The sequence below is a fragment of the Salmo salar genome, chromosome ssa21, assembly GCF_905237065.1.
Source record: "Salmo salar chromosome ssa21, Ssal_v3.1, whole genome shotgun sequence".
Lineage (NCBI taxonomy): Eukaryota > Metazoa > Chordata > Actinopteri > Salmoniformes > Salmonidae > Salmo > Salmo salar.
This window is the reverse complement of record NC_059462.1, coordinates 55990968-56063056: the sequence shown is the minus strand read 5'-3', so window position 1 is coordinate 56063056 and position 72089 is coordinate 55990968. Positions and strand designations below refer to the sequence as shown.

General features: G+C 46.3%; 1 protein-coding gene across 1 annotated transcript; it reads right to left on the bottom strand.

Annotated features, from left to right (window-relative positions):
* Positions 1–25777: 25777 nt before the first annotated feature.
* Positions 25778–63635, bottom strand: si:ch211-67e16.11 (uncharacterized). The gene is made up of 7 exons (XM_045704924.1): positions 62873–63635; positions 50862–51095; positions 50398–50568; positions 48001–48132; positions 47739–47905; positions 30344–30562; positions 25778–25986 (listed from the first exon to the last, which is right to left on the bottom strand). The coding sequence occupies exons 1-7, from the start codon at positions 63381–63383 to the stop codon at positions 25792–25794; spliced, it is 1629 nt and encodes a 542-aa protein (XP_045560880.1). The 5' UTR covers positions 63384–63635; the 3' UTR covers positions 25778–25791.
* Positions 63636–72089: the final 8454 nt, after the last annotated feature.

The window sequence follows — 72089 nt, the reverse complement described above, 5'->3', positions numbered from 1 at the left end:
TGTAGCTCAAGCTCTGTGTCAATATATCGCTCGCGTTCTGTATTAATATATCGCTCGCGTTCTGTGTCAATATATCGCTCGCGTTCTGTATTAATATATCGCTCGCATTCTGTATTAATATATCGCTCGCGTTCTGTATTAATATATCGCTCGCGTTCTGTATTAATATATCGCTCGCGTTCTGTGTTAATATATCGCTCGCGTTCTGTATTAATATATCGCTCGCGTTCTGTATTAATATATCGCTCGCGTTCTGTATTAATATATCGCTCGCGTTCTGTGTTAATATATCGCTCGCGTTCTGTATTAATATATCGCTCGCGTTCTGTGTCAATATATCGCTCGCGTTCTGTATTAATATATAGCTCGCGTTCTGTATTAATATATCGCTCGCGTTCTGTGTCAATATATCGCTCGCGTTCTGTATTAATATATCGCTCGCGTTCTGTATTAATATATCGCTCGCGTTCTGTATTAATATATCGCTCGCGTTCTGTATTAATATATCGCTCGCGTTCTGTATTAATATATCGCTCGCGTTCTGTATTAATATATCGCTCGCGTTCTGTATTGAGCTATCTTTTGTTTTGCTCCTACATGTCACCTTTGTCTGGTTATCCTGTGAGTATTGTTTTGTTGTTTGACTGTTTGGTGGGAAAAGGGGGTACCAAGACAAGTCGCCCATGGGCAGACATTACCCGTAGGAAAACATTGTCTAAATACCCTAGTTAGAACTGGGCGGACCACCCTCTGTATTTTTAGTTAGTTAGCTAGCTGTTATTGAAGTAGTCTAGTCTACCTTAGGGGTGTTTTTGGATTATTGTTTCTTTGATTGGGTCCAGCTCAGCCCCTTTTCCCACACCCCCATTACCGTGTGTTTAAAGAAATAAACCCTAAGAGTTTGATGGTAGATTTTAAGTTGTCTGTGGTTTTTGTTCACTTATGTTCCTTTTCACTATTATAATTTGCATGAGTTATGTTACGGGTCTCGTTTCCATCCCCCCCCCTAGACTGCAGGGCCAAAGGGATTCGTAACAGACACACTAACTGCCCTGAATGCCTCTTAATCCTACAGCTATTGTATGCAGTTATCATGTGCCTATGAACCAGAGTTATACTGTTAGCACTGAGGTGGTGCGCCCTAGTAGGAAGTCCACTGTGTGCAGCTCACCTTGCACTATTAGCCCCAACATAAATATCACTGTCATGTCTACATCTGATAAGTAGTTTGTCGGGGGGCTAGGGTCAGTCTGTCACATCTGGAGTATTTCTCTTGTCTTTTCCGGTGTCCTGTGTGAATTTAAATATGCTCTCTCTAATTCTTTCTCTCTCTCGGAGGACCTGAGCCCTACGACCATGCCTCAGGACTACCTGGCTTGATGACTCCTTGCTGTCCCCAGTTCACCTGGCCGTGCTGCTGCTCCAGTTCCAACTGTTCTGCCTGCAGCTATAGAACCCTGACCTGTTCACCGGACGTGCTACCTGTCCCAGACCTGCTGTTTTCAACTCTCTAGAGACAGCAGGAGCGGTAGAGATGCACTCAAAGATCGGCTATGAAAAAGCCAACTGACACTTACTCTTGTGTTACTGACTTGTTGCACCCTCGACAACTACTATGATTATTATTATTTGACAATGCTGGTCATTTATGAACATTTGAACATCTAGGCCATGTGCTGTTATAATCTCCACCCGGCACAGCCAGAAGAGGACTGGCCACCCCTCATAGCCTGGTTTCTTCCTAGGTTTTGGCCTTTCTAGGGAGTTTTTCCTAGCCACCGTGCTTCTACACCTGCATTGCTTGCTGTTTGGGGTTTTAGCCTGGGTTTCTGTACAGCACTTTGAGATATCAACTGATGTAAGAATGGCTATATAAATTTGATTTGATGATAAGCTTCCCAGTAAAGTAATAAAAACAATGAATCCCAGAAAAGTGCTAAAAATAGCCCACATGAACATACCTGTCTGTAGTTTAAGAAACAAGTTTTCATGAAATCGATAACTTGCTAGTAACATAGATAACATTCATATACTTACTATCACTGAAACTCACTTAGATAATACCTTTGATAGTGGTAGCAATTATTTTCAACATCTTCAGAAGAGACAGGAATGCCAATGGTGGAGGTGTTGTCATTTATGTTCAGTCATATTCCTGTAAAGCTTAGAGGATCTCATGTCAACAGCTGTTGAAGTAGTATGGCTACAGCTTTATGAATAAACATGTACCCATTAATAAAATGACTGTAAAAACTGTTAAATCCCCGTGGATTGATGAGGAATTGAAAAATTGTGTGGTTGAGAGGGATGAGGCAACAAGCTCAACCGATTAGCAAAACGAACTACAAACTAAGAAATCAAAGTTAAATGACATAAAGAACGATTGTAAAAAGCTCTGGAGCACCTTAAATGAAATGTATGGCAAAAAGGCAAACTCAGCCCCTGTCATTCATTCAATCAGATGGCTCATACATCACAAAACCCACTGATATTGCCAACTATTTAAATGACGTTTTCATTGGCAAGATTAGTGAACTTGGGCATGTCAACAACAAATTCTGATCTACACATCCATGTATAACTGACCAAATTATGAAAGACAAGCATTGTAATTTGAATTCTGTAAAGTGAGTGTGGAAGAGGAAGAAAGTATTGTTGTGGCTCAACAATGACAAACCACCGGGGTCTGACAATCTGGATGGAAAATTATTGAGGATAATAGCAGATATTGCCACTCCTATTTGCAATCTCTTCAATTTAAGCCTACTAGAAAGTGTGTGGCCCCAGGACTGGAGAGAAGCAAAAGTCATTCAGCTAACCAAGAATATTAAAGCCCCCTTTACTGGCTCAAATAGCTGACCAATCAGCCTGTTACCAACCCTTTGTAAACTTCTGTAAAGAATTGTGTTTGACCAGATACAACGCTATTTCACAATAAACAAATTAACCACATGTTCAGTATGCTTATAGGGAAGGGCATTACACATGTACGGCACTTACACAAATGACTGATGATTGGCTGAGAGAAATTTCTTATAAAAAGGTTGTGGGAGCTGTTTTGTTAGACTTCAGTGCGGCTTTTGACATTATTGATCATGATCTGCCGCTGAAAAAAACGTATGTGTTATGGCTTTATACCCCCTGCTATATTGTGAATTGAGACTTACCTGTCTGACAGAACACAGAGGGTGTTCTTTAACCTGTTGGGTCTAGGGGGCAGCATTTGCACGTCTGGATAAAAAAAATGTACCCGATTTAATCTGGTTACTAATCCTACCCAGTAACTAGAATATGCATATACTTATTATATATGGATAGAAAACACTCTAAAGTTTCCAAAACTGTTTGAATGGTGTCTGTGAGTATAACAGAACTCATTTGGCAGGCAAAACCCTGAGACATTTTCTGACAGGAAGTGGATACCTGATGTGTTGTATTGACTTTAAACCTCTCCCATTGAAAAACACAGGGGTTTAGGAATATTTTGGCACTTCCTATTGCTTCCACTAGATGTCACCAGCCTTTACAAAGTGTTTTGAGTCTTCTGGAGGGAGATCTGACCGAACAAGAGCCATGGAACGGTGATGTCCCATTAGACACCTGGCGCGCTACTTCATGTTGGGTACCCTCGTTCCAATACGTTATAAAAGGCTATGCATTCGTCCACCTTGAATATTATTCATGTTCTGGTTAAAAAAGGCCCTAATGATTTATGCTATACAACGTTTGACATGTTTGAACGAACGGAAATATATTTTTCCCCTCGTTCATGACGAGAAGTCCGGCTGGCTTACATCATGTGCTAACGAGACGGAGATTTTTGGACATAAATGATGAGCTTTTTTGAACAAAACTACATTCGTTATGGACCTGTGATACCTGGAAGTGACATCTGATGAAGAGAATCAAAGGTAATGGATTATTTACATAGTATTTTCGATTTTAGATCTCCCCAACATGACGTCTAGTCTGTATCGCGAACGCCGTATTTTTCTGGGCACAGTGCTCAGATTATTGCAAAGTGTGATTTCCCAGTAAGGTTATTTTTAAATCTGGCAAGTTGATTGCGTTCAAAAGATGTAAATCTATAATTCTTTAAATGACAATATAATATTTTACCAATGTTTTCTAATTTTAATTATTTAATTTGTGACGCTGACTTGACTGCCGGTTATTGGAGGGAAACGATTTCCTCAACATCAATGCCATAGTAAAACGCTGTTTTTGTATATAAATATGAACTTGATAGAACTAAAAATGCATGCATTGTCTAACATAATGTCCTAGGAGTGTCATCTGATGGAGATTGTAAAAGGTTAGTGTATCATTTTAGCTGGTTTTATGGTTTTGGTGACCCTGTCTTTGACTTGACAAAACATTACACACAACTCTTGTAAATGTACTGTCCTAACATACTCTAAATTTATGCTTTCGCCGTAAAACCTTTTTGAAATCGTAAAACGTGGTTAGATTAAGGAGATGTTTATCTTTCAAATGGTGTAACATAGTTGTATTTTTGAAAAATTTGAATTTTGACATTTATTTGGATTCAAATTTGCCGCTCTTGAAATGCACCTGCTGTTGATGGAGTGCACCACAGGTGGCACGCTAGCGTCCCACCTAGCCCCAAGAGGTTAATGGAAGCCTCTCTAACATAATCCAGGTAGAATCAGGCATTCCCCAGGGTAGCTGTTTAGGCCCCTTACTTTTTTCAATCTTTACTAATGACATGCCACTGGCCCTGAGTATGCTGATGATTCAACACTAGACACGTCAACTACCCCAGCAAGTGAAATCCTTGCAACACTTAACAAAGGGCTGCCCATGCGGCTTGACAGGGTCGTGTTTCGGAGGCCACATGGCTCTCGACCTTCGCCTCTCCCAAGTCCATATGGGAGTTGCAGCGATGGGACAAGACTGTAACTACCAATTCGATATCATGAAATTGGGGGTAAAAAGTACAAAACAATTATTACAAATAAGAGCTGCAGTCAGTTTCAGAATGGGTGACAATAAATAAGTTAGTCCGAAATATTTCAAAAACTAAAAGCACTGTATTTGGGCAAATCATGAACTAAAATCATTAACTAAACCTCAATTAAATCTTGGCATGAATAATGTGGAAAATGAGCGTGTTGAGGTGACTAAACTGCTTGGAGTAACCCCAGATTGTAAACTGTCATGGTCAAAACATATTGATGCAACAGTAGCTAAGATGGGGAGAAGTGTGTCCATAATAAAGTGCTACTCTGCCTTCTTAACAATGCTATCAGCAAGGCTGGTCCTACAGACCCTAGTTTTGTCACACCTAGACTACTGTTTAGTCGTGGGGTCAGGTGCCACAAAGAGGGACTTAGGATAATTAAAACTGTCTCAGAACAGGGCAGCACGGCTGGCCCTTAAATGTACACAGAGAGCTAATATTAATAATATGCATGTCAATCTCTCCTGACTCAAAGTGGAGGAGAGATTGACTCCATCACTACTTGTTTTTGTAAGAAGTGTTGAAATGTTGAATGCACTGAGCTGTCTGTTTGAACTACTAGCACACAGCTCAAATACCCATGCATACCCCACAAGACATGCCACCAGAGGTCTGTTTAAACTACTGGCACACAGCTCAAACACCCATGCATACCCCACAAGACATGCCACCAGAGGTCTGTTTAAACTACTGGCACACAGCTCAGACACCCATGCATACCCCACAAGACATGCCACCAGAGGTCTGTTTAAACTACTGGCACACAGCTCAGACACCCATGCATACCCCACAAGACATGCCACCAGAGGTCTCTTCACAGTCCCCAAATCCAGAATCGACAACGGGAGACGCACAGTAATACATAGAGCCATGACTACATGGAACTCTATTTCACATAAAGTAACTGCTGCCTTGGCAGGAACTAATGGGGATCCATAATAAATTCAAATACAAATGTCGAGGAACAGACACCATTGCCTGCCAATCAGGGCCTGAGACTTGTTGGTCCACCAGCCAGTGTGAACACCTGCTAGAGGATCAAATTCCACAGCCACTCAGATATGACCAGTGTTCGGCTGGTTGATGGTGCTAACTTCAGATGCTGCTTCTAATACACCAGCTTATACTGGGATAGGACCTTGTTGGCTTTACACAACAAGATGCTGTCGCTGCCTGAGGGTGGTGGTGGTGGTAGTATTGGTGGTGGTAGTGGTGGTTGTAGTAGTGGTATTGGTAGTGGTGGTGGTAGTAGTATTGGTGGTGGTGGTAGTGGTGGTTGTGGTAGTGGTTGTGGTAGTAGTGGTGGTTGTGGTGGTGGTGGTAGTGGTGGTGGTAGTAGTAGTGGTGGTAGTGGTGGTAGTGGTGGTGGTGGTTGTAGTAGTGGTGGTGGTAGTGGTAGTGGTGGTTGTAGTAGTGGTAGTATTGGTGGTAGTAGTGGTGGTGGTGGTGGTAGTAGTAGTATTGGTGGTGGTGGTAGTAGTGGTGGTAGTGGTATTGGTGGTGGTGGTGGTGGTTGTAGTAGTGGTAGTAGTGGTGGTGGTAGTGGTATTGGTGGTGGTGGTTGTAGTAGTATTGGTGGTGGTAGTAGTATTGGTGGTGGTGGTGGTTGTGGTAGTGGTGGTAGTGGTGGTGGTGGTAGTAGTATTGGTAGTAGTGGTAGTAGTGGTGGTAGTGGTGGTAGTAGTATTGGTAGTAGTGGTGGTGGTAGTAGTGGTGGTGGTAGTGGTGGTAGTGGTGGTGGTGGTAGTGGTGGTAGTGGTGGTAGTGGTGGTGGTAGTAGAGGTGGTGGTAGTAGAGGTGGTGGTAGTAGAGGTGGTGGTAGTAGAGGTGGTGGTAGTAGAGGTGGTGGTAGTAGAGGTGGTGGTGGTATTGGTGGTGGTGGTGGTAGTATTGGTGGTGGTATTGGTGGTATTGGTATTGGTGGTGGTGGTGGTATTGGTGGTGGTGGTAGTAGAGGTGGTGGTAGTAGAGGTGGTGGTGGTAGTAGTAGTGGTGGTGGTGGTATTGGTGGTGGTGGTGGTATTGGTGGTGGTAGTAGTAGTGGTGGTATTGGTATTGGTGGTGGTGGTGGTGGTAGTGGTGGTGGTATTGGTGGTGGTGGTGGTGGTAGTGGTGGTGGTGGTGGTGGTGGTGGTGGTGGTATTGGTGGTGGTGGTGGTGGTGGTGGTGGTGGTAGTAGTAGTGGTGGTGGTGGTATTGGTGGTGGTGGTGGTGGTGGTGGTATTGGTGGTGGTGGTAGTATTGGTGGTATTGGTGGTGGTGGTGGTGGTAGTAGTAGTGGTGGTGGTGGTAGTAGTGGTGGTATTGGTGGTGGTGGTGGTGGTATTGGTGGTGGTGGTGGTGGTAGTAGTAGTGGTGGTGGTGGTGGTGGTGGTGGTAGTGGTGGTGGTGGTGGTATTGGTGGTGGTAGTAGTGGTGGTGGTGGTGGTATCAGTATTGGTGGTTGTAGTGGTGGTGGTAGAAGTGGGGGTGGTGGTTGTAGTGGTGGTGGTAGTAGTGGTGGTTGTAGTGGTGGTGGTAGAAGTGGGGGTGGTGGTTGTAGTGGTGGTGGTAGTAGTGGTGGTTGTAGTGGTGGTGGTAGAAGTGGGGGTGGTGGTTGTAGTGGTGGTGGTAGTAGTGGTGGTTGTAGTAGTGGTAGTAGTAGTGGGGGTGGTGGTAGTAGTGGGGGTGGTTAGAATGAGTTCTGTTCCTGGATGAAGGGGTGTGTTGTGTTTCGCTTAATGTGCGTCCCAGCTGCTAGACATGTATTTGAAGTGGCGTAATACCCGCTTTCACAGAATACAATTAACCCCGACACTGTTGTTGATAGGATGTCTGTCTGGGAGAGAAGGGATCAATCTGAGGCTACATCCCAAATGGCACCCTATTGTAGATAGTGCACTACTTCATATGGGCCCTGGTTAGAAGTAGTGCACTACTTCATATGGGCCCTGGTTAGAAGTAGTGCACTACTTCATATGGGCCCTGGTTAGAGGTAGTGCACTACTTCATATGGGCCCTGGTTAGAGGTAGTGCACTACTTCATATGGGCCCTGGTTAGAGGTAGTGCACTACTTCATATGGGCCCTGGTTAGAGGTAGTGCACTACTTCATATGGGCCCTGGTTAGAAGTAGTGCACTACTTCATATGGGCCCTGGTTAGAAGTAGTGCACTACTTCATATGGGCCCTGGTTAGAGGTAGTGCACTACTTCATATGGGCCCTGGTTAGAGGTAGTGCACTATACAGAGAATAGGATTCCATTTTGTGTCAGCCTGACATCCATTGGTCAGTCCCTCATCTCTACATCCCCTGAGGCTCATCCCTTAGATAACCCTTCTATTGATGAAGACTTCAATAGGACCATCTGGGGGAAAGATCGGGATTAATAAAACATCATTAATTAAATGTATCCAGTGCCTTTGTCCTTAACTGAAATCCAACGTCCTCAAAGTAGTGTCGTTGGGTGAGTACTGGTAGTGAAACGTACATCCCAAATTCCTCGTATATTTATTCCCTATATAGTGCCCTTGTCACGTCCTGGCCAGTATAAGGGTTAATTGTTATTGTAGTTTGGTCAGGACGTGGCAGAGGGTATTTGTTTTATGTGGTTCGGGGTGGTGTGTTGGTAAAAGGGCGTTTGATTTATTATTTCCGGGTTTTTGGTTTATGGTCTATGTTTATGTATTTCTATGTGTAGTCTGGTTAATGTATTTCTATGTTAGGTTGATCGGGGTTTGGGACTCTCAATTGGAGGCAGGTGCTTCCTCGTTGCCTCTGATTGAGAGTCCTATATATGGGTAATTGTTTGGTGTAGGTTTTTGTGGGAGATTGTTTCTTGTCTTAGCGTGTATGAGCCTGAGAAAACTGTTCGGTGATCGTGAGTTTGTTTTGGTGTTCATTTTGAGTTTAATAAATGTTCAAGATGAACAAACACAGTCCTGCTGCATTTTGGTCCTCCTTCACCATCGATAACCGTGACAGCCCTACCTTTGACTAAAACCCTATGGGCCTCGGTCAAAAGTAGTGCCCTATGCAATGCACTCTCCGGTCAAAAGTAGTGCCCTATGCAATGCACTCTCCGGTCAAAAGAAGTGGCACAATATAGAGAATAAATAGAGGGGGCATTTCAGTGTGCAGGTGTTTGCTGCCGCAACTCAACGGCAAACATAGATTACACCTTTCTTTGACCGAAGTCCATATGAAATATTGAATATCTAATTCCTCAAAGACAGCACCGCTACTATCTAATAGCCATTTTAAGTCTTCCAAATGTGAGACTTTTAATCAGCACCACTCATGAAGCTATTTTGTAATTACTTCGCCACCATGGCCTATTTATTGCCTTAACTTACCTCATTTGCACTCACTGTTTATAGACTTTTTGTTTTCTTATGTTCTACTGTATTATTGACTGTATGTTTTGTTTATTCCATGTGTAACTCTGTTTGTGTCGAACTGCTTTGCTTTATCTTGGCCAGGTCGCAATTGTAAATGAGAACTTGTTCTCAACTAGCCTACCTGGTTAAATAAAGGTGAAATAAAACATTTTAAAAAGTGAAAGTAGTGCATTAATATTTGACAGTAATTCGTCCTGGTTCCCCCAGAGTGTGTTCCTGGGGTAGTCCAGGGTCTGGTCTGCTAGCTAGCTGCTCGACTCCACACCGACAGGAAACTTGTGTTCTTTGGTCTGTTAGTTATTACTCAGGAATTATTGTGTTTTTTTTTTTACGAGACGGGTGAACAACACCGCATTTGACATCGACACAGAGCTCCTTCCTTCCTTCCTTCCCGCTATTTGATTCTTATTCTCTCCATGACCGCTCTCTGGCCTCAGCTCTCTCCATGACCCCTCTCTGGCCTCAGCTCTCTCCATGACCCCTCCCTGGCCTCAGCTCTCTCCATGACCCCTCTCTGTCCTCATCTCTCTCCATGACCCCTCTCTGTCCTCAGCTCTCTCCATGACCCCTCTCTCTCTCCATGACCCCTCTCTGTCCTCAGCTCTCTCCATGACCCCTCTCTCTTTCCATGACCGCTCGCTGGCCTCAGCTCTCTCCATGACCGCTCTCTGGCCTCAGCCCTCTCCATGACCCCTCTCTCTCTCCATGACCCCTCTCTCTCTCCATGACCGCTCTCTGGCCTCAGCTCTCTCCATGACCCCTCTCTGTCCTCAGCTCTCTCCATGACCCCTCTCTCTCCATGACCCCTCTCTGGCCTCAGCTCTCTTCATGACCCCTCTCATCTCTCTCCATGACCCCTCTCTCTCTCCATGACCCCTCTCTGGCCTCATCTCTCTCCATGACCCCTCTCTCTCTCCATGACCCCTCTCTCTCTCCATGACCCCTCTCTCTCTCCATGACTCTCTCTGGCCTAATTGTCTGCCTTTGTCTCACGTCGTTCCTTTTCTCGTTCTCCTTCCAGACTATATAGACTACACCAAGAGTCTTCTACACTCTGGACAGGGGCCGTTTCAGTGTTTGCCCTGAGGGTTCTCCCTCCCCTCCCCTTCTTACTAATGCCTGTTGACCATTCATCCTGCTGATCCAGGTTCAGTGTTTAACCCTACACTGGAGCTGCCTGCCTCTCATCTGCTGCACCTACTGTCCAAAATGGCACCCTATTCCCTAGGTAATGTACTGCTTCTATCCAGGGCCCATAGGGCTATAAAGGGACTAGGTAATGTACTGCTTCTATCCAGGGCCCATAGGGCTGTAAAGGGACTAGGTAATGTACTGCTTCTATCCAGGGCCCATAGGGCTGTAAAGGGACTAGGTAATGTACTGCTTCTATCCAGGGCCCATAGGGCTGTAAAGGGACTAGGTAATGTACTGCTTCTGTCCAGGGACTAGGTAATGTACTGCTTCTGTCCAGGGCCCATAGGGCTATAAAGGGACTAGGTAATGTACTGCATCTGTCCAGGGACTAGGTAATGTACTGCTTCTATCCAGGGCCCATAGGGCTGTAAAGGGACTAGGTAATGTACTGCTTCTGTCCAGGGACTAGGTAATGTACTGCTTCTGTCCAGGGCCCATAGGGCTATAAAGGGACTAGGTAATGTACTGCATCTGTCCAGGGACTAGGTAATGTACTGCTTCTATCCAGGGCCCATAGGGCTGTAAAGGGACTAGGTAATGTACTGCTTCTATCCAGGGACTAGGTAATGTACTGCTTCTATCCAGGGCCCATAGGGCTGTAAAGGGACTAGGTAATGTACTGCTTCTATCCAGGGCCCATAGGGCTGTAAAGGGACTAGGGTGTAATTTGGTTCCCAAACCATTTGGGCCTTTGATATAGGAGCTGATGGTTTTAAGGGCTAAAACCCTCCTGTCCCCCTGCAGGCCCCAGGGGGATGTAACCACACACCATCAACACACAACACCATTCAACTCTGACTGACACTGCGATGTAAACACAACATAAACCCAGGCTTTTAACCTGCATGGACTGAACTGGACAGAACACTGGAGACAAACTCAGGATACACACAGGAAGAGAGGAAGAGACATGGAGTGGGGACTCTAGTCATGGAAAAAAGAGTGGGGATGGATGGATGAATGGATGGATGGATGGAGGGAGGGAGGGAGGGATGAATGAAGGGATGGAGGGATGAATGGATGGATGGATGAACAAAGGGATGAATGGATGGATGAATGGAGGGATGGATGAACTGGAGGAGAGCAGCTCAGTACACAGAATAGAGGATTGAGAGCATCCTGTCGGGCTGTATCACCACCTGGTACGGCAACTGCACCGCCCGCAACCGTAAGGCTCTCCAGAGGGTAGTGAGGTCTGCACAACGCATCACCGGGGGCAAACTACCTGCCCTCCAGGACACCTACACCACCCGATGTCACAGGAAGGCCAAAAAGATCATCAAGGACAACAACCACCCGAGCCACTGCCTGTTCACCCCGCTATCATCCAGAAGGCGAGGTCAGTACAGGTGCATCAAAGTTGGGACATAGAAGCTGTTTTTCAGTCTATCTCAAGGCAATCAGACTGTTAAACAGCCATCCCTAACACAGAGAAGCTGCTGCCTACATACAGACTTCAAATCATTGGCCACTTTAATAAATGGAACACTAGTCACTTTAATAATGTTTACATTATCTTGCATTACTCATCTCATATGTATATACTGTATTCTATACCATCTGTTGCATCTTGCCAATGCCGCTCTGTCATTGCTCATCCATATACACTGCACAAAAAAATAAAGCGAACACTTAAACTGATTGACAATAAATTTCACATGCTGTTGTGCAAATGGAATAGACAACAGGTGGAAATTATAGGCAATTAGCAAGACACCCCCAATAAAGGAGTGGTTCTGCAGTTGGGGACCACAGACCACTTCTCAGTTCCTATGCTTCCTGGCTGATGTTTTGGTCACTTTTGAATGCTGGCGGTGCTTTCACTCTAGTGGTAGCATGAGACGGAGTCTACAACCCACACAAGTGGCTCAGGTAGTGCAGCTCATCCAGGATGGCACATCAATGCGAGCTGTGGCAAGAAGGTTTGCTGTGTCTGTCAGCGTAGTGTCCAGAGCATGGAGGCGCTACCAGGAGACAGGCCAGTACATCAGGAGACGTGGAGGAGGCCGTAGGAGGGCAACAACCCAGCAGCAGGACGGCTACCTCCGCCTTTGTGCAAGGAGGAGCAGGAGAAGCACTGCCAGAGCCCTGCAAAATGACCTCCAGCAGGCCACAAATGTGCATGTGTCTGCTCAAACGGTCAGAAACAGACTCCATGAGGGTGGTATGAGGGCCCGACGTCCACAGGTGGGGGTTGTGCTTACAGCCCAACACCGTGCAGGACGTTTGGCATTTGCCAGAGAACACCAAGATTGGCAAATTCGCCACTGGCGCCCTGTGCTCTTCACAGATGAAAGCAGGTTCACACTGAGCACGTGACAGACGTGACAGAGTCTGGAGACGCCGTGGAGAACGTTCTGCTGCCTGCAACATCCTCCAGCATGACCGGTTTGGCGGTGGGTCAGTCATGGTGTGGGGTGGCATTTCTTTGGGGGGCCGCACAGCCCTCCATGTGCTCGCCAGAGGTAGCCTGACTGCCATTAGGTACTGAGATGAGATCCTCAGACCCCTTGTGAGACCATATGCTGGTGCGGTAGGCCCTGGGTTCCTCCTAATGCAAACAATGCTAGACCTCATGTGGCTGGAGTGTGTCAGCAGTTCCTGCAAGAGGAAGGCATTGATGCTATGGACTGGCCCGCCCGTTCCCCAGACCTGAATCCAATTGAGCACATCTGGGACATCATGTCTCGCTCCATCCACCAACGCCACGTTGCACCACAGACTGTCCAGGAGTTGGCGGATGCTTTAGTCCAGGTCTGGGAGGAGATCCCTCAGGAGACCATCCGTCACCTCATCAGGAGCATGCCCAGGCATTGTAGGGAGGTCATACAGGCACGTGGAGGCCACACACACTACTGAGCCTCATTTTGACTTGTTTTATGGACATTACATCAAAGTTGGATCAGCCTGTAGCGTGGTTTTCCACTTTAATTTGGAGTGTGACTCCAAATCCAGACCTCCATGGGTTGATAAATTGGATTTCCATTGATTATTTTTGTGTGATTTTGTTGTCAGCACATTGAACTATGTAAAGAAAAAAGTATTTAATAAGATTATTTCTTTCATTCAGATCTAGGATGTGTTGTTTAAGTGTTCCCTTTATTTTTTTGAGCAGTATATTTATATGTAGACTACCGTTCAAAAGTTTGGGGTCACTAAGAAATGTCCTTGTTTTTGAAAGAAAAGCAAAAACAAAATTGGCCATTAAAATAACATCAAATTGATCTGAAATACAGTGTAGACATTGTGTCACAGTATCCACAGAAAATGGTGCCCCTCCTCGGCCGGGCGGCGCTCGGCGGTTGTCGTCGCCGGTCTACTAGCTGCCACCGATCTATGTTTCTGTGCTCGTTGTGTTTTGTCTGTTTAGGTCCGCACCCGTTTCCTTTTCTGTCATTAGTAAGGGGGGTATTTAGTTTGTTCCTTTTGGTTTGTGTTTTGTGCGGGATTGTTGGTTTGTCAGCGGGCAGTGGGGTTTTACGCTGTGGCCGTGTTTTTCTCCATCGTTTTTTGGAGGATTTATTTTCTCGCAGGGCTGCGCCCCGTGCGTGATTTTCCCTTTTGGGTATTGTGCACTCCATGTGCCTTTTTGATCACCTGGTGTTTGGGTGTGAATAAACTTCGAGCTACTGGACGATATCTCCTGCATTTGACTCTACTCCTTCTTCCTGCCCTAAGTACCCGTGACACATTGTTAATGTTGTAAATGACTATTGTATTTGAGTTTGAGTTTATTTTATTTTTACAGGGACAGTGCACATTAATCAACGTTTCAGTAAAAGTGCCGGTTTTAGCCAGCCGGCTAATTTTCAACCGCTGGAAACGTCAGATTTTTTTTAGGGAATATCTACATAGGCGTACAGAGGCCCATTATCAGCAACCATCACTCCTGTGTTCCAATGGCATGTTGTGCTAACCATGTGTATGTGACCAATAACATCTGCTAACCATGTGTATGTGACCAATAACATTTGGTTTGATTTTGATTTGAGGAGAGAGTGCAAAGCTGTCATCAAGGCAAAGGGTGGCTATTTGAAGAATCTCAAATATAAAATATATCTGGATTTTTATAACACTTTTTTGGTTATTACATGATTCCAAATGTGTTATTTTATAGTTTTTATGTATTCACTATTATTCTACAATGTGAAAAATAGTAAAAAGAAAAACCCTTGAATTAGTAGGTGTTCTAAAACCTTTGACCGGGTGTGTAGGTGCATTTCAGGTGAATTGGTCTAGGTTCCTAGGCCAGATTCAGGTGAGTTGGTCTAGGTTCCTAGGCCAGATTCAGGTGAGTTGGTCTAGGTTCCTAGGCCAGAGGCCAGATTCAGGTAAGTTGGTCTAGGTTCCTAGGCCAGATTCAGGTGAGTTGGTCTAGGTTCCAAGCTCAGAGGCCAGATTCAGGTGAGTTGGTCTAGGTTCCTAGGCCAGATTCAGGTGAGTTGGTCTAGGTTCCTAGGCCAGATTCAGCTGAGTTGGTCTAGGTTCCTAGGCCAGATTCAGCTGAGTTGGTCTAGGTTACTAGGCCAGAGTCAGGTGAGTTGGTCTAGGTTCCTAGGCCAGATTCAGGTGAGTTGGTCTAGGTTCCTAGGCCAGATTCAGGTGAGTTGGTCTAGGTTCCTAGGCCAGAGTCAGGTGAGTTGGTCTAGGTTCCTAGGCCAGAGTCAGGTGAGTTGGTCTAGGTTCCTAGGCCAGAGTCAGGTGAGTTGGTCTAGATTCCTAGGCCAGAGTCAGGTGAGTTGGTCTAGGTTCCTAGGCCAGAGTCAGGTGAGTTGGTCTAGGTTCCTAGGCCAGAGTCAGGTGAGTTGGTCTAGGTTCCTAGGCCAGAGGCCAGAGTCAGCTGAGTTGGTCTAGGTTCCTAGGCCAGGTTCAGCTGAGTTGGTCTAGGTTCCTAGGCCAGAGTCAGGTGAGTTGGTCTAGGTTCCTAGGCCAGGTTCAGCTGAGTTGGTCTAGGTTCCTAGGCCAGATTCAGGTGAGTTGGTCTAGGTTCCTAGGCCAGATTCAGGTGAGTTGGTCTAGGTTCCTAGGCCAGGTTCAGCTGAGTTGGTCTAGGTTCCTAGGCCAGATTCAGGTGAGTTGCTCTTGGTTCCAAGGCCAGAGTCAGGTGAATTGGTCTAGATTCCAAGGCCAGATTCAAACTTGTCATCCTGATTTTCAGAGTGAGATACATTTCAGCTGCTCCAAACAACTAGGCTTGTGACAATATATTCCATGAAAATGAATGTTATATCTGATACACTATACTAAGCAGAAACAAAGCTTTTCACTTGACGTTATGCTTCCCTGGAACCAAAGCATTTACCTATTGTCTTTCAGGTGAGTTGGTCTAGGTTCCTAGGCCAGATTCAGGTGAGTTGGTCTAGGTTCCTAGGCCAGAGGCCAGATTCAGGTGAGTTGGTCTAGGTTCCTAGGCCAGATTCAGCTGAGTTGGTCTAGGTTCCTAGGCCAGAGGCCAGATTCAGGTGAGTTGGTCTAGGTTCCTAGGCCAGATTCAGCTGAGTTGGTCTAGGTTCCTAGGCCAGATTCAGGTGAGTTGGTCTAGGTTCCTAGGCCAGATTCAGGTGAGTTGGTCTAGGTTCCTAGGCCAGATTCAGCTGAGTTGGTCTAGGTTCCTAGGCCAGATTCAGGTGAGTTGGTCTAGGTTCCAAGCTCAGAGGCCAGATTCAGGTGAGTTGGTCTAGGTTCCTAGGCCAGATTCAGGTGAGTTGGTCTAGGTTCCTAGGCCAGATTCAGCTGAGTTGGTCTAGGTTCCTAGGCCAGATTCAGCTGAGTTGGTCTAGGTTACTAGGCCAGAGTCAGGTGAGTTGGTCTAGGTTCCTAGGCCAGATTCAGGTGAGTTGGTCTAGGTTCCTAGGCCAGATTCAGGTGAGTTGGTCTAGGTTCCTAGGCCAGAGTCAGGTGAGTTGGTCTAGGTTCCTAGGCCAGAGTCAGGTGAGTTGGTCTAGGTTCCTAGGCCAGAGTCAGGTGAGTTGGTCTAGATTCCTAGGCCAGAGTCAGGTGAGTTGGTCTAGGTTCCTAGGCCAGAGGCCAGAGTCAGCTGAGTTGGTCTAGGTTCCTAGGCCAGGTTCAGCTGAGTTGGTCTAGGTTCCTAGGCCAGAGTCAGGTGAGTTGGTCTAGGTTCCTAGGCCAGGTTCAGCTGAGTTGGTCTAGGTTCCTAGGCCAGAGTCAGGTGAGTTGGTCTAGGTTCCTAGGCCAGGTTCAGCTGAGTTGGTCTAGGTTCCTAGGCCAGGTTCAGCTGAGTTGGTCTAGGTTCCTAGGCCAGGTTCAGCTGAGTTGGTCTAGGTTCCTAGGCCAGATTCAGGTGAGTTGCTCTTGGTTCCAAGGCCAGAGTCAGGTGAATTGGTCTAGATTCCAAGGCCAGATTCAAACTTGTCATCCTGATTTTCAGAGTGAGATACATTTCAGCTGCTCCAAACAACTAGGCTTGTGACAATATATTCCATGAAAATGAATGTTATATCTGATACACTATACTAAGCAGAAACAAAGCTTTTCACTTGACGTTATGCTTCCCTGGAACCAAAGCATTTACCTATTGTCTTTCAGGTGAGTTGGTCTAGGTTCCTAGGCCAGATTCAGGTGAGTTGGTCTAGGTTCCTAGGCCAGAGGCCAGATTCAGGTGAGTTGGTCTAGGTTCCTAGGCCAGATTCAGCTGAGTTGGTCTAGGTTCCTAGGCCAGAGGCCAGATTCAGGTGAGTTGGTCTAGGTTCCTAGGCCAGATTCAGCTGAGTTGGTCTAGGTTCCTAGGCCAGATTCAGCTGAGTTGGTCTAGGTTCCTAGGCCAGATTCAGGTGAGTTGGTCTAGGTTCCTAGGCCAGATTCAGGTGAGTTGGTCTAGGTTCCTAGGCCAGAGGCCAGATTCAGCTGAGTTGGTCTAGGTTCCTAGGCCAGAGGCCAGATTCAGGTGAGTTGGTCTAGGTTCCTAGGCCAGATTCAGGTGAGTTGGTCTAGGTTCCTAGGCCAGAGGCCAGATTCAGGTGAGTTGGTCTAGGTTCCTAGGCCAGATTCAGGTGAGTTGGTCTAGGTTCCTAGGCCAGAGGCCAGATTCAGGTGAGTTGGTCTAGGTTCCTAGGCCAGGCTTCAACTGTTGATAATAAACTGCGTCAGATAGCTTCTGACCTCCTGTTTGTTTGTCAATTATTTATTATTATTAATGAATTAGGAATCTGTATGCTAGAGGAAACTCCAATGCACTGCAACGTGATCTGTGAAGCTACTGTTGTTTTATTAAATTAATGATGACATCCATTTATGAAACACTTGAACAAGTTTAAACAATCATCCATAAACAAAGTTCATAGCAATAAATACAAGCATATCTACTAGTGTATGTACAAAAGTTAATTTATTTTTGAATATGTACATCTGCTTGCACAAGCTATGGTTTTAAAATACACATGTAGGATTTGAAATTCCATCAAACATCCACTAAATTTCATTCGTTAACTTACAAGATAAACAAACAGCATTTATAGAATAGGACATACAGTTAAATTTATCTGACCTATACAAAAAGCTTAAATTTCAATCTCATGGGCTATCAAACCCTATAGGGAGAGGAGTGAGAGATGATTGAGAGGGGAAGAATTTGCTATGACTGATTGTGGTCTCACATTCATATGCCAAGCGTTATCAACACAATGAAACTACGTAGACACGACATTCATACTGTTTATGCCAAGCGTTATCAACACAATTACACTACGTACGGTGCCTTCAGAAAGTATTCAGACCTTTTCCCACATTTTTTTACGTTACATCCTTATTCTAAAAAATATATATTAAAAAATATATATAATCTCAGCAATCTACACACAATACTCCATAATGACGAAGTGAAAACAGATTTTTAGAATATATATTTTTTTAACAATAAACTGAAATACCTTATTTACATTGGTATTCAGACCCTTTGCTATGAGACTCTAAATTGAGCTCAGGTGCATCCTGTTTCCATTCATCATCCTTGAGATGTTTCTACAACTTGATTGGAGTCCACCTGTGGAAAATTCAATTGATTGGACATGATTTGGAAAGGCACACACCTGTCTTTATAAGGTCCCACAGTTGACAGTGCACGTCAGAACAAAAACCAAGTCACGAGGTCAAAGGAATTGTCTGTAGAGCTCCAAGACAGGATTGTGTCGAGGCACAGATCTGAGGAAGGGTACCAAAAATGTCTGCAGCATTGAAGGTCCCCAAGAACACAGTGGCCTCCATCATTCTTAAATGGAAGAAGTTTGGAACCACCAATACTCTTCCTAGAGCTGGCTGTCCGGCTAAACTGACCAATCAGGGGAGAAGGGCCTTGGTCAGGGAGGTGACCAATGGTCACTCTGACAGAGCTCTAGAGTTCCTCTGTGGAGATGGGAGAACCTTCCAGAAGGACAACCATCTCTGCAGCACTCCACCAATCAGGTCTTTATGGTAAAGTGGCTAGACGGAAGCCTCTCCTCAGTAAAAGGCACATGACAGCCCGCTTGGAGTCTGCCAAAAGGCACCTAAAGGACTCTCAGACCGTGAGAAACAAGATTGTCTGGTCTGATGAAACCAAGATTGAACTCTCTGGCCTGAATGCCAATTCTGTCTGGAGGAAACCTGGCACCATCCCTACTGTGAAGCATGATGGTTGCAACATCATGCTGTGGGGATGTTTTTCAGCAGCAGGGACTGGAAGACTAGTCAGGATTGAGGGAAAGATGAACGGAGCGAAGAACAGAGAGATCCTTGATGAAAACCTGCTACAGAGCACTCAGGACCTCAGACTGGGGCGAAGGTTCACCTTCCAACAGGACAATGACCCTAACCACACAACCAAGACAACGCAGGAGTGGCTTCAAGACAAGTTTCTGAATATCCTTGAGTGGTCCAGCCAGATCCCGGATTTGAACCCGATCTAACATCTCTGGAGAGACCTGAAAAAAGCTGTGCTGCGATGCTCCCCATCTAACCTGATAGAGCTTGGAGGATCTGCAGAAAAGAATGTGAGAAACTCCCCAAATACAGGCGTGCCAAGCTTGTAGCATCATACCCAAGAAGACCCGAGGCTGTAATCGCTACCCAAAAGTTCCTGAATACTTATGTTAATGTATTATTTCAGATTTGTATTTTTAATAAATTAGCAAAAATGTCTAAACTTGTTTTTGCTTTGTCATTATGGGGTATTGTGATGTCATTATGGGGTATTGTGATGTCATTATGGGGTATTGTGATGTCATTATGGGGCATTGTGTGTAGATTGATTGAGGGGAAAAAAACGTACCTAATCAATTTTAGAATAAGGCTGTAACGTAACAAAATAAGTCAAGAGGTCTGAATACTTTCTGAAGGCACCGTAGACATAACATTTATACAGGTTTATGTCAACCATTATCAACACAATGAAACGACGAACACAGGAGATCAACACTGTAATGTGTGTGATTGGGGAAGTGATGCAGAAAAAGCAAAGCATGCCAAAGTGCATGAGTGTGCCTATAGGTGCTCTGTGTGTTGTCCATGTGGTTGGGTCTCTCTGTGTTGTCCATGTGGTTGGGTCTCTCTGTGTTGTCCATGTGGTTGGGTCTCTCTGTGTTGTCCATGTGGTTGGGTCTGTCTGTGTTGTCCATGTGGTTGGGTCTCTCTGTGTTGTCCATGTGGTTGGGTCTCTCTGTGTTGTCCATGTGGTTGGGTCTCTCTGTGTTGTCCATGTGGTTGGGTCTCTCTGTGTTGTCCATGTGGTTGGGTCTCTCTGTGTTGTCCATGTGGTTGGGTCTCTCTGTGTTGTACTCTAGATGGATGTGACTGTCCTGTGTGCAGCAGACAGGGTCAGGGAATGTTGTAGGTTTAGAGATAGACTGGCACAGTACAGTATCTTCAGCCTCGGCCCATAATGTTTTCATAGTCAGCTGTACTCGAGAAGAGCAGGTAGGGGCCAGAGAGAAGAGCAAGTAGGGGCCAGAGAGAAGAGCAGGTAGGGGACAGAGAGAAGAGCAGGTAGGGGACAGAGAGAAGAGCAAGTAGACACCTAGCGGTACCAGGAGCAGAGGACAAATATTGGAGTGAAAGCTGTCCTGGAGACAGTCTGCTCTGAGGACAGGACTGGAGACAGTCAGCTCTGAGGACAGGACCGGAGACAGTCTGCTCTGAGGACAGGACCGGGGACAGTCTGCTGCTCTGAGGACAGGACCGGGGACAGTCTGCTGCTCTGAGGACAGGACCGGGGACAGTCTGCTGCTCTGAGGACAGGACCGGGGACAGTCTGCTGCTCTGAGGACAGGACCGGGGACAGTCTGCTGCTCTGAGGACAGTGCCGGGGACCGTCTGCTGCTCTGCGGACAGGACCGGGGACAGTCTGCTGCTCTGAGGACAGGACCGGGGACAGTCTGCTGCTCTGAGGACAGGACCGGGGACAGTCTGCTGCTCTGAGGACAGGACCGGGGACAGTCTGCTGCTCTGAGGACAGGACCGGGGACAGTCTGCTGCTCTGAGGACAGGACCGGGGACAGTCTGCTGCTCTGAGGACCGGACCGGGGACAGTCTGCTGCTCTGAGGACAGGACCGGGGACAGTCTGCTGCTCTGAGGACAGGGCCGGGGACCGTCTGCTGCTCTGAGGACAGGACCGGGGACAGTCTGCTGCTCTGAGGACAGGACCGGGGACAGTCTGCTGCTCTGAGGACAGGGCCGGGGACAGTCTGCTGCTCTGAGGACAGGACCGGGGACAGTCTGCTGCTCTGAGGACAGGACCGGGGACAGTCTGCTGCTCTGAGGACAGGACCGGGGACAGTCTGCTGCTCTGAGGACAGGACCGGGGACAGTCTGCTGCTCTGAGGACAGGACCGGGGACAGTCTGCTGCTCTGAGGACAGGACCGGGGACAGTCTGCTGCTCTGAGGACAGGACCGGGGACAGTCTGCTCTGAGGACAGGACCGGGGACAGTCTGCTGCTCTGAGGACAGGACCGGAGACAGTCTGCTGCTCTGAGGACAGGACCGGGGACAGTCTGCTGCTCTGAGGACAGGACCGGAGACAGTCTGCTGCTCTGAGGACCGGACCGGGGACAGTCTGCTGCTCTGAGGACCGGACTGGAGACAGTCTGCTGCTCTGAGGACAGGACTGGAGACAGTCTGCTGCTCTGAGGACAGGACCGGGGACAGTCTGCTGCTCTGAGGACAGGACCGGGGACAGTCCTGCTCTGAGGACAGGACCGGGGACAGTCTGCTGCTCTGAGGACAGGACTGGAGACAGTCTGCTGCTCTGAGGACAGGACTGGAGACAGTCTGCTGCTCTGAGGACAGGACTGGAGACAGTCTGCTGCTCTGAGGACAGGACTGGGGACAGTCTGCTGCTCTGAGGACAGGACCGGGGACAGTCTGCTCTGAGGACAGGACCGGGGACAGTCTGCTGCTCTGAGGACAGGACTGGAGACAGTCTGCTGCTCTGAGGACAGGACCGGGGACAGTCTGCTGCTCTGAGGACAGGACCGGGGACAGTCTGCTGCTCTGAGGACCGGACCGGGGACAGTCTGCTGCTCTGAGGACCGGACTGGAGACAGTCTGCTGCTCTGAGGACAGGACTGGAGACAGTCTGCTGCTCTGAGGACAGGACTGGGGACAGTCTGCTGCTCTGAGGACAGGACCGGGGACAGTCTGCTCTGAGGACAGGACCGGGGACAGTCTGCTGCTCTGAGGACAGGACTGGGGACAGTCTGCTGCTCTGAGGACAGGACTGGGGACAGTCTGCTGCTCTGAGGACAGGACTGGGGACAGTCTGCTGCTCTGAGGACCGGACTGGAGACAGTCTGCTGCTCTGAGGACAGGACTGGGGACAGTCTGCTGCTCTGAGGACCGGACCGGGGACAGTCTGCTGCTCTGAGGACCGGACTGGGGACAGTCTGCTGCTCTGAGGACAGGACTGGAGACAGTCTGCTGCTCTGAGGACAGGACTGGAGACAGTCTGCTGCTCTGAGGACAGGACTGGGGACAGTCTGCTGCTCTGAGGACAGGACTGGAGACAGTCTGCTGCTCTGAGGACAGGACTGGAGACAGTCTGCTGCTCTGAGGACAGGACTGGAGACAGTCTGCTGCTCTGAGGACAGGACTGGAGACAGTCTGCTGCTCTGAGGACCGGACAGGAGACAGTCTGCTGCTCTGAGGACAGGACTGGAGACAGTCTGCTGCTCTGAGGACAGGACTGGAGACAGTCTGCTGCTCTGAGGACAGGACTGGAGACAGTCTGCTGCTCTGAGGACAGGACTGGAGACAGTCTGCTGCTCTGAGGACAGGACTGGAGCAGGCTGCGTTCTCATCATTAAATCATAGAGCAGTAAGGGTTAGGGACACGACTGTCTTATTGAGGCGCCTGCTGTCTGGGCTGAGGGCTGTGCTGGGCTTGGTTGCTCTGGGAGAAATGTTAAAGTGGGCATGATGTGTTGCAGAGTGGCATTAGTGAGTTCCAAATTCAAACGCACAAATAAAGCCCCTGGTCTGAAGTAGTGCACTATGTAGGGAATAGGGTGCCATAGGGCTCTGGTCTAAAGTAGTGCACTATATAGGGAATAGGGTGCCATACGGCTCTGGCTAAAGTAGTGCAGTGTGTAGGGAATAGGGTGCCATAGGGCTCTGGTCTAAAGTAGTGCACTGTGTAGGGAATAGGGTGCCTCTGGGGACGCAATGCCATTGTCACCTTGTTCAGGGACCAGAGGAGCTGGTGTCCCCTATCTGAACCTCTTCACAGTCTGTACCCAACCGTCAGGAGCTGCCTCTAGCTGGCACAGGACACGACGGTCTCCTCTTGGGACGTTTCCCACTCCTCTATTCCCTGTCCGTCACCAAGCGTCCGCGGTGATGATGCCGGGCGGGTTCACAGTGAGGACAATCAAACACACCGTCCCGTCCTCTTCCCTTCTATATACACATTTAACTGTCAGAGTCTCTCTCTCTCTCTCTCTCTCTCTCTCTCTCTCTCTCTCTCTCTCTCTCTGTGTACAGATTTGGAAGTGTCCTTTCATTTGGTGCAAATTAGGGCTGGGAATCACCAGGGACTTCTAACGATACGATAATTATCATGATACTTCGGTGCCGATTCTATATGTATTACTATTCTCACGATTCTACATATTTTTGTGATTCGATACTTGATTGTGATTTGATGTTGTAAACATATTGCTCACTATATGTTAGTTAGTTATGATCAGTCATGGAAATAAAAGTGCTGAAAATACTGTATGTTGGCTCACTATTTAAAAAGAAAGAGAACAAGCTAGTACAGCTGACAAGCGCTAGCTAACACTACCCAGCGCTAGCTAACGCTACCTAGCACTAGCTAACGCTACCTAGCACAAGCTAACGCTACCTAGCACTAGCTAACGCTACCCAACGCTAGCGAACACTACCCAGCTCTAGCGAACGCTACCCAGCTCTAGCTAACGCTACCCAGCGCTAGCTAACGCTACCCAGCGCTAGCTAACGCTACCCAGCTCTAGCTAACGCTACCCAACGCTACCCAGCTCTAGCTAACGCTACCCAACGCTAGCTAACACCACCCAACGATAGGTAACACTACCCAACGCTAGCTAATACTACCCAGCTCTAGCTAACACTACCCAACGCTAGCTAACACGACCTAGCAAAAAAAAAGGCAGGTTGTTTTTTTATTTCATTTTTATTTTTTTAAATCGATACTTGGAGTCAAAGTATCAAAGTATTATAATATTGTCAAAAATAATATTGCGAAATGTAACTGTACCGACTTTTTCCTCCATCACTAGCACAAATCCTGTGGTACTATATGTATGGGCCGTGGTGGGCTCAAAAGATAAACTTAAATCAGAACAGACTCCAGATGACAAGCCATCATCTAGTGTGTGACTGACGAAGCAACTAGCTTTCTCTGTTTCTGTCTGTGTGTGTTGTCTTCTCTTGTCTTGTTATTTGTGTCTGTCTGTGTGTGTTGTCTTCTCTTGTCTTGTTATTTGTGTCTTTCTGTGTGTGTGGTCTTCTCTTGTGTTGTTATGTGTGTCTGTCTGTGTGTGTTGTCTTCTCTTGTGGTGTTATGTGTGTCTGTCTGTGTGTGTTGTCTTCTCTTGTGGTGTTATGTGTGTCTGTCTGTGTGTGTGGTCTTCTCTTGTGTTGTTATGTGTGTCTGTCTGTGTGTGTGGTCTTCTCTTGTGGTGTTATGTGTGTCTGTCTGTGTGGTCTTCTCTTGTCTTGTTATTTGTGTCTGTCTGTGTGTGTTGTCTTCTCTTGTGGTGTTATGTGTGTCTGTCTGTGTGTGTTGTCTTCTCTTGTCTTGTTATTTGTGTCTGTGTGTGTGTGTGGTCTTCTCTTGTGTTGTTATGTGTGTCTGTCTGTGTGTGTTGTCTTCTCTTGTCTTGTTATTTGTGTCTGTCTGTGTGTGTTGTCTTCTCTTGTCTTGTTATTTGTGTGTGTGTGGTCTTCTCTTGTCTTGTTATTTGTGTGTGTGTGTGTGTGTGTGTGTGTGTGTGTGTGTGTGTGTATTCTTTCAACAACAAAAAATCTGTCCAGGGGTCTGTCGGTTCTGGATGTGGTTCTGGTACCACAGAGGGGAGGTTCAGGTGGGGAGGTTCAGGTTCTGGTACCATAGGACAGTGGGGAGGTTCAGGTTCTGGTACCACAGGACAGTGGGGAGGATCTGGTTCTGGTACCATAGGGAAGTGGGGAGGTTATGGTTGTGGTTCTGGTACCACAGGGTAGTGGGGAGGTTATGGTTGTGGTTCTGGTACCACAGGGCGGTGGGGAGGTTCTGCTTCTGGTACCACAGCGTGGTGGGGTGGCTCTGGTACCACAGGGCGGTAAAGAGGTTCTGGTTGTGGTTCTGGTACCACATGGTGGTGGGGACATTCTAGATGTGGTTCTGGTACCACAGGAGAGTGGGGAGGTTCTGGTACCACAGTGTGGTGGGGAGGTTCTGGTTGTGGTTCTGGTGCCACAGTGTGATGGGAAGGTTCTGGTTGTGGTTCTGGTACCACAGGGTGGTAGGGAGGATCTAGTTTTGGTTCTGGTACCACAGGGCGGTGGGGTGGTTCTGGTTCTGGTACCAAAGGGTGGTAAGGGGGATCTAGTTGTGGTTCTGGTACCACAGGGCGGTGGGGAAGTTCTGGTTCTGGTACCACAGTGTGGTAAGGAGGATATAGTTGTGGTTCTGGTACCACAGGGCGGTGGGGAGGTTCTGGTACCACAGGGCGGTAAGGAAGATCTAGTTGTGGTTCTGGTACCACAGGGTGGTAAGGGGGATCTAGTTGTGGTTCTGGTACCACAGGGCGGTGGGGAGGTTCTGGTACCACAGGGCGGTGGGGAGGTTCTGACAGCCCATGTACTCCTTCCTCATCTCTGCTTCGCTCAGAGGGGGGGTGGTGTTACAGGGAGCACCAGATAGGTTGACGTTCAAAAGGCTGGCTTTGGGGTCTAGGAGGCGGGACATCCCTGACTCCTGAGAAGAGATTGGAGGAAGAAGAGGGTCAGGTGAAATGATTGATGGTGGTGGTGTGATCTCCACTTTATACATTATTGCAAGAACATCATTCCGGGAAGCTTCATATCAATTTCCTGGATCATTTTGTTATCTCTTCTCAGTGGGTAGCGCTGGTTGTAAAGACATCGTTTTAATCCCTTTTAGGAATTAATAGAAAAATAGAAAATAATAACAATAAATAAATCCACAATGACTAAGGGTAACTTGGCTAAATACACATAGTACCTGTGTAGGGGTACGAGGTAATTGAGGTAGATACAGTACCAGTCAAAAGTTTAGACACACCTACTCATTCAAGGGTTTTTCTTTATTTTACTATTTTCTACATTGTAGAATAATAGTGAAGACACCAAAACTATGAAATAACACATATGGAATCATGTAGTAGCCCCCCCAAAAAAGTGTTTAACAAATCAAAATCTGTTTTAGATTTTAGATTCTTCAAAGTAGCCTCCCTTTGCCTTGATGACAGCTTTGCACATGCTTGGGATTCTCTCAACCAGCTTCACCTGGAATGCTTTTCCAACAGTCTTGAAGGAGTTCCCACGTATGCTGAGCACTTGTTGGCTGCTCTGCAGTCCAACTCATCCCTAACCATCTCAACTGGGTTGAGATCGGGTGATTGTGGAGGCCAGGTCATCTAATGCAACACTCCATAACTCTCCTTCTTGGTCAAATAACCCTTACACAGCCTGGAGGTGTGTTTTGGGTCATTGTCCTGTTGAAAAACAAATGATAGTCCCACTAAGCGCAAACCAGATGGGATGGCGAATCGCTGCAGAATGCTGTGGTAGCCATGCTGGTTAAGTGGGCCTTGAATTCTAAATAAATCACAGTGTCACCAGCAAAGCACCCTCACACCTCTTCCTCCATGCTTCACGGTGGGAACCACACATGCAGAGATTATCTGTTCGCCTACTCTGCATCTCACAAAGACACAGCGGTTGGAACCAAACATTTTAAATCTGGACTCACCAGACCAAAGAACAGATTTCCACCTGTCTAATGTCCATTGCTCATGTTTCTTGGCCCAAGCAAGTCTCTTCTTCTTCTTGGTGTCCTTTAGTAGTGGTTTCTTTGCAGAAATTCGACCATGAAGGCCTGATTTACGTAGTCTCCTCTGAACAGTTGATGTTGAGATGTGTCTGTTACTTGAACAGGGCTCTAGAGTGGTGCAGTGGTCTAAGGTACTGCATCTCAGTGAAAGAGGCATCACTACAGTCCCTGGTTCGAATCCAGGCTGTCTCACATCCGGCTGTGATTGGGAGTCCCATAGGGTGGCTCACAATTGGCCCAGCGTCGCCGGGGTAGGCTGTCATTGTAAATAAGAATTTGTTCTTAACTGACTTGCCTAGTTAAATAAACAAGAAAGTGAACTCGGTGAAGGATTTATTTGGGCTGCAATTTCTGAGGCTGGTAACTCTAATGAACGTATCCTCTGCAGCAGAGGGAACTCTGGGTCTTCTTTTCCTGTGCCGGTCCTCATGAGAGCCAGTTTCATCATAGCGTTTGATGGTTTTTGCGACTGCACTTTAAGAAACATTCAAAGTTCTTGCAATGTTCCGTATTGACTGACCTTCATGTCTTAAAGTAATGATGGACTGACGTTTCTCTTTGCTTATTTGAGCTGTTCCTGCCATAATATGGACTTGGTCTTTTACCAAATAGGACTATCTTCAACTGATTGGCTCAAACACTTTAGGAAGGAAATCATTTTAACAAGGCACACCTCTTAATTGAAATGCATTCCAGGTGACTACTAACCCAAAAAGTTTTTTGTTTTTTTTAATTTTAGATTCTTCAAAGCAGCTACCCTTTGCCTTGATGACAGCTTTGCACACTCTTGGCATTCTCTCAACCAGCTTCATGAGGTTTACTACATGATTCCATATGTGTCACGGCCATCGTAGTGATTGGACCAAAATGCAGCGGGGGATGTGAATGCTCATTTTCTTCTTTATTAAATAAATGAACACTGAACGAAAAGAACGACGAAAACAGTCCTGTCAGGCACACAGCTAAACAAGAAACAACTACCAACAAAACCCATAGAAAAACACCTACACTACTAAATAGGACCTTCAATTAGAGTCAACGAGGAACAGCTGCCTCCAATTGAAGGTCAAAACAATAAACTAAACATAGAAATAGAATAACTAACTAGAAAATAGAACATAGAAACACAAAACATAGAACACTACCCAAAAACCGTGACAACACAAAACAAACACACACCTGCCACGTCCTGACCAAACTACAATAACAACAAAAAAACTTATACTGGTCAGGACGTGACAGTGTGTGTTATTTCATAGTTTCTATGTCTTAACTATCGTTCTACAATGTAGAAAATAGTAAAAATAAAGAAAAACCCTTGAATGAGTAGGTGTGTCAAAACTTTTGACTGGTACTGTATGTACATAAAGGTAGGGGTAAAGTGACTAGGCACCAGGATAGATAATATACAGTAACAGCAGTATACTGTAGGTAGGGGTAAAGGATAGATAATAGACAGTAACAGCAGTATACTGTAGGTAGGGGTAAAGGATAGATAATAGACAGTAACAGCAGTATACTGTAGGTAGGGGTAAAGGATAGATAATAGACAGTAACAGCAGTATACTGTAGGTAGGGGTAAAGGATAGATAATAGACAGTAACAGCAGTTTACTGTGGGTAGGGGTAAAGGATAGATAAGACAGTAACAGCAGTATACTATAGGTAGGGGTAAAGGATAGATAATAGACAGTAACAGCAGTATACTGTAGGTAGGGGTAAAGGATAGATAATAGACAGTAACAGCAGCATACTGTAGGTAGGGGTAAAGGATAGATAATAGACAGTAACAGCAGCATACTGTAGGTAGGGGTAAAGGATAGATAATAGACAGTAACAGCAGTATACTGTAGGTAGGGGTAAAGGATAGATAATAGACAGTAACAGCAGTATACTGTGGGTAGGGGTAAAGGATAGATAAGACAGTAAACTGTAGGTAGGGGTAAAGGATAGATAATAGACAGTAACAGCAGTATACTGTAGGTAGGGGTAAAGGATAGATAATAGACAGTATCACAGCATACTGTAGGTAGGGGTAAAGGATAGATAATAGACAGTAACAGCAGTATACTGTAGGTAGGGGTAAAGGATAGATAATAGACAGTAACAGCAGTATACTGTAGGTAGGGGTAAAGGATAGATAATAGACAGTAACAGCAGTATACTGTAGGTAGGGGTAAAGGATAGATAATAGACAGTATACTGTAGGTAGGGGTAAAGGATAGATAATAGACAGTAACAGCAGTATACTGTAGGTAGGGGTAAAGGATAGATAATAGACAGTAGCAGCAGGGTATGTGATGAGTCTAAAGAGTTAGTGCCAAAAGGATCGTTGTCCGGGTAGATAGCTAAATAGTTAACCAATAGCTACCCGGACTAACTATTTAACAGTCAGTGAGTCTTATGTCTTGGGGGTGGAAGCTCTTCAGGGTCCTGTTGGTTCCATCGGTACCGCTTGCCATGCGGTATCAGTGAGAACAGTCTATGACTGGGGGTGGCTGGAGTCTTTGACCATTTTTTAGGGCCTTCCTCTGACACCGCCTGGTATAGAGGTCCTGGATGGCAGGGAGCTCAGCCCCAGTGATGTACTGGGCCGTACGCACTACCCTCTGTAACACCTTGCGGTTGGATGCCATGCAGTTGCCATATGATGCAGCCAGTCAATATACTCTCAATGGTGCAGCTGTAGAACCTTTTTAAGGATCTGAGGGCCCATGACGGATGGAAGGGGTGTTGTTGTGCAATCTTCACGACTGTGTTGGTGTGTTTGGACCACCGAGAAACTTGAAGCTCTCAAACCTGTTGCACTACAGCCCCATCAATGTGGAGTAGTCCACAATCAGTCCGCGATCAGCTCCTTTGTTTTGCTGACGTTGAGGTAAAGATTATTGTCCTAAGAACATGATAGTTTGCAAGCCCTGCCACATCCGACGAACGTCAGAGCCGGTGTAGTAGGATTCGATCTTAGTCCTGTATTAATGCTTTGCCTGTTTGATGGTTTATTGGAGAGCGTAGCAGGATTTCTTATAAGTGTCCCGGTTAGTGTCCCGCTCCTTGAAAGCGGCAGCTCTAGCTTTTAGCTCATTGCGGATGTTGACTATAATCCATGACTTCTGGTTGCAGGGTGTTTGTGTGTTGTGTAGAGTGTGTGTTGTGTAGGGTGTGTGTTGTGCAGGGTGTGTGTTGTGCATGGTGTGTGTATGTGTTGCATACCTTATTCAGGTGGTCTCTAAGACACTGTGCAGGGTTTTGCTACATACCTTACTCAGGTGGTCTATAAGGCATGTTGCTGGGTGCAGCGAGGCCCAGCTGTTGGCTATGTTGAGCAGCACCACGTTCAGGTGTTTCAGAGATCCTTTCAGTCTCTTACTGAGCGCCCCGCTGTAACTCTGCTCTACGAAGACTAGTACTCGTCTAGCCCTACAGCCTGCCAGGTCCGCTAGGAGCTCTCCCACACTGTAACGCTCCTTCAGGTCTGCCTGCATGGGGAGAGGAAAACCAAATGAAAACCAAACCAAATGTTTCATATTCAGCTACCCGCTCACCCACAGAGTAATCCTGGGGAGAGGACGACAAGCAGTCACACAACACCGATCTGTCGCAATCTTACGGGCAATTACTTACGTTCAATGCCAGCATGAGAAGCAAACAGGTGTTCTCAAAGTTCATTGCCTCTGTAGGTTCAACCAAATAACCTATATATGGTTTAACCTTAATCTGAGAACCCAAAGTCAATTCTGCCATGAGATTATTTCAAAACTGTTCAAATTAATATCCAAAGGATGGAGCATGAAATAATGATTAGCAACAAATCCTCGAGGGTGATAGATTGATGGGTCAGAAGGTGTTGTGGATCAGGAATGTACTGGAGCTGATCTGAGGCCCAGTGGGACAAGCATTAGAGAGAAGAATACATATATATACACTGCTCAAAAAAATTAAGGGAACACTTAAACAACACAATGTAACTCCAAGTCAATCACACTTCTGTGAAATCAAACTGTCCACTTAGGAAGCAACACTGATTGACAATAAATTTCACATGCTGTTGTGCAAATGGAATAGACAACAGGTGGAAATGATAGGCAATTAGCAAGACACCCCCAATAATAGGAGTGGTTCTGCAGGTGGGGACCACAGACCACTTCTCAGTTCCTATGCTTCCTGGCTGATGTTTTGGTCACTTTTGAATGCTGGCGGTGCTTTCACTCTAGTGGTAGCATGAGACGGAGTCTACAACCCACACAAGTGGCTCAGGTAGTGCAGCTCATCCAGGATGGCACATCAATGCGAGCTGTGGCAAGAAGGTTTGCTGTGTCTGTCAGCGTAGTGTCCAGAGCATGGAGGCGCTACCAGGAGACAGGCCAGTACATCAGGAGACGTGGAGGAGGCCGTAGGAGGGCAACAACCCAGCAGCAGGATCGCTACCTCCGCCTTTGTGCAAGGAGGAGCAGGAGAAGCACTGCCAGAGCCCTGCAAAATGACCTCCAGCAGGCCACAAATGTGCATGTGTCTGCTCAAATGGTCAGAAACAGACTCCATGATGGTGGTATGACGTCCACAGGTGGGGGTTGTGCTTACAGCCCAACAGTGTGCAGGACGTTTTGTATTTGCCAGAGAACACCAAGATTGGCAAATTCGCCACTGGCGCCCTGTGCTCTTCACAGATGAAAGCAGGTTCACACTGAGCACGTGACAGACGTGACAGAGTCTGGAGACGCCGTGGAGAACGTTCTGCTGCCTGCAACATCCTCCAGCATGACCGGTTTGGCGGTGGGTCAGTCATGGTGTGGGGTGGCATTTCTTTGGGTGGCCGCACAGCCCTCCATGTGCTCGCCAGAGGTAGCCTGACTGCCATTAGGTACCGAGATGAGATCCTTAGACCCCTTGTGAGACCATATGCTGGTGCGGTTGGCCCTGGGTTCCTCCTAATGCAAGACAATGCTAGACCTCATGTGGCTGGAGTGTGTCAGCAGTTCCTGCAAGAGGAAGGCATTGATGCTATGGACTGGCCCGCCCGTTCCCCAGACCTGAATCCAATTGAGCACATCTGGGACATCATGTCTCGTTCCATCCACCAACGCCACGTTGCACCACAGACTGTCCAGGAGTTGGCGGATGCTTTAGTCCAGGTCTGGGAGGAGATCCCTCAGGAGACCATCCGCCACCTCATCAGGAGCATGCCCAGGCGTTGTAGGGAGGTCATACAGGCACGTGGAGGCCACACACACTACTGAGCCTCATTTTGACTTGTTTTAAGGACATTACATCAAAGTTGGATCAGCCTGTAGTGTGGTTTTCCACTTTAATTTTGAGTGTGACTCCAAATCCAGACCTCCATGGGTTGATAAATTGGATTTCCATTGATTATTTTTGTGTGATTTTGTTGTCAGCACATTCAACTATGTAAAGAAAAAAGTATTTAATAAGATTATTTATTTCATTCAGATCTAGGACGTGTTGTTTAAGTGTTCCCTTTATTTTTTTGAGCAGTATATATATATATATATACAGCAGCTTTACCCCTGCAGGTTTTCACTGTCTGCTCTGAACCTGATCATGTCTGGTCTCAATAGTTTCTATGGTCTTTAAAAATATATATATATTTACTTTGGCAAGTCCGTTAAGAACAAATTCTTATTTTCAATGACGGCCTAGGAACTCCTTGTTCAGGAGCAGAATAACAGATTTTTACCTCGGGGATTCGATCTTGCAACCTTTCGGTTACAAGTCCAACGCTCTAACCACTAGGCTACCTGCCGCCATATCTCTATGGTCTATAAAGTGTACAGTTTTGGCCAAAGGTTTTGAGAATGACACACATTTTAATTTTCACAAAGTCTGCTGCCTCAGTTTGTATGATGGCAATTTGCATATACTCCAGAATGTTATGAAGAGTGATCAGATGAATTGCAATTAATTGCAAAGTCCCTCTTTGCCATGCAAATGAACTGAATCCCCCAAAAACATTTCCACTGCATTTCAGCCCTGCCACAAAAGGACCAGCTGACATCATGTCAGTGATTCTCTTGTTAACACAGGTGTGAGTGTTGACGAGGACAAGGCTGGAGATCACTCTGTCATGCTGATTGAGTTCGAATAACAGACTGGAAGCTTCAAAAGGAGGATGGTGCTTAGAATCATTGTTCTTCCTCTGTCATCCATGGTTACCTGCAAGGAAACACGTGCTGTCATCATTGCTTTGCACAAAAATGGCTTCACAGGCAAGGATATTGCTGCCAGTAAGATTGCCCCTAAATCAACTATTTATCGGATCCTCAAGAACTTCAAGAAGAGCGGTTCAATTGTTGTGAAGAAGGCTTCAGGGCGCCAAAGAAAGTCCAGCAAGCGCCAGGACCGGCTCCTAAAGTTGATTCAGCTGCGGGATCAGGGCACCACCAGTACAGAGTTTGCTCAGGAATGGCAGCAGGCAGGTGTGAGTGCATCTGCATGCACAGTGAGGCGAAGAGTTTTGGAGGATGGCCTGGTGTCAAGAATGGCAGCAAAGAAGCCACTTCTCTCCAGGAAAAACATCAGGGACAGACTGATATTCTGAAAAAGGTACAGGGATTGGACTGCTGAGGACTGGGGTAAAGTTATTTTCACTGATGAATCCCCTTTCCGATTGATTGGGTCATCCAGGAAAAAAGCTTGTCCGGAGAAGACAAGGTGAGCGCTACCATCAGTCCTGTGTCATGCCAATAGTAAAGCATCCTGAGACCATTCATGTGTGGGGTTGCTTCTTAGCCAAGGGAGTAGGCTCACTCCCAATTTTGCCTAAGAACACAGCCATGAATAAAGAATGGTACCAACACATCCTCCGAGAGCAACTTCTCCCAACCATCCAGGAACAGTTTGGTGACAACCAATGCCTTTTCCAGCATGATGGAGCACCCTGCCATAAGGCAAAAGTGATAACTAAGTGGCTCAGGGAACAAAACATCGATATTTTGGGTCCATGGCCAGGAAACTCCCCAGACCTTAATCCCATTGAGAACTTGTGGTGCGGGTGGACAAACAAAAACCCACAAATTCTGACAAACTCCAAGCATTGATTATGCAAGAATGGGCTGCCATCAGTCAGGATGTGGCCCAGAAGTTAATTGACAGCATGCCAGGGCGGATTGCAGAGGTCTTGTAATAGAAGGGTCAGCACTGCAAATATTGACTCTTCGCATCAACTTCATGTAATTGTCAATAAAAGCCTTTGACACTTATGAAATGCTTGTAATTATACTTAAGTATTCCATAGTAACATCTGACAAAAATATCTACAGTGAGGGAAAAAAGTATTCGATCCCCTGCTGATTTTGTACGTTTGCCCACTGACAAAGAAATGATCAGTCTATAATTTTAACGGTAGGGTTGTTTGAACAGAGAGAGACAGAATAACAACAAAAAAATCCAGAAAAACGCATGTCAAAAATGTTATAAAATGATTAGCATTTTAATGAGGGAAATAAGTATTTGACCCCTCTGCAAAACATGACTTAGTACTTGGTGGCAAAACCTTTGTTGGCAATCACAGAGGTCAGACCTTTCTTGTAGTTGGCCACCAGGTTTGCACACATCTCAGGAGGGATTTTGTCCCACTCCTCTTTGCAGATCTTCTCCAAGTCATTAAGGTTTCGAGGCTGACGTTTGGCAACTAGAACCTTCAGCTCCCTCCACAGATTTTCTATGGGATTAAGGTCTGGAGACTGGCTAGGCCACTCCAGGACCTTAATGTGCTTCTTCATGAGCCACTCCTTTGTTGCCTTGGCTGTGTGTTTCTGGTCATTGTCATGCTGGAACACCCATCCACAACCCATTTTCAATGCCCTGGCTGAGGGAAGGAGGTTCTCACCCAAGATTTGACGGTACATGGCCCTGTCCATCGTCCCTTTGATGCGATGAAGTTGTCCTGTCCCCTTAGCAGAAAAACACACCCAAAGCATAATGTTTCCACCTCCATGTTTGACGGTGGGGATGGTGTTCTTGGGGTCATAGGCAGCATTCCTCCTCCTCCAAACACTGCGAGTTCAGTTGATACCAAAGAGCTCCATTTTGGTCTCATCTGACCGAGGTGAGATCTTGCATGGAGCCCCAGGCCGAGAGAGATTGACAGTTCTTTTGTGTTTCTTCCATTTGCGAATAATCGCACCAACTGTTGTCACCTTCTCACCAAGCTGCTTGCCGATGGTCTTGTAGCCCATTCCAGCCTTGTGTAGGTCTACAATCTTGTCCCTGACATCCTTGGAGAGCTCTTTGGTCTTGGCCATGGTGGAGAGTTTGGAATCTGATTGATTGATTGCTTCTGTGGACAGGTGTCTTTTATACAGGTAACAAACTTAGATTAGGAGCACTCCCTTTAAGAGTGTGCTCCTAATCTCAGCTCGTTACCTGTATAAAAGACACCTGGGAGCCAGAAATCTTTCTGATTGAGAGGGGGTCAAATACTTATTTCCCTCATTAATATGCAAATCAATTTATAACAATTTTGACATGCGTTTTTCTGGATTTTTTGTTGTTATTCTGTCTCTCACTGTTCAAATAAACCTACCATTCAAATGATAGACTGATCATTTCTTTGTCAGTGGGCAAACGTACAAAATCAGCAGGGGATCAAATACTTTTTTCCCTTCATGTATAGTCTCTATCAGCTCTATCTAGTCACTGATGCTTCCTGCTTTAATTTATGCTTGTAAGCAGGAATCAGGAGGATAGAATTATGGTCAGATTTGCCAAATGGAGGGCGAGGGAGAGCTTTGTATGCATCTCTGTGTGTGGAGTAAAGGAGTTCTTTCCCCCTCTGGTTGCACATTTAACATGTTGATAGAAATTTGGTGAAACGGATTTAAGTTTCCCTGCTTTATAGTCCCCAGCTACTAGGAGCGCTGCCTCTGGGTGAACATTTTCTTGTTTGCTTACGGCGGAATACAGCTCATTCAATGCTGTCTTATTGCCAACCTCTGACTGTGGTGATATGTAAACAGCTACGAACAATACAGATGAGAACTCTCTCGGTAGGTAGTGTGGTCTGCAGTTTATCATGAGATACTCTACCTCAGCAATAGCTCGAGACTTAGATATTGTGCATCCGCTGTTATCTTCTTGGTGACAGGGGGCAGTATTCGGAAATTCAGATGATAACGTGCCCAAATTAAACTGCCTGCTACTCGGGCCCAGAAGCTAGGATATGCATATTATTAGTAGATTTGGATAGAAGACACTCTGAAGTTTCTAAAACTGTTTGAATGATGTCTGTGAGTATAACAGAACTCATATGGAAGGCAAAAACCTGAGAAGAAATCCAACCAAGAAGTGGTTGTAGTTTTTCAAGTGATTGCCTATCCAAACTACAGTGTCTGTGGGATCATTTTGCACTTCCTAAGGCTTCCACTAGATGTCAACAGTCTTTAGAACCTTGTTTCATGCTTCTACTGTTACTGGGGAGAGAATAAGAGCTGTGGACTTCCTGAGACCAATGAGTTGTTTACTGCGCGATCACGCAGGTGCGCCGTTCCTTCTTTTTCCTTTGTAATGAATACGCTATTGTCCGGTTGGAATATTATCGAAGATTTATGTTAAAAAGACCCTAAGGATTGATTGTAAACATCGTTTGACATGTTTCTACGAACGGTAATGGAACTTTTTGACTTTTCGTCTCGGGTTTTGCGCTCGCGCATTATGCCTTTGGAATAGTGATCTGAACGCGCGAACAAAACTGAGGTATTTGGACATAAATATGGAGTTTATCGAACAAACAACAAACATTTCTTGTGGGAGTCCTGGGAGTGCATTCCGACGAAGATCAGCAAAGGTAAGTGATTATAATACTAATTCTGAGTTTAGTTGACCCCAGAACTTGGAAGGTAACTGTATAGCTTGCTTTGATGGCTGAGCTCTGTACTCAGAATATTGAACAATGTGCTTTCGCCGTAAAGCTATTTTGAAATCTGACACATCGGTTGCATTAAGGAGAAGTGTATCTATAATTTTTTTTATAACTGTTGTAAATTTTATCAACATTTATGATGAGTATTTTTGTAAATGTGCTCATTCACTGGAAGTTTTGCGAGGCAAAACATTTCTGAACATCACGCGCCAATGTAAAATGGGGTTTTTGGATATAAATATGAACTTTATCGAACAAAACATACATGTATTGTGTAACATTGAGTCCTGGGAGTGTCATCTGATGAAGATCATCAAAGGTTAGTGATTCATTTTAGCTGTATTTGTGTTTTTTGTGACGCCTCTCCTTGCTTGGAAAATGGCTGTGTGGTTTTTCTTGTCTCGGCGCTGTCCTAACATAATCTAATGTTATGCTTTCGCGGTAAAGCCTTTTTGAAATCGGACAATGTGGTTGGATTAACGAGAAGTGTATCTTTAAAATGGGATATAATAGTTCTATGTTTGAGAAATTTGAATTATGAGATTATTGTTGTTTTGAATTTGCCGCCCTGCTATTTCACTGGCTGTTGAATAGTGTGTCAAGCGCTAGCGTCCCACATGTCCCAGAGAGGTTATTTACACAAATACATAGTTGGGATGTGTGGTGGGGTTGTTTGTAGTGAAATGGCAGGCTTACGGTAGCTTTATATCTCTGGCTTAATGTCCTCCATGTCTTTATTAAGGTAGCTCTATATCTCTGGCTAACTTTCTCAATGTCTTTATTAAGGTAGCTCTATATCTCTGGCTAATGTTCTCAATGTCTTTATTAAGGTAGCTCTATATCTCTGGCTAATGTTCTCCATGTCTTTATTAAGGTAGCTCTATATCTCTGGCTAACGTTCTCAATGTCTTTATTAAGGTAGCTCTATATCTCTGGCTAATGTTCTCAATGTCTTTATTAAGGTAGCTCTATATCTCTGGCTAATGTTCTCCATGTCTTTATTAAGGTAGCTCTATATCTTTGGCTAACGTTCTCCATGTCTTTATTAAGGTAGCTCTATATCTCTGGCTAACGTTCTCAATGTCTTTATTAAGGTAGCTCTATATCTCTGGCTAATGTTCTCCATGTCTTTATTAAGGTAGCTCTATATCTCTGGCTAATGTTCTCCATGTCTTTATTAAGGTAGCTCTATATCTCTGGCTAACGTTCTCAATGTCTTTATTAAGGTAGCTCTATATCTCTGGCTAATGTTCTCCATGTCTTTATTAAGGTAGCTCTATATCTCTGGCTAATGTTCTCCATGTCTTTATTAAGGTAGCTCTATATCTCTGGCTAATGTTCTCAATGTCTTTATTAAGGTAGCTCTATATCTCTGGCTAATGTTCTCCATGTCTTTATTAAGGTAGCTCTATATCTCTGGCTAACGTTCTCAATGTCTTTATTAGGGTAGCTCTATATCTCTGGCTAATGTTCTCCATGTCTTTATTAAGGTAGCTCTATATCTCTGGCTAATGTTCTCAATGTCTTTATTAAGGTAGCTCTATATCTCTGGCTAACGTTCTCCATGTCTTTATTAAGGTAGCTCTATATCTCTGGCTAACGTTCTCAATGTCTTTATTAAGGTAGCTCTATATCTCTGGCTAACGTTCTCAATGTCTTTATTAAGGTAGCTCTATATCTCTGGCTAATGTTCTCAATGTCTTTATTAAGGTAGCTCTATATCTTTGGCTAATGTTCACCATGTCTTTATTAAGGTAGCTCTATATCTCTGGCTAATGTTCTCCATGTCTTTATTAAGGTAGCTCTATATCTCTGGCTAACGTTCTCAATGTCTTTATTAGGGTAGCTCTATATCTCTGGCTAATGTTCTCCATGTCTTTATTAAGGTAGCTCTATATCTCTGGCTAACGTTCTCAATGTCTTTATTAAGGTAGCTCTATATCTCTGGCTAATGTTCTCCATGTCTTTATTAAGGTAGCTCTATATCTCTGGCTAATGTTCTCAATGTCTTTATTAAGGTAGCTCTATATCTCTGGCTAACGTTCTCAATGTCTTTATTAAGGTAGCTCTATATCTCTGGCTAATGGTCTCCATGTCTTTATTAAGGTAGCTCTATATCTCTGGCTAATGTTCTCAATGTCTTTATTAAGGTAGCTCTATATATCTGGCTGTTGTTCTCCACTCCGACTCAGTGACTATATCCACTCAGACAGCATAGAGAGTACTAGCATAGCACTACCACTATTGAGAACCCGGGAACGATCGTATGACAACTCCCTCCAAGGGTTGTTCTAAGGCCCGAGGTAAAGACAAGGCCAAGGGAACAAACTTCATTCCCGAGTTCTCAAGTATTAATTATTTTATGAAACTGTTGCCATATGAATTAAATATGTTTTCATAAAAATAAAAAAATAAACATCAATTTAACGAGAAAATTTGTTTTTGCGTTCTGAAGTTGCTACCGAAGCGGGCTAGTCATTAGTTATTTTCTCATGTTGTGACCCAGTCGTTAATTGTAATCATTCTGTGACGTAGAAGTCCGTCACTGGCCGCGGGCAGCATTTGGTACTTTAACGCACGCACACATTCATCTCTCCTCCCTGCTCCGTTATCAGATAAGTTAACAATGTGGGTCGACACACAAGTTAACGTCTCTATCTTAGTACATACATTTCACACTTACTTCAGTAACCAGTTAGGGTATAAAGAAATAAAGACAGGTGTTCATATTTAATATAAGCAATATTTAGTATACTTATCGATGTTATGGATGAGCGCGGTTGTTTGTTCTGTTCCTCTCTCTCTCCATCTCTGTAGCTTCCAGGTATGCTGGATAAGGACCCGAGCTAAGGGAATTGGGCTTACTTTGTAGTGCCTGTCCGGAATGGCTCATTAATGTAAACGGGCATATTGGAAGACACTGTCAGTAGTGATGTAATTTTGTAAATGTTATATTGTGATGTTGTTTCATAAACGTGTTGCAATGTATATATTTTGGTATGTTTAGATAAATGGAAACTGTATGTTGAATAGGTAATTGCTTAATTAATTAGTGTTAATTGTTCTGAGGGGAGGGGCTACCCCTACAAAAGGAGCCTCTCTTTCAGTTCATGGAGAGGCATTTTGGATTGAGCTGAGGGTGGGGCAGCTTTGTTTTTAAGCTGTCCCATAAGGTATACGTTTGATGGCAGTACTGTTGTTTTGTTCCGGAATCACTATGTAAATAAACACCGTTGCACAGAAGAACTTTTGCGGCTCCGCCATCTTTTTATTTTTTATAGAGGTTAGGTTTTCCAGTTTAGCCTACTCTACGTGACACATTCTATTCGTTCGACGTTGCTATGATGAACAAATCATTGGCATGTAGCTAGCTAGCAGAGATCCCAAGATTATGAGTGACGATAAATAACGACGTAATAATTGTTCTAGCTACATAGGCAACAACTGGTATGGTGGGCGGGTCCGAGTTAACCAAGCTAGTTGGTGATGTTAACAGTGATGGTCCTGGTTGATGACAGGAGTGGAAGAACTGTCCGTGGTCCTGGTTAATGACAGGAGTGGAAGAACTGTCCGTGTTCCTGGTCCTGGTTGGTGACAGGAGTGGAAGAACTGTCCTGGTTCTGGTCCTGGTTGATGACAGGAGTGGAAGAACTGTCCGTGGTCCTGGACCTGGTTGATGACAGGAGTGGAAGAACTGTCCGTGGTCCTGGTTGATGACAGGAGTGGAAGAACTGTCCTGGTTCTGGTCCTGGTCGGTGACAGGAGTGGAAGAACTGTCCTGGTTCTGGTCCTGGTCGGTGACAGGAGTGGAAGAACTGTCCTGGTTCTGGTCCTGGTCGGTGACAGGAGTGGAAGAACTGTCCTGGTTCTGGTTGGTGACAGGAGTGGAAGAACTGTCCTGGTCCTGGTTGATGACAGGAGTGGAAGAACTGTCCTGGTCCTGGTTGGTGACAGGAGTGGAAGAACTGTCCTGGTCCTGGTCCGGGTTAATGACAGGAGTGGAAGAACTGTCCTGGTCCTGGTCCTGGTTGGTGACAGGAGTGGAAGAACTGTCCGTGTTCCTGGTCCTGGTTGATGACAGGAGTGGAAGAACTGTCCTGGTCCTGGTCCGGGTTAATGACAGGAGTGGAAGAACTGTCCTGGTCCTGGTCCTGGTTGATGACAGGAGTGGAAGAACTGTCCGTGTTCCTGGTCCTGGTTGATGACAGGAGTGGAAGAACTGTCCTGGTCCTGGTCCTGGTTGGTGACAGGAGTGGAAGAACTGTCCGTGGTCCTGGTTGATGACAGGAGTGGAAGAACTGTCCGTGTTCCTGGTCCTGGTTGATGACAGGAGTGGAAGAACTGTCCTGGTCCTGGTTGGTGACAGGAGTGGAAGAACTGTCCGTGTTCCTGGTCCTGGTTGATGACAGGAGTGGAAGAACTGTCCGTGGTCCTGGTTGATGACAGGAGTGGAAGAACTGTCCGTGTTCCTGGTCCTGGTTGATGACAGGAGTGGAAGAACTGTCCTGGTCCTGGTTGGTGACAGGAGTGGAAGAACTGTCCGTGTTCCTGGTCCTGGTTGATGACAGGAGTGGAAGAACTGTCCTGGTTCTGGTCCTGGTTGGTGACAGGAGTGGAAGAACTGTCCGTGTTCCTGGTCCTGGTTGATGACAGGAGTGGAAGAACTGTCCGTGGTCCTGGTCCTGGTTGATGACAGGAGTGGAAGAACTGTCCTGGTCCTGGTCCTGGTTGGTGACAGGAGTGGAAGAACTGTCCGTGGTCCTGGTCCTGGTTGATGACAGGAGTGGAAGAACTGTCCGTGGTCCTGGTCCTGGTTGATGACAGGAGTGGAAGAACTGTCCTGGTCCTGGTTGATGACAGGAGTGGAAGAACCTTCCGTGGTCCTGGTCCTGGTTGATGACAGGAGTGGAAGAACTGTCCTGGTCCTGGTTGATGACAGGAGTGGAAGAACTGTCCGTGGTCCTGGTCCTGGTTGATGACAGGAGTGGAAGAACTGTCCTGGTCCTGGTCCTGGTTGGTGACAGGAGTGGAAGAACTGTCCGTGGTCCTGGTCCTGGTTGATGACAGGAGTGGAAGAACTGTCCGTGGTCCTGGTCCTGGTTGATGACAGGAGTGGAAGAACTGTCCGTGGTCCTGGTCCTGGTTGATGACAGGAGTGGAAGAACTGTCCTGGTCCTGGTTGATGACAGGAGTGGAAGAACTGTCCTGGTCCTGGTCCTGGTTGATGACAGGAGTGGAAGAACTGTCCTGGTTCTGGTCCTGGTTGGTGACAGGAGTGGAAGAACTGTCCTGGTTCTGGTTGGTGACAGGAGTGGAAGAACTGTCCTGGTTCTGGTCCTGGTTGGTGACAGGAGTGGAAGAACTGTCCGTGTTCCTGGTCCTGGTTGATGACAGGAGTGGAAGAACTGTCCTGGTCCTGGTCCGGGTTAATGACAGGAGTGGAAGAACTGTCCTGGTCCTGGTCCTGGTTGGTGACAGGAGTGGAAGAACTGTCCGTGGTCCTGGTCCTGGTTGATGACAGGAGTGGAAGAACTGTCCGTGGTCCTGGTCCTGGTTGATGACAGGAGTGGAAGAACTGTCCTGGTCCTGGTTGATGACAGGAGTGGAAGAACTGTCCTGGTCCTGGTTCTGGTTGGTGACAGGAGTGGAAGAACTGTCCGTGTTCCTGGTCCTGGTTGGTGACAGGAGTGGAAGAACTGTCCTGGTTTTACGGGAAACTGTCCTGGTCCTGGTTGGTGACAGGAGTGGAAGAACTGTCCGTGTTCCTGGTCCTGGTTGGTGACAGGAGTGGAAGAACTGTCCTGGTCCTGGTTGGTGACAGGAGTGGAAGAACTGTCCTGGTCCTGGTTGGTGACAGGAGTGGAAGAACTGTCCGTGTTCCTGGTCCTGGTTGATGACAGGAGTGGAAGAACTGTCCGTGGTCCTGGTCCTGGTTGATGACAGGAGTGGAAGAACTGTCCGTGTTCCTGGTCCTGGTTGGTGACAGGAGTGGAAGAACTGTCCTGGTTCTGGTCCTGGTTGGTGACAGGAGTGGAAGAACTGTCTGTGGTCCTGGTCCTGGTTGATGACAGGAGTGGAAGAACTGTCCTGGTCCTGGTTGATGACAGGAGTGGAAGAACTGTCCGTGTTCCTGGTCCTGGTTGATGACAGGAGTGGAAGAACTGTCCTGGTCCTGGTTGGTGACAGGAGTGGAAGAACTGTCCTGGTCCTGGTTGGTGACAGGAGTGGAAGAACTGTCCTGGTCCTGGTTGGTGACAGGAGTGGAAGAACTGTCCTGGTCCTGGTCCTGGTTGATGACAGGAGTGGATGAATTGTCCTGGTCCTGGTCCTGGTTGATGACAGGAGTGGAAGAACTGTCCTGGTCCTGGTTGGTGACAGGAGTGGAAGAACTGTCCTGGTCCTGGTCCTGGTTGATGACAGGAGTGGATGAATTGTCCTGGTCCTGGTCCTGGTTGATGACAGGAGTGGAAGAACTGTCCTGGTTCTGGTCCTGGTTGGTGACAGGAGTGGAAGAACTGTCCGTGGTCCTGGTCCTGGTTGATGACAGGAGTGGAAGAACTGTCCTGGTTCTGGTCCTGGTTGGTGACAGGAGTGGAAGAACTGTCCTGGTCCTGGTTGGTGACAGGAGTGGAAGAACTGTCCTGGTTCTGGTCCTGGTTGGTGACAGGAGTGGAAGAACTGTCCGTGGTCCTGGTCCTGGTTGATGACAGGAGTGGAAGAACTGTCCTGGTTCTGGTCCTGGTTGGTGACAGGAGTGGAAGAACTGTCCGTGGCACTCCAGCAATTTCTGCTCTCCATGTTAGGCTGCTTATAACTCTTGAGTGACCTCTCACACACCGTTGGCCACTCATAGACATTATTTCCCTTATTTCCCTTGCCTCCAGGCATGCATCCCCATGAGCGAGTATAGCACATGGGGATGAGTGAACCTTTCTCCTCAGCCTGAAGTGTCCCCACTTGTCCCAGTGAATAGCTTGCTTTTCACGTGGCGCCGACTGGTACGACGCTTCAGTAGGGCGGTCAATCTGAGCCTTGTGTGTTTTATGAAAGACTCTGAGGAGGGTCGTTGATGTTACGGTTTCAACCCGGCACGGAGACCCGTGAGGGTCGTTGATGTTACGGTTTCAACCCGGCACGGAGACCCGTGAGGGTCGTTGATGTTTTGGTTCAACCCGGCACGGAGACCCGTGAGGGTCGTTGATGTAACGGTTTCAACCCGGCACTTTACCCTTAGTATTCCTCACACTCCCATAAAACTCCCGCAGGATAGTGTTTAACCGTTCCTTTGTCGTTGTCTCAGACTCAAGAGAGAAACCTATGCCCTTTTCTTATTCCCGAGTGGCGCAGCGGTCTAAGGCACTACATCTCAGTGCTAAAGGCGTCACTACAGTCCCTGGTTTGAATCCAGACTGCGTCATATCTGGCTGTGATTGGGAGTCCCATAGGGCGGTGCATAATTGGCCCAGCATCGTCCGGGTTTGGCCGAGGGTAGGCCGTCATTGTAAATAAGAATTTGTTCTTAACTGATTTACCTAGATGAATAAAGGTAAAATAAATAAAAATGTCTTTGAGCCAGTCGCTGTAACATTTCAGTGCCCAGTTCGTCTGCTTCACTGTGTTGGCTTCAATAAGGCTCTTTTCCAGGGTATTGTCCTACACTCGTTCGTGTCGGCTGGTTATTATGGGATTGTCGTCCCCTCCCATCTCCTGTTCCCACCACTCTTTAATTAAAATCCATGTTAAATTCATGTTGAACACACTGTGCTGGTCAATTAATGAATGGAATTCTGAGTGTTTACGGTTTCTATGGTGAATAATTAGTTTCAAATTCATTCTTGGGTTTCTAGCTTACTGGCATTGCATTTTGAAAATGATACATTGTTGTACAGGTCATAGAGGTAGACAGGTAGCTTTATACAACCCCCAACTGTTGCAAACCAAATAGTAGCATGGAAAAATAAAGTGTTGGCGAGAGAAGAATAATAAGTTTAAATTAACACGTCAAGGCATTTCGCAGGAGTAGTTGTCCCACAACTCCCGCATATCAAACAATAAGAATCCAGGATTCAAACAATCAGTTTTATAATAATTTATGAATGTCTTTGACAGGCAGTCAGTTAGTGACTACAGGATGGAGTCAGTTAGAGACTACAGGATGGGAGTCAGTTAGAGACTACAGGATGGAGTCAGTTAGAGACTACAGGATGGAGTCAGTTAGAGACTACAGGATGGGAGTCAGTTAGAGACTACAGGATGGAGTCAGTTAGAGACTACAGGATGGAGTCAGCTAGAGACTACAGGATGGAGTCAGTTAGAGACTACAGGATGGAGTCAGTTAGAGACTACAGGATGGAGTCAGTTAGTGACTACAGGATGGAGTCAGTTAGAGACTACAGGATGGAGTCAGTTAGAGACTACAGGATGGAGTCAGTTAGAGACTACAGGATGGAGTCAGAGACTACAGGATGGAGTCAGTTAGAGACTACAGGATGGAGTCAGTTAGAGACTACAGGATGGAGTCAGTTAGAGACTACAGGATGGGAGTCAGTTAGAGACTACAGGATGGAGTCAGTTAGAGACTACAGGATGGGAGTCAGTTAGAGACTACAGGATGGAGTCAGTTAGAGACTACAGGATGGGAGTCAGTTAGAGACTACAGGATGGAGTCAGTTAGAGACTACAGGATGGAGTCAGTTAGAGACTACAGGATGGGAGTCAGTTAGAGACTACAGGATGGAGTCAGTTAGAGACTACAGGATGGAGTCAGTTAGAGACTACAGGATGGAGTCAGTTAGAGACTACAGGATGGAGTCAGTTAGAGACTACAGGATGGGAGTCAGTTAGAGACTACAGGATGGAGTCAGTTAGAGACTACAGGATGGAGTCAGTTAGAGACTACAGGATGGAGTCAGTTAGAGACTACAGGATGGAGTCAGTTAGAGACTACAGGATGGGAGTCAGTTAGAGACTACAGGATGGAGTCAGTTAGAGACTACAGGATGGAGTCAGTTAGAGACTACAGGATGGAGTCAGTTAGAGACTACAGGATGGAGTCAGTTAGAGACTACAGGATGGAGTCAGTTAGAGACTACAGGATGGAGTCAGTTAGAGACTACAGGATGGAGTCAGTTAGAGACTACAGGATGGGAGTCAGTTAGAGACTACAGGATGGAGTCAGTTAGAGACTACAGGATGGGAGTCAGTTAGAGACTACAGGATGGAGTCAGCTAGAGACTACAGGATGGAGTCAGTTAGAGACTACAGGATGGAGTCAGTTAGAGACTACAGGATGGAGTCAGTTAGAGACTAGAGGATGGAGTCAGTTAGAGACTACAGGATGGAGTCAGTTAGAGACTACAGGATGGAGTCAGTTAGAGACTACAGGATGGAGTCAGTTAGTGACTACAGGATGGGAGTCAGTTAGAGACTACAGGATGGAGTCAGTTAGAGACTACAGGATGGAGTCAGTTAGAGACTACAGGATGGAGTCAGTTAGAGACTACAGGATGGAGTCAGTTAGTGACTACAGGATGGAGTCAGTTAGAGACTACAGGATGGGAGTCAGTTAGAGACTACAGGATGGAGTCAGTTAGAGACTACAGGATGGAGTCAGTTAGAGACTACAGGATGGAGTCAGTTAGTGACTACAGGATGGAGTCAGTTAGAGACTACAGGATGGGAGTCAGTTAGAGACTACAGGATGGAGTCAGTTAGAGACTACAGGATGGAGTCAGTTAGAGACTACAGGATGGAGTCAGTTAGAGACTACAGGATGGGAGTCAGTTAGAGACTACAGGATGGAGTCAGTTAGAGACTACAGGATGGGAGTCAGCTAGAGACTACAGGATGGAGTCAGTTAGAGACTACAGGATGGAGTCAGTTAGAGACTACAGGATGGAGTCAGTTAGAGACTACAGGATGGGAGTCAGTTAGAGACTACAGGATGGAGTCAGTTAGAGACTACAGGATGGGAGTCAGTTAGTGACTACAGGATGGGAGTCAGTTAGTGACTACAGGATGGGAGTCAGTTAGAGACTACAGGATGGAGTCAGTTAGAGACTACAGGATGGAGTCAGTTAGAGACTACAGGATGGAGTCAGTTAGTGACTACAGGATGGAGTCAGTTAGTGACTACAGGATGGAGTCAGTTAGAGACTACAGGATGGAGTCAGTTAGAGACTACAGGATGGAGTCAGTTAGAGACTACAGGATGGAGTCAGTTAGAGACTACAGGATGGGAGTCAGTTAGAGACTACAGGATGGGAGTCAGTTAGTGACTACAGGATGGAGTCAGTTAGAGACTACAGGATGGAGTCAGTTAGTGACTACAGGATGGAGTCAGTTAGAGACTACAGGATGGAGTCAGTTAGAGACTACAGGATGGAGTCAGTTAGAGACTACAGGATGGGAGTCAGTTAGAGACTACAGGATGGAGTCAGTTAGAGACTACAGGATGGGAGTCAGTTAGAGACTACAGGATGGGAGTCAGTTAGAGACTACAGGATGGAGTCAGTTAGAGACTACAGGAGGCATAGTTGCTGTTATTGTGTTACAGTAATCTAGAATTAGGTATCTTCTAACTATAGTAATCCAGTCCCTCGTTGTGTTGATGCATAGGGAAGTAAAGGACTCGTTGGAATTCTGTGTACGGTTTCCATGGTGAATAATTAGTTTCAAATTCATTCTTGGGTTTCTAGCTTACTGGCATGGAAGAGGTATCATTTAACAATTTATCCGTCTAACTATTTATCCGTCTATAGTAATCTATCTATACTCACTATGCCGTTGTAGTTGCCGTCCCAGAGCAGCATGGTCCCGTCGTTCCTGGTGGGGCTGTTGAGGTAGAGCACCAGGGAGTCTGCACAGTGCTGCTTACCACAGATATAGGATATGTGGTTCCTTATCACTCGTTTCTCTGTAGCCGGGTATACCCATTCTGCCTCCTCTGTAGAGAGACAGGGATGGAGAGGAGGTTAGAGAGGGGCGTTTATCAGGCAGTGTGTGTCCTGTGTCCTGTCTGTCCTGTCTGTCCTATCCCACCTGAGAGCTGTCCGTTCCCAGCGAAGAAGGTCTTGATGTGATCTCTGTGGAAACCGTTGTTCCTCAGCATTCTGTAGAAGAGCTGCAGGTTCTGAACGTGACGCTGGTACGTGATCTGTTGCTGCCATCCACCTGCACACACGGACATATCACACACCCACACATACATATTGATTTAAGGGTGTGTAAAGAGGAGGTGGTGGTCTGTAAAGAGGAGGTGGTGGTCTGTAAAGAGGAGGTGTTGGTCTGTAAAGAGGAGGTGTTGGCCTGTAAAGAGGAGGTGGTGGTCTGTAAAGAGGAGGTGATGGTCTGTAAAGAGGAGGTGTTGGCCTGTAAAGAGGAGGTGGTGGTCTGTAAAGAGGAGGTGGTGGCCTGTAAAGAGGAGGTGGTGGCCTGTAAAGAGGAGGTGTTGGTCTGTAAAGAGGAGGTGTCGGTCTGTAAAGAGGAGGTGGTGGTCTGTAAAGAGGAGGTGTTGGTCTGTAAAGAGGAGGTGTTGGTCTGTAAAGAGGAGGTGGTGGTCTGTAAAGAGGAGGTGTTGGTCTGTAAAGAGGAGGTGGTGGTCTGTAAAGAGGAGGTGTCGGTCTGTAAAGAGGAGGTGGTGGTCTGTAAAGAGGAGGTGTTGGCCTGTAAAGAGGAGGTGTTGGTCTGTAAAGAGGAGGTGTTGGTTTGTAAAGAGGAGGTGTTGGTCTGTAAAGAGGTGGTGTTGTCTGCAAAGAGGTGGTGTTGGTCTGTAAAGAGGAGGTGTTGGTCTGTAAAGAGGAGTTGTTGGTCTGTAAAGAGGAGGTGTTGGACTGTAAAGAGGAGGTGGTGGTCTGTAAAGAGGAGGTGTTGGTCTGTAAAGAGGAGGTGTTGGTCTGTAAAGAGGAGGTGTTGGTCTGTAAAGAGGAGGTGGTGGTCTGTAAAGAGGAGGTGTTGGTCTGTAAAGTGGAGGTGTTGGTCTGTAAAGTGGAGAGTGTTGGCCTGTAAAGAGGTGGTGTTGTCTGCAAAGAGGTGGTGTTGGTCTGTAAAGAGGAGGTGTTGGTCTGTAAAGAGGAGGTGGTGGTTTGTAAAGAGGAGGTGGTGGTCTGTAAAGAGGTGGTGTTGTCTGCAAAGAGGTGGTGTTGGTCTGTAAAGAGGAGGTGTTGGTCTGTAAAGAGGAGGTGTTGGTCTGTAAAGAGGAGGTGTTGGTCTGTAAAGAGGAGGTGTTGGACTGTAAAGAGGAGGTGGAGGTGTTGGTCTGTAAAGAGGAGGTGTTGGTCTGTAAAGAGGTGGTGTTGGTCTGTAAAGAGGAGGTGTTGGTCTGTAAAGAGGAGGTGTTGGTCTGTAAAGAGGTGGTGTTGGTCTGTAAAGAGGAGGTGTTGGTCTGTAAAGAGGAGGTGGTGGTCTGTAAAGAGGAGGTGTTGGTCTGAAAAGAGGTGGTGTTGGTCTGTAAAGAGGAGGTGGAGGTGTTGGTCTGTAAAGAGGAGGTGGTGGTCTGTAAAGAGGAGGTGGTGGTCTGTAAAGAGGAGGTGTTGGTCTGTAAAGTGGAGGTGTTGGTCTGTAAAGAGGAGGTGTTTGTCTGTAAAGAGGAGGTGGTGGTCTGTAAAGAGGAGGTGATGGTCTGTAAAGAGGAGGTGTTGGCCTGTAAAGAGGAGGTGGTGGCCTGTAAAGAGGAGGTGTTGGTCTGTAAAGAGGAGGTGTCGGTCTGTAAAGAGGAGGTGGTGGTCTGTAAAGAGGAGGTGTTGGTCTGTAAAGAGGAGGTGTTGGTCTGTAAAGAGGAGGTGGTGGTCTGTAAAGAGGAGGTGGTGGTCTGTAAAGAGGTGGTGTTGGTCTGTAAAGAGGAGGTGTTGGTCTGTAAAGAGGTGGTGTTGGTCTGTAAAGAGGAGGTGTTGGTCTGTAAAGAGGAGGTGTTGGTCTGTAAAGAGGTGGTGTTGGTCTGTAAAGAGGAGGTGTTTGTCTGTAAAGAGGAGGTGGTGGTCTGTAAAGAGGAGGTGTTGGTCTGAAAAGAGGTGGTGTTGGTCTGTAAAGAGGAGGTGGAGGTGTTGGTCTGTAAAGAGGAGGTGGTGGTCTGTAAAGAGGAGGTGGTGGTCTGTAAAGAGGAGGTGTTGGTCTGTAAAGAGGAAGTGTTGGTCTGTAAAGAGGAGGTGTTGGTCTGTAAAGAGGTGGAGGTGTTGGTTTGTAAAGAGGTGGAGGTATTGGTCTGCAAAGAGGTGGTGTTGGTCTGTAAAGAGGAGGTGGTTGTCTGTAAAGAGGAGGTGTTGGTCTGTAAAGAGGAGGTGTTGGTCTGTACAGAGGAGGTGTTGGTCTGTAAAGAGGAGGTGTTGGTCTGTAAAGAGGAGGTGTTGGTCTGTAAAGAGGAGGTGTTGTGACCTGCCAGGTGTAACCTACCTGAGATTCGTACAGTTTGGTCACAGGTCTGAGCTGCCAGGTGTCACCTACCTGAGAGTAGTATAGCATGGTCACAGGTCTGGTAGAGGCGACAGGACAGGTGTGTAGCCAGTGGCTGCTGGTGGCATCGCCTGGTGTTCTTGTTGAGCTCACAGCTGGACACTGGCATGTTGGGGCTGGTGAGGGGCAGAGGCTGGGGACACTGGGCAAAATCTGGGTGGTCTGTAAACTCACACAACATCATCACGTCACATGGTGTAGAGATAGAGACTGCAGTTGACGTACTCATCCTCTTGGTTGCCATAGAGGCGTACGAATCAGACAGATTTCTCTGCCGAGCTCCAGTCACATCAAGCTAACGTCACTACAGCGTTGTGTCTCCCATGTTGGATAATATTATGTACTCCTAGCCTGATCCCAGATCTGCTTGTGCTGTTTCGTCAAAACGAAAGAGGGGAGACAAACAGTTCTGGAACCAGTCTACTTGAAAACCTTTTAGGTGGTCATCAACTCACCCACGCAACGTAGCCTCTGCGTCCGGTTGTTATCCCTGACCTCGATCACCATGGGAAGGAAATGTATCTCACAGAGACCGCCGCTGCGCTCCACCCTCCCTGGGCCGCTCCTGGGCCTCGCCGCAGTAGCCCTGCGGGCGCGCCCGTTCCCCGCCGGCCGCTCGCTGCCGCTCTGACGACGCTTCAGCTGGTTCTGACAGCGACTCTTTAGGGCCAGGGTCAGACACTCCTCTCCTGGAGACAACAACAACAACACAGATCATGTCAGGTGAGACAACAACAACACAACACATATCAAAGCACATCACATATCAAAACACAACACAACACATGTCAAAGCACATCACATATCAAAACACAACACAACACATATCAAAACACAACACATATCAAAACACAACACATATCAAAACACAACACATATCAAAACACAACACATATCAAAATACAACACATATCAAAACACAACACATATCACAACACAACACATATCACAACACAACACATATCACAACACAACACATATCAAAACACAACACAACACATATCAAAGCACATCACATATCAAAACACAACACAACACATATCAAAGCACATCACATATCAAAACACAACACAACACATATCAAAACACAACACAACACATATCAAAACACAACACATATCAAAACACAACACATATCAAAACACAACACATATCAAAATACAACACATATCACAACACAACACATATCACAACACAACACATATCAAAACACAACACATATCAAAACACAACACAACACATATCAAAGCACATCACATATCAAAACACAACACAACACATATCAAAGCACATCACATATCAAAACACAACACATATCACAACACAACACATATCAAAACACAACACATATCGAAACACAACACATATCAAAACACAACACATATCAAAACACAACACAACACATATCAAAGCACATCACATATCAAAACACAACACAACACATATCAAAGCACATCACATATCAAAACACAACACAACACATATCAAAACACAACACATATCAAAACACAACACAACACATATCAAAACACAACACAACACATATCAAAGCACATCACATATCAAAACACAACTCAACACAACACACTCCCATGTCCACAGCCCAGGCCCCCCATGTCCACAGCACAGGCTCCCCATGTCCACAGCCTGCGTCTGTGTTTAACAAGACAAAGCTGACTTGACATATGTTTCATGAGACATACGGGGCAGAGAGAAACAGCATTGGGGTGAATACGGTGGGACACGTGGATTTGAGCAAGTGTGATGCCATTCAGGTTAGTGGAAATGTTGAGTTGTCCTGTCTCTTTGTCTATGTATGTTTTTATTGTAACACAAAAAAAACTAAAATATTAAAATGTGTATTTATATATTTTTGACGAAAGTTGGGAGAGAGCTCAATGGACCGGTCATGCAAGATGAACACTCACTAAGAGAGAAAGTGTGTGTTAACTTTAAGGTATAGGGGGCAGTATTTTCATTTTCGGATGAAAAGCGTGCCCAGAGTAATCTGCCTAATACTCGGGCCCAGAGTCAAATATTTGCATATTATTAGTAGATTTGAATAGAAAACACTCTGAAGTTTCTAGAACTGTTTGAATGATGTCTGTGAGTATAACAGAACTCATATGACAGGCAAAAACCTGAGAAAAATCCAACCAGGAAGTGGGAAATCTGAGAATTGAAGTTTTCTTTTGAATCCCTATCGAAACTACATTTTACATTTTACATTTTAGTCATTTAGCAGACGCTCTTATCCAGAGCGACTTACAAATTGGTGCATACACCTATAATATCCAGTGGAACAACCACTTTACAATAGTGCATCTAAATCTTTTAAGGGGGGGGTTAGAAGGATTACTTTATCCTATCCCAGGTATTCGTTGAAGAGGTGGGGTTTCAGGTGTCTCCGGAAGGTGGTGATTGACTCCGCTGTCCTGGCGTCGTGAGGGAGCTTGTTCCACCATTGGGGTGCCAGAGCAGCGAACAGTTTTGACTGGGCAGTGTCTGTGGGGTCACGTTGCACTTCCTAAGGCTTCCATTGGCTGTCAACAGCCTTTAGAAACGTGTTTCATCCTTTTCCTGTTACTGGGCAGAAAATAGGAGCTCAGTCAATGAGTGGACTGCCTGGGACCAGTGAGTTGTTTACTGCGCAGGCACGTTTGGCGCGCCCCTCCTTTTTTTTCTCCTCTGTAATGAATACGCTATTGTCCGGTTGGAATATTATCAACGTTTTAAGTTAAAAAGACCCTAAGGATTGATTGTAAACAACGTTTGACATGTTTCTACGAACGGTAATGGAACTATTTGACTTTTCGTGTCTGGATTTACGCTCGCGCGTTATGCCTTTGGATAGTGATCTGAACGCACGAACAAAACAGAGGTATTTGGACATAAATATGGAGTATTTCAAACAAAAATAACATTTCTTGTGGAAGTAGGAGTCCTGGGAGTGCATTCTGACGAAGATCAGCAAAGGTAAGAGAATATTTATAATACTAATTCTGAGTTTAGTTGACCCCAGAACTTGGCGGGTATCTGTATAGCTTGCTTTGATGGTTGAACTATGTACTCAGAATATTGAAAAATGTGCTTTCTCCGTAAAGCTATTTTAAAATCTGACACAGCGGTTGCATTAAGGAGAAGTATATCTATAATTCTTTCAATAACTGTTGTAAATTTTATCAACGTTTATGATGAGTATTTTTGTAAATTGATGTGCTCATTCACTGGAAGTTTTGGTGGAAATACATTTTCTGAACATCACCCGCCAATGTAAAATGGGGTTTTTGGATATAAATATGAACTTTATCGAGCAAAACATACATGTATTGTGTAACATGAAGTCCTATGAGAGCCATCTGATGAAGATCATCAAAGGTTAGTGAATATTTTAGCTGTATTTTTGGTTGTTGTGAAGCATGTCCTTGCTTGGAAAATGGCTGTGTGGTTTTTCTTGTGAAGTTTATGTCCTAACACAATCTAATTTTATGCTTTCACCGTAAAGCCTTTTTGAAATCGGACAATGTGGTTAGATAAAGAGAAGTTTATCTTTAAAATGGTGTAAAATAGTTGATTGTTTGAGAAAATGAAATGATGAGATTTTTGCTGTTTTGTATTTCGCGCCATGCTATTTCACTGGCTGTTGATTGTGTGTACGCTAGCGTCCCACCTAACCCATAGAAGTTAACTGTGGTAACTAACCCGTTTCATGTTGTTAACTGTGGTAACTAACCCGTTGTCACATCCTGACCATAGTAGTGGTTATTTTCTATGGTAGAGTAGGTCAGGGCGTGACAGGGGGTGTTTGTCTATGTTTTGTATTTCTATGTTCAGTTTCTAGTTTTGTATTTCTAGGTTGGTTTTGTTTGGTATGATCTCCAATTAGAGGCAGCTGGTCGTCGTTGTCTCTAATTGGAGGTCATATTTAAGCTGATGTTTGTCCCACCTGATTTTGTGGGTGACTATATTTTGAGTAGTGTTTGTTTCTCTCTGTGTCACGGTTTGTTGTTTTGTTAATTCAGTTATTTATGTTTTTTGCAAAGTTTCACGGATTTAATAAAATGTTGAACTACAGCCACGCTGCACTTTGGTCTGCTCCTTTCGACAGTCCGTGACACCCGCTCCATGTTGCTCACTGTGGTAACTAACCCATTTCATGTTGCTCACTGTGGTAACTAACCCATTTCATGTTGCTCACTGTGGTAACTAACCCATTCCATGTTGTTAACTGTGGTAACTAACCCATTCCATGTTGTTAACTGTGGTAACTAACCCGTTCCCTGTTGTTAACTGTGGTAACTAACCCGTTCCCTGTTGTTAACTGTGGTCACTAACCCGTTCCCTGTTGCTCACTGTGGTAACTAACCCATTTCATGTTGCTCACTGTGGTAACTAACCCATTTCCTGTTGTTTAACTGTGGTCACTAACCCATTTCCTGGGTCTCGTTATATTGAACACAAAAAGACCTGGGTGGTGCACTCTCTCTCTCTTAATGTTCCCTCTCAGCTTCAGAGGAGGTGGTCAAGCTTGGACACATGCAAAACCCCACAACACTTCCAGCTGACCCTCACAGATAGCTGACCCTCACAGATAGCTGACCCTCACAGATAGATGACCCTCACAGGTAGTTGACCCTCACAGGTAGATGACCCTTACACGTAGATGACCCTCACAGGTAGCTTACCCTCACAGGTAGCTGGCCCTCACAGGTAGCTGATCCTCACAGGTAACTGACCATCACAGATAACTGACCCTCACATATAGAAAAGCCCATCACAGATAGATGACCCTCACAGACTGTATTGATAATTAACCTGGAACCCTGTCAACATTGGTCTCTGTCTGTCCACTGTCATGTACTAGAATGGAGTGTGAGGGGCAGGGCAGGACTGTCATGTACTAGACTGGAGTGTGAGGGGCAGGACTGTCATGTACTAGACTGGAGTGTGAGGGGCAGGACTGTCATGTACTAGACTGGAGTGTGAGGGGCAGGACTGTCATGTACTAGACTGGAGTGTGAGGGGCAGGACTGTCATGTACTAGACTGGAGTGTGAGGGGCAAGGCAGGACTGTCATGTACTAGACTGGAGTGTGAGGGGCAAGGCAGGACTGTCATGTACTAGACTGGAGTGTGAGGGGCAAGGCAGGACTGTCATGTACTAGACTGGAGTGTGAAGGGCAAGGCAGGACTGTCATGTACTAGACTGGAGTGTGAGGGGCAGGACTGTCATGTACTAGACTGGAGTGTGAGGGGCAGGACTGTCATGTACTAGACTGGAGTGTGAGGGGCAGGACTGTCATGTACTAGACTGGAGTGTGAGGGGCAGGGCTGTCATGTACTAGACTGGAGTGTGAGGGGCAGGGCAGGACTGTCATGTACTAGACTGGAGTGTGAGGGGCAAGACTGTCATGTACTAGACTGGAGTGTGAGGGGCAGGACTGTCATGTACTAGACTGGAGTGTGAGGGGCAGGACTGTCATGTACTAGACTGGAGTGTGAGGGGCAGGGCTGTCATGTACTAGACTGGAGTGTGAGGGGCAGGGCTGTCATGTACTAGACTGGAGTGTGAGGGGCAGGACTGTCATGTACTAGACTGGAGTGTGAGGGGCAGGGCAGGGCAGGACTGTCATGTACTAGACTGGAGTGTGAAGGGCAGGACTGTCATGTACTAGACTGGAGTGTGAGGGGCAGGGCTGGACTGTCATGTACTAGACTGGAGTGTGAAGGGCAAGGCAGGACTGTCATGTACTAGACTGGAGTGTGAGGGGCAGGGCTGGACTGTCATGTACTAGACTGGAGTGTGAGGGGCAGGACTGTCATGTACTAGACTGGAGTGTGAGGGGCAGGGCTGGACTGTCATGTACTAGACTGGAGTGTGAGGGGCAGGGCAGGACTGTCATGTACTAGACTGGAGTGTGAGGGGCAGGGCTGGACTGTCATGTACTAGACTGGAGTGTGAGGGGCAGGAGTGTCATGTACTAGACTGGAGTGTGAGGTGCAGGAGTGTCATGTACTAGACTGGAGTGTGAGGGGCAGGACTGTCATGTACTAGACTGGAGTGTGAGGGGCAAGACTGTCATGTACTAGACTGGAGTGTGAGGGGCAAGACTGTCATGTACTAGACTGGAGTGTGAGCGGCAGGAGTGTCATGTACTAGACTGGAGTGTGAGGGGCAGGGCAGGACTGTCATGTACTAGACTGGAGTGTGAGGGGCAGGGCAGGACTGGCATGTACTAGACTGGAGTGTGAGGGGCAGGGCAGGACTGTCATGTACTAGACTGGAGTGTGAAGGGCAGGGCAGGACTGTCATGTACTAGACTGGAGTGTGAGGGGCAGGACTGTCATGTACTAGACTGGAGTGTGAGGGGCAGGGCAGGACTGTCATGTACTAGACTGGAGTGTGAGGGGCAGGGCAGGACTGTCATGTACTAGACTGGAGTGTGAGGGGCAGGGCTGTCATGTACTAGACTGGAGTGTGAGGGGCAGGGCTGTCATGTACTAGACTGGAGTGTGAGGGGCAGGGCAGGACTGTCATGTACTAGACTGGAGTGTGAGGGGCAAGGCAGGACTGTCATGTACTAGACTGGAGTGTGAAGGGCAGGACTGTCATGTACTAGACTGGAGTGTGAGGGGCAGGGCAGGACTGTCATGTACTAGACTGGAGTGTGAGGGGCAGGGCAGGACTGTCATGTACTAGACTGGAGTGTGAGGGGCAAGGCAGGACTGTCATGTACTAGACTGGAGTGTGAGGGGCAGGGCAGGACTGTCATGTACTAGACTGGAGTGTGAGGGGCAGGGGAGGACTGTCATGTACTAGACTGGAGTGTGAGGGGCAGGGCAGGACTGTCATGTACTAGACTGGAGTGTGAGGGGCAAGGTAGGGCTGTCATGTACTAGACTGGAGTGTGAGGGGCAAGGCAGGACTGTCATGTACTAGACTGGAGTGTGAGGGGCAAGGCAGGACTGTCATGTACTAGACTGGAGTGTGAGGGGCAGGGCAGGACTGTCATGTACTAGACTGGAGTGTGAGGGGCAGGGCAGGACTGTCATGTACTAGACTGGAGTGTGAGGGGCAAGGTAGGACTGTCATGTACTAGACTGGAGTGTGAGGGGCAAGGCAGGACTGTCATGTACTAGACTGGAGTGTGAGGGGCAAGGCAGGACTGTCATGTACTAGACTGGAGTGTGAGGGGCAGGGCAGGACTGTCATGTACTAGACTGGAGTGTGAGGGGCAGGGCAGGACTGTCATGTACTAGACTGGAGTGTGAGGGGCAGGGCAGGACTGTCATGTACTAGACTGGAGTGTGAGGGGCAAGGTAGGACTGTCATGTACTAGACTGGAGTGTGAGGGGCAAGGCAGGACTGTCATGTACTAGACTGGAGTGTGAGGGGCAGGGCAGGACTGTCATGTACTAGACTGGAGTGTGAGGGGCAGGACAGGGCTGTCATGTACTAGACTGGAGTGTGAGGGGCAGGGCAGGACTGTCATGTACTAGACTGGAGTGTGAGGGGCAGGGCTGTCATGTACTAGACTGGAGTGTGAGGGGCAGGGCAGGACTGTCATGTACTAGACTGGAGTGTGAGGGGCAGGGCAGGACTGTCATGTACTAGACTGGAGTGTGAGGGGCAGGGCAGGACTGTCATGTACTAGACTGGAGTGTGAGGGGCAGGGCAGGACTGTCATGTACTAGACTGGAGTGTGAGGGGCAGGGCAGGACTGTCATGTACTAGACTGGAGTGTGAGGGGCAGGGCAGGACTGTCATGTACTAGACTGGAGTGTGAGGGGCAGGGCAGGACTGTCATGTACTAGACTGGAGTGTGAGGGGCAGGGCAGGACTGTCATGTACTAGACTGGAGTGTGAGGGGCAGGGCAGGACTGTCATGTACTAGACTGGAGTGTGAGGGGCAAGGCAGGACTGTCATGTACAAGACTGGAGTGTGAGGTGCAGGGCAGGACTGTCATGTACTAGACTGGAGTGTGAGGGGCAGGGCAGGACTGTCATGTACTAGACTGGAGTGTGAGGGGCAAGGCAGGACTGTCATGTACTAGACTGGAGTGTGAGGGGCAGGGCAGGACTGTCATGTACTAGACTGGAGTGTGAGGGGCAAGGCAGGACTGTCATGTACTAGACTGGAGTGTGAGGGGCAGGGCAGGACTGTCATGTACTAGACTGGAGTGTGAGGGGCAGGGCAGGACTGTCATGTACTAGACTGGAGTGTGAGGGGCAAGGCAGGACTGTCATGTACTAGACTGGAGTGTGAGGGGCAGGGCAGGACTGTCATGTACTAGACTGGAGTGTGAGGGGCAGGGCAGGACTGTCATGTACTAGACTGGAGTGTGAGGGGCAGGGCAGGACTGTCATGTACTAGACTGGAGTGTGAGGTGCAGGGCAGGACTGTCATGTACTAGACTGGAGTGTGAGGGGCAGGGCAGGACTGTCATGTACTAGACTGGAGTGTGAGGGGCAGGGCAGGACTGTCATGTACTAGACTGGAGTGTGAGGGGCAGGGCAGGACTGTCATGTACTAGACTGGAGTGTGAGGGGCAGGGCAGGCTGTCATGTACTAGACTGGAGTGTGAGGGGCAGGACTGTCATGTACTAGACTGGAGTGTGAGGGGCAGGGCAGGACTGTCATGTACTAGACTGGAGTGTGAGGGGCAGGGCAGGACTGTCATGTACTAGACTGGAGTGTGAGGGGCAGGGCAGGACTGTCATGTACTAGACTGGAGTGTGAGGGGCAAGGCAGGACTGTCATGTACTAGACTGGAGTGTGAGGGGCAGGGCAGGACTGTCATGTACTAGACTGGAGTGTGAGGGGCAAGGCAGGACTGTCATGTACTAGACTGGAGTGTGAGGGGCAGGGCAGGACTGTCATGTACTAGACTGGAGTGTGAGGGGCAGGGCAGGACTGTCATGTACTAGACTGGAGTGTGAGGGGCAAGGCAGGGCTGTCATGTACTAGACTGGAGTGTGAGGGGCAGGGCAGGACTGTCATGTACTAGACTGGAGTGTGAGGGGCAGGGCAGGACTGTCATGTACTAGACTGGAGTGTGAGGGGCAGGGCAGGACTGTCATGTACTAGACTGGAGTGTGAGGGGCAGGGCAGGACTGTCATGTACTAGACTGGAGTGTGAGGGGCAGGGCAGGACTGTCATGTACTAGACTGGAGTGTGAGGGGCAGGGCAGGACTGTCATGTACTAGACTGGAGTGTGAGGGGCAGGGCAGGACTGTCATGTACTAGACTGGAGTGTGAGGGGCAGGGCAGGACTGTCATGTACTAGACTGGAGTGTGAGGGGCAGGGCAGGACTGTCATGTACTAGACTGGAGTGTGAGGGGCAGGGCAGGACTGTCATGTACTAGACTGGAGTGTGAGGGGCAGGGCAGGGCTGAGAAGTTAAAAGGGTCAGTTAGAGAGACACAGTTGAGAGTTGTGGAACTCCTTCCTCTTGTCCCAGCAGGGTGGAGAGGCTGAAATGTCTGGGTGGTGTTGACTGGAATGGATGGGTACAGTACAGTGTGTTGAACTTTTAGCTAAGGACAGCATCCACTCAAGATGAATAATGGAGAGGTGTTACTGTGAATACATGACTGGTGACTGTGGCTGGGTTCAGCCATGCATCTGAGCGTTCTACTACCCCAGCAGGGTGTCCACCACCTGGCAGTGCCTGAGAGCTCTCTTCTCTCACGTTGCTTACTGCTTACAAACTCTCACTCGCTCTCTCTCTCACACACATACACACTTTCACGCAAGCGCGCGCACACATGGTATACACACACACACACACACACACACACACACACACAGTACACACACACACACTGTCCCGTTCCGGTTCTCTCACAATGCTCTCAACCCTTCAGCGTCTTTGCAGTGTGTAAGAGATTTTCCCCTTACAGCCTCGTTAGAATACAAAAGGTCTCCCTCTTATAGGAGTTAAGCTATGTAACTTCTGACCATTTGAAAAACACTTGATAATTTATTTATTTATTTAAAAAGAAAAAAAGAGAGGTCTCCCATTCTTACAGCCTGAGCCGTAGGGAATATCTGTGGATCAAGTGGCTTGATAAACGGTTGAAAAAGCTTTCCATGTAGGAAATCACATATATATTCAATCAAACCACACCTTAGAAATATTCTACAATAAACTGGAATACCAGTACTTATATTCAATCAAACCACACCTTAGAAATATTCTACAATAAACTGGAATACCAGTACTTATATTCAATCAAACCACACCTTAGAAATATTCTACAACAATCTGGAATACCAGTACTTATATTCAATCAAACCACACCTTAGAAATATTCTACAACAAACTGGAATACCAGTACTTATATTCAATCAAACCACACCTTAGAAATATTCTACAACAAACTGGAATACCAGTACTTATATTCAATCAAACCACACCTTAGAAATATTCTACAATAAACTGGAATACCAGTACTTCTATTCAATCAAACCACACCTTAGAAATATTCTACAACAATCTGGAATACCAGTACTTATATTCAATCAAACCACACCTTAGAAATATTCTACAACAATCTGGAATACCAGTACTTATATTCAATCAAACCACACCTTAGAAATATTCTACAACAATCTGGAATACCAGTACTTATATTCAATCAAACCACACCTTAGAAATATTCTACAATAAACTGGAATACCAGTACTTATATTCAATCAAACCACACCTTAGAAATATTCTACAATAAACTGGAATACCAGTACTTATATTCAATCAAACCACACCTTAGAAATATTCTACAACAATCTGGAATACCAGTACTTATATTCAATCAAACCACACCTTAGAAATATTCTACAATAAACTGGAATACCAGTACTTATATTCAATCAAACCACACCTTAGAAATATTCTACAATAAACTGGAATACCAGTACTTATATTCAATCAAACCACACCTTAGAAATATTCTACAACAAACTGGAATACCAGTACTTATATTCAATCAAACCACACCTTAGAAATATTCTACAACAAACTGGAATACCAGTACTTATATTCAATCAAACCACACCTTAGAAATATTCTACAACAAACTGGAATACCAGTACTTATATTCAATCAAACCACACCTTAGAAATATTCTACAACAAACTGGAATACCAGTACTTATATTCAATCAAACCACACCTTAGAAATATTCTACAACAATCTGGAATACCAGTACTTATATTCAATCAAACCACACCTTAGAAATATTCTACAACAAACTGATCTGGAATACCAGTACTTAATAAAGCCCTTCTTTAATAAGAACATTTTCAACCAGCTGGTAGAGAATATTATGACAATGGATTTAGAGATGGATATGAAACAAACCTTAAACCTGATTGGGGGGGGGTTGCTGCAGTCCAGTGTTGTGGCACCCCTTAACTCTGTCCATTCAGAGAGTTGTAAGAACACTCAAAGTCAGTCACCAAAGATATGGGATAAAAATAAATAAAAAAGTAGGAATTTTAGTTGATGAGGGACAAATATTGCACCATTCAAGGACTATGAAAAATATCTAAAAAAATAAATAAATAAAAAAACTACAATTTTTAGGAAAATGTGCTCAACCAGGCTGTTGATAAAACAAACAAGGTGACTATGACAACGTGCAATATTATTAGCTAATATAAAGTGGTTTAATCACATTTCATGACCCATGGGATCAATTAATTAATATTCAGACTTAAAGTCGTCTATAATATAATCCCTATAATAGTCATAGAACAAGAGATATTGCACTATACACCAACTGAAAATGCATTAACTTCAATGTAGTTGAATATTCATGTTTGGACATACTAAATGATCATAATTTGTTAAAAAAAATTGTCACCAGTCCTCATTTACCGATACTTACCTACCTATACAAGTCATTGAAGCTAACCTAGAGAATTTTTTTTGTGATGAGTAAAAAATGCTAGGCCGGCACAAATTGCCATTCGAATAAGGCAGTGCTGATATGACCCTATTATGAATTCTTAACTGCGTGGTAGAGTTCTGTTATTTCCTAAAGAAACATCAAGTTGAAACAGTTTTTTTTTTAGGGGGGGGGAAGTTCTTATTTGCAATGTTAGAAATACGATTTTATTTATTTTTTTAAAACATGTTTTTCAAGAAGGGACAGTTAAAGAGTTTAAGACTTACATTTCACCTTACAATTAGGCTAATTCATCTTTAAATGGGACAGCCTTTCAAAACGTTATTGTAGAATAAAATGTGGACATTTACCCTCCGACTGGGTACACACTGGTTGAATCAACGCTGTTTCCACCCAACGAGGAATAGACATTGAATTGATGTCTGTGCCCAGTGAGCTACTTATAAGAAAACAACTTTTATTAAAATAATAAAGTTATACATTGAGATATCCATATTAATTAAACGTTTATTTTTTTCAAAGTAAACCTATTACAATGAATTTGTTCTTACCTAAATAAATTCCATCCATGTGTGCACATTTTTTCTTGGTCGTGTTTAGGTCCACATAAAAGAGAACCACGGGGTGTCCGAAACTCTCTCCGGGACTGGGATCTAACACCAACACCGCATCATGAACAGTCGATCCCGGGAAGAAATCCTGATGTCTTCTACTGTCCTCCAGTACCGAACTCATACCATAACCTCCTTGCTTCGGCGGTAGCATCCCCGAAGAATAGGAATCTGGGAGAATGGCGAGTACTTTCTCGGAGTTTGGTTCGGAGACGTACACGGCCACCCCGCTGAGTTGAAGATGGGACAGCCGCTTACATTCGCCCTCAGACAGAGACACCCTGCGGCACAGGTTTAACTTCAGGTACTGAAACCCGGTCTTCACCCACCGATCCAAGCGGCCAAACTTCACCTGGGAACCGCGGGAGTCACCCAGGAATAAAACCAAGATCAAAAGAGACATGCGCATCCACTTGAGCCTCATGGTTTTGTTGGAAAAAAGATTTGCCATTACGCGCGTGCCAATGTATTTATTCCACTTATTATTAAATATATATATATTTTTTTTAATAAACTCTCTCAATTAAAGGCTACCACTTTCCAAAACTTAAATGTAGGCTACACGTTTATTTTGGCATAGTAAACTCTCTGTAGACGCTTACTCGACGGCTCCAAACTAAGTGTCTTATCAAATGTGTGAGATGCAGCTCTCTACATTAAAAACGAGGACTTCAAAGGGCTCAGAGCGGCTGCCTGATGGAGAGTACTGTGCAACAGTAACTCCATCCCACAGGCTCTGACATGCCAGTAAACTAAGGGGGAGAGGGGGGAGTTAGAGAGAGAGAGAGAGGGTGGGCTCTAAAGGAACCCGGTGCAGCGTGAGGATGGGGATAAGAGGTTACCTGGTTGTCAAGGGCAGGAAGAGCTGTGTGCTCATGTGCGCTCGCTGACGCACGGCAGCGTCCACTTTTGTTCCAAAGAATGCTGAGCAGGAGTCAATACTGGAAAGGATGATCCACACATAAAAATATTTATATAGTCCTATTGATTATGAAATAAACCAATATGCTTTTAAACAATATCTACTGTATCTTTAAAATAAATACTTTACGTCTGTATGTTTTCCACAGGTTGTTCCCTGGGAAGACATCAAATCAAATGTTATTTGTCACATGCGCTGAATACAACAGGTGTAGACCTTACAGTGAAATGCTTACTTACAAGCCATTAACCAACAATGCAGTTTTAAGAAAATCCCTAAAAAAGTAAGAGATAAGAATAACAAATAATTAAAGAGTGGGGCTATATACAGGGAATACCGGTATAAAGTCAATGAGTCAGTGTGCGGGGGGCACCGGTGTTGAGGTAATTGAGGTAATTATGTACATGTAGGTATAATTATTAAAGTGGCTATGCATAGATAATAACAGAGAACAGCAGCAGTGTGGGGAGGGGGGGGGAGGGGCAATGCAAATAGTCTGGGTAGCCATTTGATTGGATGTTCAGGAGTCTTATGGCTTGGGGGTAGAAGCTGTTCAGAAGCCTCTTGGACCTAGACTTGGAGCTCCGGTACCGCTTGCCGTGTGGTAGCAGAGAGAACAGTCTATGACTAGGGTGACTGGAGTCTTTGACAATTTTTAGGGCTTTCCTCTGACACCGCCTGGTATAGAGGTCCTGGATGGCAGGAAGCTTAGCCCCAGTGATGTACTGGGCCGTACGCACTACCCTCTGTAGCGGCTTGCGGTCGGAGGCCAAGCAGTTGCCGTACCAGGCAGTGGTGCAATCCGTCAGGATGCTCTCGATGGTGCAGCTGTAGAACTTTTTGAGGATCTGAGGACCCATGCCATATCTTTTCAGTCTCCTGAGGGGGAATAGGCTTTGTCGTGCCCTCTTCACGACTGTCTTGGTGTGCTTGGACCATGTTAGTTTGTTGGTGATGTGGACGCCAAGGAACTTGAAGCTCTCAACCTGCTCCACTACAGCCCCGTCGATGAGAAAGGGGGCGTGCTCGGTTCTCCTTTTCCTGTAGTCCACAATCATCTCCTTGATCACATTGAGGGAGAGGTTGTTATTCTGGCACCACACTGCCAGTTCTCTGACCTCCTCCCTATAGGCTGTCTCATCGTTGTCGATGATCAGGCCTACCACTGTTGTGTCATCAGCAAACTTAATGATGGTGTTGGAGTCGTGTTTGGCCATGCAGTCATGAGTGAACAGGGAGTACAGGAGGGGACTGAGCATGCACCCCTGAGGGGCCCCAGTGTTGAGGATCAGCGTGGCAGATGTGTTGTTACCTACCCTCACCACCTGGGGGCGGCCCGTCAGGAAGTCCAGGATCCAGTTGCAGAGGGAGGTGTTTAGTCCCAGGATCCTTAGCTTAGTGATGAGCTTTGAGGGCACTATGGTGTTGAACACTGAGCTGTAGTCAATGAACAGCATTCTCACATAGGTGTTCCTTTTGTCCAGGTGGAAAAGGCAGAGTTGAGTGCAATAGAGATTGCATCATCTGTGGATCTGTTGGGGCGGTATGCAAATTGGAGTGGATCTAGGGTTTCTGGGATGATGGTGTTGATGTGAGCCATGACCAGCCTTTCAAAGCATTTCATGGCTACAGACGTGAGTGCTACGGGTCGGTAGTCATTTAGACAGGTTACCTTAATCTTCTTGGGCACAGGGACTATGGTGGTCTGCTTAAAACATGTTGGTATTACAGACTCGGACAGGGAGAGGTTGAAAATGTCAGTGAAGACACTTGACAGTTGGTCAGCGCATGCTCGCAGTACACGTCCTGGTAATCCGTCTGGCCCTGCGGCCTTGTGAATGTTGACCTGTTTAAAGGTCTTACTCACATCGGCTGTGGAGAGCGTGAACACACAGTCGTCCGGAACAACTGATGCTCTCATGCGTGTTTCAGCGTTACTTGCCTCGAAGCGAGCATAGAAGTTATTTACCTCGTCTGGTAGGCTCGTGTCACTGGGCAGCTCTCGGCTGTGCTTCCCTTTTGTAGTCTGTAATAGTTTACAAGCCCTGCCACATCCGACGAGCGTCGGAGCCGGTGTAGTACTATTCGATCTTAGTCCTGTATTGACGCTTTTTGCCTGTTTGATGGTTCGTCATGCAGAGTTGCAGATGCTCCATTCCCTAAAGAGGATATATTATTATTATTATTATTATTATCTATTGTTGCCACATCCATTTGTTTTGTTGTTGACTAAATTGAATGAATTGAATGAATGATATCCACCCATTGATTCTTGAAGAATATAACTTATGAGTTTCAACTGTCAAAGTCCCATCAAAACCCCTAAAATATAAGCTTGTTTTACTCCAATATTTGTAAACATAATAAATGTAAACAAACACGGTATAGCCTCATAATAGGGTTAAATGCTATCATTTGGATATAACGGGTGGTCAGTCCTTACATGCATAGCTCTGTCTATTGAATTTGAGAGTGATTACAATGATCCCCCAGGAAGTGAGTATGCTTTGTTATTGTTTCAACTTCAGACTTCAGACCCCTTCGACTCCGATACATAGTTGCTGCTTATTACTTAGTTATACACCGTTCGCATAGCTCTGAACTCGGCCCATACCCATGCCTAAAGCCACAAATTGGATGATGGAAGAAAATGGCTGTCTCAGTCCAGCTCTGTGTACTACCAGGTGTATCCTGTACATATGACTAATACACTTTGAAACCAGAGCAATATATTTAGAGTTTTAATGTTTATATTGTTCTAATTGTAGACATTTCGGTTTTCATATCATTGTTTTAAAATATTCTCCATGTTATGTCAATGGGGAGATATAGACTGTTGAAGAGTGATGTAAATGCATCATAACACAGAAACTGCATAGGCCTTTCCTCTCTAAATACACGGCTCTGTTTGAAGCTAGTGCCATCTAGTGGATATGGGTAACAACACACTCCGACCGCATCAAACATTCAGTTCATTCAGTGTCCACTAAGGGTCCCCGTTGTCAAAGTTAAAGAAAACAGCTGACTGGACGCTGACCTGGCACAGTGACCACAGCCTGAGTTATAGGCTATATATATATATATATACCAGGATAAGAAATTAGTCGTAAAGAAAATCTGCCAGGATTTCTTTGGGAAAGTGAACGGAATTTTGACACCCTTTTATATATATATATATATATATATATATATATATATATATATATATATATATATATATATATATACATCCTACTGGCCCCTCCAACACCACTTCCAGCAGCATCTGGTCTCCCATCTAGGGACTGACCAGGACCAACCCTACTTAGCTTCAGAAGCAAGCCAGCAGTGGGATGCAGGGTGGTATGCATCAATCCATTCGTTTCAATTTAAGCTATTAAATCAAATACTTTTTACAAAACGAATGCTCAATATATGGGGCATTGATCAGTCAGCCCTGTGCAGACTCTGCCACGAAGAAACAGAATCAATAGATCAGTCAGCCCTGTGCAGACTCTGCCACGGAGAAACAGGATCAATAGATCAGTCAGCCCTGTGCAGACTGTGCCACAAAGAAACAGGATCAATAGATCAGTCAGCCCTGTGCAGACTCTGCCACGGAGAAACAGGATCAATAGTACATGGTATGGTTCTGGTGCTGTCCATTGGTGGCTCGCTTTTGGAGTCAGGTCCAGGAATGGTTGTGGCGTCATAATATCAGGGTTCAGATGGACCTGCAAACTGTATTGTTAGGGGGAACAAACAAAAAAACACGATCATTCAACGGGAAATGTCATTACGCTCTTGGGTAAAGTATTTATTTTTAGGGCAATATCGGTAGAAATGTTACAAATGGGGAGGTTCAGGACCCTTGTCAGACATCATAGTAAATTGTAGGGATGTATTGCGAAAAAAAGGAAATAGCAAGATATGGCATTATACTGAGAAAGATGGGTTAATCTGTGGACATCGGAGGGTTGGAGTTAAGATCAGAATGAATGGTGATTGGCCGCTGTGGCTGAAAATCCAGCACAGGAAATTAGGAATATGTGTATAATTATTTAACTACAGGTACTGTAGATGTGAGCGAAATAGCTTTAAGTAGAAGTATTGTTGTTCGTTAGTTTACTCCAATTAGGGTAGGGATGGTAGGAAGGGCAAAAGTAAAGAAGAAGAAAAAAATGAAAACAATAAAAAAAAGTTGTGGATTTATTTTTATTTTTTTGCCATTCTCCCTGATTCAGAATGTATAAACGTTACAGTCATGGCATGCTTGGTTCAATAGCTATTGACGAGAGAAAACCCGAATATCCAATATGAAACTTATTTTACTTCATTGGATAGAGTATAAACAGGGTGGCAAGCTTGACTTATCAACTATCAGTAGAATGTGTCTTGTTGATGTCAAATAAATTCAGAAAAGTTTTCATAATACATTATGAAATGTAACCAGTGTTTTGGGTACATATCATTATTAAAATGATGGAGATGTGTCCATACAGATCTGTCTCAGTTTGTGGTTGTTAGGAGACTACCGTTCCCTTGTGGGACTTTAGCGCTGCGGAGACTAAACTTTTTATTTTTGGGGTGAGTCGGGGAGTCGTCCACAGAGTATATATATACTGTAAATGTTGTCCATATTTCACAACTAAGTTAGCTAGTTAGAGGCCCGGTTTAAAACGTACTTCAGGACTCCCGTTTGAGCGGAATTTCTAGTCGATTTAACGTGACCGATATTCCCTATTCCATTATAATTTAATATTAAGGCCGTCCATTGTAAAGAAGAATTTGCTCTTAAACTAATTTACCTAGTTAAAGAAGGTTAAAACACCTTGACGGTATTTCCCCACATAGCTAACAAGTATTGACAGCCAGCTTCATGTTGAAACCACATGGCTACTTACCGGATGGCAACCGGCTATTTATAAACTCCGGTCACCGTGCAATTAAAAGTGCTGATTCAACCGGCGACGTGATACTTGTCAACTGGCTAATTTATTGCTAAGCTTATGTTACCGGTATTAACCAACTCTCTGGTTACACTGACTGTCAATTAACGTGACTTAGCTAGCTACCATGTTGGTTAAAACTGTGAACGAGAATTACTAACCTTTCATCAAGCTAGATATTATGCAGAGTTCATGTCACGTCGGAAACTCGAGGCCACGTGTTATTTGCGTAGAGCGATACTGATACAGCCCAAGTGGGGGGGGGGGACTCGAAAATCATGCCGCATACACATCATGTTGGAAACTCCGGTGTGCCGCTGCTAAATTAATATAGGGGAAACACTGAAATCAATCAATCAGTATAAAACCCCTCTGGTTCCTCAAGACCCGCTGGTTCCTCAAGACCCGCTGGTTCCTCAAGACCCGCTGGTTCCTCTGGTTCCTCAAGACCCGCTGGTTCCTCTGGTTCCTCAAGACCCGCTGGTTCCTCAAGACCCGCTGGTTCCTCAAGACCCACTGATTCCTCTGGTTCCTCAAGACCCGCTGGTTCCTCTGGTTCCTCAAGACCCGCTGGTTCCTCAAGACCCGCTGGTTCCTCAAGACCCACTGATTCCTCTGGTTCCTCAAGACCCGCTGGTTCCTCTGGTTCCTCAAGACCCGCTGGTTCCTCTGGTTCCTCAAGACCCACTGATTCCTCTGGTTCCTCAAGACCTGCTGGTTCCTCTGGTTCCTCAAGACCTGCTGGTTCCTCTGGTTCCTCAAGACCTGCTGGTTCCTCTGGTTCCTCAAGACCCGCTGGTTCCTCTGGTTCCTCAAGACCCGCTGGTGCCTCTGGTTCCTCAAGACCCGCTGGTTCCTCAAGACCCACTGAATCCTCTGGTTCCTCAAGACCCGCTGGTTCCTCTGGTTCCTCAAGACCCGCTGGTTCCTCTGGTTCCTCAAGACCTGCTGGTTCCTCTGGTTCCTCAAGACCCGCTGGTTCCTCTGGTTCCTCAAGACCCACTGATCCCTCTGGTTCCTTTCTCTCTGAAGGATTTATTCTCCTCCGTCCTGAACGTTATGACTCCAGAGGACGTGCGTGTCCTGGCTGAGACGGAGGACGTGCTGAGCAGGAAGGGAGAGTTTGAACGAGTGTTCCCCTCCCACTGCTCCTCACGATACCTGCGCTTCTTCAAACACCCACGCTACCTCAACATCCTGCTCGACCAGTGGGAGACCAAGTACGGACAGAACAGGAGAGAAGGTACGTCTGACTGTCTGGATACGTCTCAACTGGCACCTTTTTCCCTTTATAATGCAGTTATTATGACCAGGGTTCATAGGTAGGGACTATAGAGGGAATGGGGTGACCAGGGTTCATAGGTAGTGACTATAGAGGGAATGGGGGGACCAGGGTTCATAGGTAGGGACTATAGAGGGAATGGGGTGACCAGGGTTCATAGGTAGTGACTATAGAGGGAATGGGGGGACCAGGGCTCATAGGTAGTGACTATAGAGGGAATGGGGGGACCAGGGTTCATAGGTAGGGACTATAGAGGGAATGGGGTGACCAGGTGACCAGGGTTCATAGGTAGTGACTATAGAGGGAATGGGGTGACCAGGTGACCAGGGCTCATAGGTAGGGACTATAGAGGGAATGGGGGCCCAGGGCTCATAGGTAGTGACTATAGAGGGAATGGGGTGACCAGGTGACCAGGGTTCATAGGTAGTGACTATAGAGGGAATGGGGTGACCAGGTGACCAGGGCTCATAGGTAGGGACTATAGAGGGAATGGGGTGACCAGGGTTCATAGGTAGGGACTATAGAGGGAATGGGGTGACCAGGTGACCAGGGCTCATAGGTAGGGACTATAGAGGGAATGGGGTGACCAGGGTTCATAGGTAGGGACTATAGAGGGAATGGGGTGACCAGGTGACCAGGGCTCATAGGTAGGGACTATAGAGGGAATGGGGTGACCAGGTGCCCAGGGCTCATAGGTAGGGACTATAGAGGGAATGGGGTGACCAGGGCTCATAGGTAGTGACTATAGAGGGAATGGGGTGACCAGGTGACCAGGGTTCATAGGTAGTGACTATAGAGGGAATGGGGTGACCAGGGCTCATAGGTAGTGACTATAGAGGGAATGGGGTGACCAGGGTTCATAGGTAGTGACTATAGAGGGAATGGGGTGACCAGGTGACCAGGGCTCATAGGTAGGGAGTATAGAGGGAATGGGGGGCCAGGGCTCATAGGTAGGGACTATAGAGGGAATGGGGGGACCAGGGTTCATAGGTAGTGACTATAGAGGGAATGGGGTGACCAGGGCTCATAGGTAGTGACTATAGAGGGAATGGGGTGACCAGGGTTCATAGGTAGTGACTATAGAGGGAATGGGGGGACCAGGGTTCATAGGTAGGGACTATAGAGGGAATGGGGTGACCAGGTGACCAGGGTTCATAGGTAGTGACTATAGAGGGAATGGGGTGACCAGGTGACCAGGGTTCATAGGTAGGGACTATAGAGGGAATGGGGTGACCAGGTGACCAGGGCTCATAGGTAGTGACTATAGAGGGAATGGGGGGACCAGGGCTCATAGGTAGTGACTATAGAGGGAATGGGGTGACCAGGTGACCAGGGCTCATAGGTAGTGACTATAGAGGGAATGGGGTGACCAGGGTTCATAGGTAGTGACTATAGAGGGAATGGGGGACCAGGGTTCATAGGTAGGGACTATAGAGGGAATGGGGGGACCAGGGTTCATAGGTAGTGACTATAGAGGGAATGGGGGGACCAGGGTTCATAGGTAGGGACTATAGAGGGAATGGGGTGACCAGGTGACCAGGGCTCATAGGTAGTGATATATAGAGGGAATGGGGTGACCAGGTGACCAGGGTTCATAGGTAGGGACTATAGAGGGAATGGGGTGACCAGGTGACCAGGGTTCATAGGTAGGGACTATAGAGGGAATGGGGTGACCAGGTGACCAGGGTTCATAGGTAGTGACTATAGAGGGAATGGGGTGACCAGGGCTCATAGGTAGTGACTATAGAGGGAATGGGGTGACCAGGTGACCAGGGTTCATAGGTAGTGACTATAGAGGGAATGGGGTGACCAGGGTTCATAGGTAGTGACTATAGAGGGAATGGGGTGACCAGGGTTCATAGGTAGTGACTATAGAGGGAATGGGGTGACCAGGTGACCAGGGTTCATAGGTAGGGACTATAGAGGGAATGGGGGGACCAGGGCTCATAGGTAGTGACTATAGAGGGAATGGGGTGACCAGGGTTCATAGGTAGTGACTATAGAGGGAATGGGGTGACCAGGTGA

Excerpts from the sequence above, each read along its gene's own strand:
- si:ch211-67e16.11 (XM_045704924.1), bottom strand. The coding sequence starts at position 63,383 with ATGGCAAATCTTTTTTCCAACAAAACCATGAGGCTCAAGTGGATGCGC. Across the intron at positions 50,569-50,861 it reads GCAGAGGCTACGTTGCGTGG|ACCACCCAGATTTTGCCCAG; the intron begins GTGAGTTGATGA and ends GTGAGTTTACAG. Across the intron at positions 47,906-48,000 it reads TGGGAACGGACAGCTCTCAG|AGGAGGCAGAATGGGTATAC; the intron begins GTGGGATAGGAC and ends GTCTCTCTACAG.